Source organism: Panthera onca, chromosome F1 (assembly GCF_046562875.1).
Source record: "Panthera onca isolate mPanOnc1 chromosome F1, mPanOnc1 haplotype 2, whole genome shotgun sequence".
Taxonomy (NCBI): Eukaryota; Metazoa; Chordata; class Mammalia; order Carnivora; family Felidae; genus Panthera; species Panthera onca.
The window spans coordinates 13,979,621-14,051,311 of NC_138355.1; the positions used below are offsets into that span (position 1 = coordinate 13,979,621).

The 71,691-nt window shown below is 47.7% G+C and overlaps 1 long non-coding RNA gene across 1 annotated transcript; it reads left to right on the plus strand.

Moving 5' to 3' along the window:
- Nucleotides 1–5,795: 5,795 nt before the first annotated feature.
- On the plus strand, nucleotides 5,796–37,740 carry LOC132685991 (uncharacterized). The gene is made up of 3 exons (XR_009613378.2): nucleotides 5,796–5,879; nucleotides 21,506–21,594; nucleotides 36,937–37,740. It is a non-coding gene; the product is annotated as an uncharacterized LOC132685991 (long non-coding RNA).
- The last annotated feature ends 33,951 nt before the right edge of the window (nucleotides 37,741–71,691 follow it).

Genomic DNA, 71,691 nt, shown 5'->3' on the forward strand with positions numbered 1-71,691 from the left:
TTTGGGTCCGGAAATTCTCACTCTATACAGAAGCTGCTCAATATTAAAAAAAAAAAAATTAATCTTCTCTTGGGATTCTTTTATTACATTTATTCCCCAATGTGTTTTAAAAAGGTTCTGATGCAAGTTTCCTTTTCTCCATAAGAAAGAATGGACAATTAACGAGAGCCAGGCCACTCTCCTCCTGGCAAGGCGGTGGTGAGCTCTCCTGAAGAAGAACGTAGGGATGACTTCAGAGCTTTTGCAGATAACCCTGAGAAATCAGGAAGATAAGCAAGGTATTGATAGAGATCACATTAAAAACCATTTCTTAAAGGGATTCTGAGTATTTTGGAATGGATGCAGGGATCACTTCCTACAGGGAAAAAATATAAGAAATGAACATCATTCTATTTTTTAAAACAGGGCAATTAGTTTGCAAGTTTAAGGAAAGCTGGGGATACAGCATGTGCCATTCCTGCCTGGCATTTAGGAAAATGTGCCCTGTGTGATCTCGAGGGAGGAGACTGTATAATATTTGACTGGATGCTATTGTCAGATGTCCCAGACTCGTTGGTATAAACAGTATCCTTTGTCAGCCTGGGGAATGATCTCTGGTTGAGGCAGAGGACTTTGTCCTTGACCTTGGCTTTGTCTCGCTCAACAATTTTATTTATGCTTCAACTGAAGAAAGAAACATTTTATAACCCAGCAGATGAGACAAAGCTCAGAAGAACCTAGTAACAGTGATGGCAGGACAGAGATTTGAAAATAATTTCAGTGGCCTGGAATAGCAGGCTGAAACTAACATGAGGAAGTTAGAACTTTGCAGATTTAAAAAAAGCAACTGTCCAAATATAGAATGAGGGCTGTTTCTGGGAAAAGATCTGGGAGTCATCCCATAGAGCAGCCGACTCGATGGTGACAATTCAGAGGTGCACGTGTCTGGGTGCAGTGAGGGCACGAACCTGCGGCTGCCCCTCTGCCTGGCCCCGCCCAGCCTGGCTGCGGCTGCACAGCCGCCATCGCCATCGGGGAAGTCGTGCGGAGCCAGCGGGCCTGGGCAGAGCAGGCACCCAGGGGGTTAGCAGGCTCCCGAGCAAACAAAACACAAAAATCGTAAGGGTGTGTGAAGGAGGCGCAGGGAAGGGTAAGAGGACATGAGAGTTACTTGTAGACAGAGCTCCAGGTAGCATCACGGGCCAGAACCATTCCTTATACCCGTGCTCCCACCGCCCCCTCTCCCACCAAACCCTCCTCCACCCTCTGGGTCCTCAGCAGCTCTGCTCCCGCCGGGGCCCTCCCCCCGGAGCGCGCGATTGGGACCGTCAATCATTGCCCTCTGCTCTGCAGGTCAGCATCTGAACAACAGATCCATTTGTTTTGGGGCAGTTGTGTCGCAGCGTGACTTTGCCAAGGATGCTGGGCTGTGGCCTCCGACTGCAGGGTTCAGACCCTGGTTCTCTTCCTTTCCGGGTGTGTCACTTCAGGCATGTTTGGTAACCTCTCCCGACCCCACCCCCTCCTGCATAAAATGGGGGGGCCAGCCATCGTACTCCTCACAGGGAAGGTATAAGCGGTAAGTGGCTGGCTCCCTGCAAAGAGCTTAGAAGCAGCCCTGCCTGTGTTCTTGGTGGCTGCTCTCTGTTCCTGTTCGTTGTCACCACGCCAGAATGTATAAAAGCAGGAACTCTGTTTGCTTTCAGTCCTACGACGCTTTGAAAACTGGCTGAGGGAATCGGTTTAATGGGTGGAAGTTTCCAGCAGCCAGATGTCATCTTGTTGTACGTGGGAACTTGCCCCGAATCCGAGCTCTTCAGGAGCCGAAAGGCTGTCACGGGAGGTGGTGACCCCGGGCACCGGAGATCCCGCAGGAAGGACTCCTGGCCCTTGGTTTGGGGGCGGGGCACAGAGCGTCTCTGCTTGGGGGGCGGGGTTGGCAGATCTTCAAGGTCCTCTGCTGCCACTGAGTCGGGAAGCGGCCTGATGAAGGCACAAGGGTCATCGCAGGGCAAGGCGAGCAGCTGAGGACCGACGGACTCCCCCAAGTTGGGCACCGGGTGGGACTCCTTCGGGTGTAAATAACAGAAGCCGAAGCTCTGGTGCTTGAGCTCCCTGGGCAGCTGGAGAAGCCGACATTGCAAACGAGCGGGCGCCAACGAGGTTGGCTCCGGTGGGTCAGGAGGCAGGGAGCACCAGGTGCCTTGGGCGTAACTCTGGGTGACACAGCTCGCTGGCTTCTGCGGTGGGAACAGGGTCGACTGTCTCTTGTGAAGCCTCACAAAAGAGGAAATCCTCCCTGATCGGGGGGTTGCTGGATGGGTTGGTTGCTGGATAACTGGACAACGTGGCAAAGTCCCCCTACCCGCCCCCCCCACGCCCCCACCCCTCCTTTTCTGGTCTCCTCTGTTTTCCCTTTTACTTCGTTTTGTTCATTTTGGGACCAAAAAAAAAAAAGAAAGGATGCTTGTTATCATTAATAAGTGCGTGATGATTGCTACCAATGTATCTGTGTGGAGGAAAGGAAACTTCTAGACCTGAGGTGATAATAGACAACTAGGGCAGTCAGGGTCCACATCCCGGGAAGCCATCCCAGGAAATCCACACGTCTTCAGATGCCTCCTTATTCACCTCTAACGAAACCGGCTTTATTCTCAAGCACCCGGAGTTCAGTGAGCAAAACCGTGCAGTGACGGGCTGTGAGCTGTGACTTGCAAGGCAGACGAACAGTTCACTAAGGAAGGCTCATGCCCTCAAGGAACTCTCAACCCAATTTTACTGGTTATTTAGAATCATTTCTTTGCTTTCATTTCTTATCTCCCGCTCACCCGCCACCTCCTCCACTAAATGGTTTTCCTTTTTGCAAGCGCTCACTATTTCAGCTACGTTTCGGGTGGAAGTAAGCTTTTGCAGGTGGTTTGGGAACCCAGCCACCCTTTACAAAAATAATTCTGAAATGCCTTTTCGGTGAAACCCACTTGGGCAAGAATAGAGCACCGTTCCTCTGCACGGGCCTGCAGGGGGCGCTTTGCGGGAGCCCAGCTCCCTGTCAGTAACCGACTTCGGCGGAAAGAACTCTGTATCTGGCACCATCTGGTGTTTGGGGGAAAAGGAAGTGCCACTGTCTGTGTTTTTTCCTTCCCGACCTTATCTTGCAACCGAGAAAACCCCGGGCTGGAAGTGAGAACTGGAGAGGTAGAGACAGGTTTCTGGATGGGTCCCGTTACCTGCATTGACCGTTCACTGCCGTCTGTGGGTTTTGGCTTTCTGCCACTCCTCCTGCCACGGCCCCTTCCTGCCACCTTTCCTGGCTCCTGCCGCTCTGTCTGTCTGGACACTGTCCCTCAGCACAGCGAGCCACTCTGTCCCCAGAGGCCAAGTCTGGGAACGGCTGTGGCTGTGGCGGGATCAGGGAGCGGGGCCACCGGCCTTCTGTTCCTGGTTCTCCACGGAAGCCAGGCGAAGGCCTGAAGGGCTCGGTGGCCCCTGGCCCCTGGTCATTCGTGCACACAAGGTGCGAAGCTTGCACAGAGGAAGGGAGGGAAGCGAGGAGGTGAGTTCGAGATGCTTCTGTTTTTGGAAGACTCGGGAGAAGAGCAGCCTTCAGACCTGGATCCTTCAGGCCGATGCCGCTGGGTGAGGATTCCCGGCATTCTTGTTCAAAAGAAGAAAACACGCAGTCAGGGGGGTCCATTTTAGGCAAAAATTAGTCACGAAAAGTAGGCTGGGTCCGCAAGGCCAGAGCCCGACTGACATTGGGCAGGGGGCCGCGGGGCAGTGGGGCAGCTGGAGAGACTCTTCCTCTCTTGTGTTGCTTCTCAGCTTTGATTTTTCGGGTGACGCCGGTGATGGGGCCAAGGATATAGGGGGGCCAGTGAGACGGTAGCAAGATGACCGTAAACGTGTGGGTCTCTTAGTGGAAGGAGCCTCTGGTACACAAGGGAGGTGGCTGGTGGCGGGCTGGTCACTTCGAGGCAGCCAACATGGAGGCATCTGGTTTTCGAAAACTGCCTCTGTGGTTGATAAGCCTGCGGTCCCTTATGTGATCACTGGCATCTAGCTCCAGCCTCTGAACACTCGAGAGATGCGTGATTCAGCCAGAAAGTTGCTTATTCAGCCAGTGGTTTCCTAAATACTGTTCTCTTGGCTAACAGATTACTGAGGCCGCGTAAGAGGAAAGTGTAGCAAGGGAGAAGACAGGGTCTCTTCCTTGAGAAGCCCGCGCTCCTAACGAGGAGAAAATACCAATATGTAGGAATCGGTGAAGGCAAGGTCGGGGGCCATAAATAACGCGGTACGACACCAGGTACACGGGCCCGAACGGTAGGCCAACAAGGAAGGTCAAGGCGCCATGGGTTGGGGAGGCCCGGGGACAGCTGCGTGAAGGAGCAGAGGTTTGACTCGGTTTCAGAAGAGAGGGGGGACGTCAGGTTTGCAGAGAGGAGGGAAGGTTCTTCAGGTGGAAACAGGAGGCACAGGGAAGGGACCTGTTCAATAGGCGACGGGAAGAGTTTCACCTGAATGGGGAGCGGGCCGTTAGGAACAGGAAGGCCGGAGTGAGAACACCCAGTCCAGCCACCAGTATAAGCGGAGTCTGGATTCTCAGGGCAGTGGGGAGCCACTGAAGATGGTTGGCGTGGAGGAGTGACATGGCGGGAATCAAGTCACGTTCGATATTGGGACAGACTCAAGGATTTTTTAAGTGGGAGGAATCCTTAGCATAAAGTCAAGCCCCTCGGTTTGAAGGTGAAGACACTGAGGCCCAGAGAGGCAAGAAGGTTGTTCAGCGGGTCCTCGGGCCAGTCAGGCCTCTGATCCCACCCAGTGTCCAGGGGCCCTGCCTTCAGTGCTTCGGGCTCCTGTGCTCTCTGGAGCACTGCACTTGTCACCTTTTGGGGAACCAGGCTCGGCCTGTGCCCCTTCCTGGCCACCGTCCCCCTTGGCTGTCTGGGATTCGGATATCCTCGGAAAAGAACCTTCTTCCTGGCGCTGAGGAGCCCAAACAACGATTATATCTGGAATGACTGGGGAGTTGGAGATATGGCTACTGATGACTGATCTATTGTACAGCTTGGACATTTGTTCTTGCATCGAATATTTATTGAGCACCTACTAGTCAATAAACACTGCGCGATGTGCTGAGAAGGACTGGTTTGTTAGGCCCGTGGAAAGCAAGCAAGCTTAGGAGGGAGATGAAACACAGGGGTGGGGTGTGGAGGAGCACAGGGGTGGGCAGGGAGGCCAGGAGCTAGTGGGGAAGAACCTTCTAGGCAGAAGAAAGTCCAGATATTTTTGAGACAGAGAGAGACAGAGCATGAACGGGGGAGGGTCAGAGAGAGGGAGACACAGAATCCGAAACAGGCTCCAGGCTCTGAGCCATCAGCACAGAACCTGACGCGGGGCTCGAACTCAGGGACCGCGAGATCATGACCTGAGCCGAAGTCGGCCGCTTAACCGACTGAGCCACCCAGGCTCCCCAAGCCCGGGGTTTAAATGCTGCGCAACAGGGAGCCGTTCTTTATTCGGTAAGAACGTTCAGGACACGCACTCTGTGCCAGATGTGGATCTGAGCCCCGTGTCAGTGTTTCCAGCACCTCTTAGAAGACAGACACTACGATCATCCCCTTTTTGCAGATGAGGGAACCAAGGCCCAGGGAAGTTAAGTCACCCGCTCAGGGTCGCCCGGGTAGCGATGGGATGGCTAGGACTGAGACCACACAGTCCAGTGTCCGCGGTCACAATCGTAGCCACGGTGCTCTGTGGCCTCCTCTGAGGGTTTTAGGGAGAGAAGCAGAGAAGCGACACGGGGCAGTGAGGGACGAGCTGGGCGGGGCGAGGAGACGGGCTGTGCGGAGCTGTGTTTGGGAACCTTGGGAGTTCAGGAACCAGCCAGCCCACAGGTGCCACCCCTGAGCCCGGGGTGGTGAGGGGGGTGGTGGCAGCCACTGCCAGCGTGGGGCTGACGGCAGAGTCTCGGGCAGTTCCCTCTTCAGGTGCTGGAAGGGATGCCCGTTTGTGGGCGTCGTGGGGAGGGACACCCGCCCCCCTCCCTCGTGGGTTCGTGGGCGGGTCTCATGATTAAACGGACGCAAGAGCTGCTTTTAATTGATTCCAATTAATTCCATACATACGGGAGCCCCAAAGACTGGGGAAGCTCCAAGACACCAGGCAATGGAGGCTGGGAGCTAAGGAGAAGGGGAAGGGGTCTGGGGCTGGGGGGAGGAAGCAGTTCACGGGACGACGGGAGAGCAAATGTCTGGGAAACAGATGTTGGTCACGTCGCTCAGTCTGATATAAAAAGTCATCTCTGGTAGGAACTCTCCTCCTGGCACAAGCCCTTGATCTATGTTTTTTAGGCAGTTAAGGGAAGGGTGAAACACAACACAACACAACACAACACAACCTTTCCTGAGTCAGCTGGGTCCCGATTGCCTTCTGCTCACAACAATCCACGTGTCAGAGTGGCAGACTGTGGGGTGGCATCCCCTGCCACCCCCCCACCGTTTGGCGACAGAGGAGAAAACGGAGAAAGGACGGTGAAGGTCGGAATCCGGTGTCGCTGAGCTGAGGGCCTCCCCGAAGGCTCCTGTGGAAAGCGCTGTTGGGAGCCAGGTGGATAGAAAGCAGGGGTGGGGGGCGGGGAGGAGGGAAGGCAGGTCTGCACACCCTCCAGGGGGCAAACTGTGGACTTCGGGGAGGGGGGGGAGGGGCTCAGAGGCCCAGTTGCCTCTCCAGGCAGGCCGGCGAAGAGGGGCCCTTAGGAGACGTCCCCGCAGTGGGGGAGCCGGGGGGCCCTCGAGTGTCTGCAGAGGTGTGACGGGAGGAAGCAGGCCCTGCTCTGCCAGGCTCAGCTCTCGGGAGGGTAGCCGGCCTGCAGGGAGCCAGGAGGGAGCCAGCAGGAGCCCCTCCAACCTGGGCGGACAGGCTGGTGTCCAGCCTTTTTACCTGCAAGGCTTCTCTTGTTGCCGTGGGAAGCAGGGGTAAGAGGAAGGGCTGGGTGGATGGGATCCAGGAGGGTGGTGCTGGGCTATAACTTCAGCCCAACGCCCCTAACACCTGACGCAGCATGTAATGGTGCTCAGCCAGCCCTGCGGAAGGCCTGCCTGCATGCACGCATGCACGAATGCCTGCCTGCCTGCATGCATGAACGAATGCCTGCCTGCATGCATGAACCAATGCCTGCCTGCCTGCATGCATGAACGAATGCCTGCCTGCCTGCATGCATGGACGAATGCCTGCCTGCATGCATGCATGCGTGCATGAATGCCTGCCTGCATGGATGAATGCCTGCCTGCATGCATGCATGCGTGCATGAATGCCTGCCTGCATGCATGCATTAACGAATGCCTGCCTGCCTGCATGAATGCCTTCCTGAATGAATAAACGCCTGCAACACCCATCAGGAAGTGGCACAAAGCCCAGTTTATAGCTGGGGGTATAGAAGACGCGAGGAACAGACAGAAAGGAGGGGTCAAAGGTATCTATAGAGCTTTGCATTTTGGAAACCCGGACAGAGGAGGAGCTGGGTGGGCTTCACCCCTGCTCTGAAGGAGGGTCGTTGCTTCGGTGACAGGCCACTTCCCTCAAAGTTTGGGAGCCTCTGGGATACCACCCTTCCTTTTAAAGCAGAGAGAAGTGACCTGTTAGGCAGGTTAAGAGCTCATCCCACAAGAAAACCCAGCTGAGCGGCCCTGCTGCTGTGGGGGGCGGAGTTGGGGTAGGAGGTTGTCCTTGCCCTCCCCCCCTCCCCCCAGGCTGACTCATCCCCTTTGCAACAGACAGATTGTGTCTGGCGTGGGAGCTGCTATGCAGAGCTCAAAGCTGTTCCCGATTGTTGCAGAAATTCCAACCTGCTGAAGGGAACAGTTGATCTAAATATGTTCTTTTGATGATACTTCGTTTTTATTAGCATGTTATTAATGGGTTCCTAAGAGGAAACAGCAGGTCCCACTATCTTCAGAAAATCATTTGCTTTTCTCCCTGGGGACTCGTGGCGTATGGGCTCTGAATTCTAAACCCTGCAGTGTCAGGTTGGGTCTGTGTGCCTGGCATAAATCCCGGGCTAAAATCCCGTTGTCAGGCTGCCGCCTGGGGATCAGGATCTCTGGACGTGCTCCCCCCCGGCGGCAGATGGCATCACCAGGGGATCTGATGACTTAGCAAGACCCTGAAGAGGCATTACGGGGCTCGTTATTGTCAGGCTATGTCCGAACAGCTGACAGCTGTCAAGGCTCCAGGGCAACAAGGAGCAGAGAGCGTGTGGGTTCTATTTCCAGGTGCCCACACGGAAAGCTCACCTCCCCGGGAGGAGACCTGGCCGGCAGGGGTCCTCGATGCCTGTGTGTGCACCCCCTCACCCTGGAGGAGTGTTTTTGGTTCCGTTCCCTGGGAGATGTGGTGAGAGTGAGGTTTCTAACCAATCCTCGCATGCAAAGCTCTGGTAGTGGCCGCTGATAAAACGTGATGTTCAGGTCAATTTTTATTGTGTGAACACGAACGGGAGAGGACACCGACGGCAAGATCCCTGCGGGATATTATCAGGTGTCAGGGTGCTCAGAGCACCCCGCTGGCTTGTTGATGTAGTGCAATGTCGCCGCTGTTTTCTGAGTGCCTGCTGGAGGGCTGAGCGGGGGGTGGGGGTGGGGGGCAGAAAAATGAAAGGTATTCTCAGTGTCAAGGCGCTCGCAGCCTGGCCAACGGTTCCCCAAGAACTCGATACAAGGGCCAAGAGCTCAGCTTCCACATGTATAGGATGGAGGTAATAAAAACCTAGTGGAGACCTTGGGGGATATGAAGGACTCCCGCACGCCAATAAAGCATTTTATGTGCATTATCTGGCATACGGTAGAGTGGATTTAGAGGCGGGAGGCTCCGTCTGCTAAGATATCATCTGTGTTGGACGTGTGTTTGTGCGGGGCTGACCTTGTCTTTGAAAGGGAGGTGGAGAAAGGAAGCTTCCCCCTCTTGGAGGCACTTACCTTCATCTCTGACTCCTTGGTCTGAGCACCCAGTAAGTGTTAAATTAATACATATTGCATTGAATGTCGTTTCCCTTTCTATTGCCCCCACCAGCTCTTGGCCCGGTAGTCCAGACCTTGACTCCAGAGCCAGGCTGCTTGTGCTACATCTGCTTTGCCACTTACTGGCGGGTAGGCTCCCTAGGCCATCTCTCTGCCTCAGTTTGCCATTTGTTAAATACGAACGGTACCTCACAGGGATGGTATGGGGATTGGATGAGTCAGTGTAGGCAAAATGCTTGGAATGGTGCCTTACACATCCTAAATTCTGTATAACTTATAGGCATTATTATTACCATTTTCACCTTTGAAATAAAGATCCATGGGATTCTGGTGGATCACGAAAACAGAGAGTCCTGATTTGGAAGGAGGACCCTTGGATCTAATCCTACATTGCCGTATCCTAATGCTTAGGGCCTGGCACATAATAGGTGCTCAGTGAATGCTTGTTATTTTGAATCATGTAGAGTGGGTTTGCCAGGGCAGGGTGGGGCAGGCAGGACAGGCCTGGGGCCCTGCAGGCAATTGCCTGACTTCAGGAAGGTGAGGGTCTCTGGGGTTGGGATGCAGGCATAGCTGGGATCCTTGAACAACAGACTAGGGGACCGGCTAGATGTGGGAGGCAAGGAGGGGGAAGACTTGAGACAGGCTGACCGGCCAGCTCCATCCGTGGATGGTGGGATCTGAGTTCGGGTCTGTGTTCAGCTTTTTGCTTTGGATAGGATCGGGCATCGAACCCTACAGCCTACCGGGAAATACCCTTCAGTTTCTTTTTGAGGGCGCGTAAATCTATTTTTCCATATCGGCGAATCCAAGGTAGCAGATGCCTGTGTCGAAGGAAGCAACCCTCTTCTCTTGTGAGAGGGAGCATCCTCCTCTTTCCTTCCGCAAGGTGGTTGTGATAGGTAGCGTGGATTCTTAGGGCCACGGTTTAATGAGAAACGAGGGGAGTGGACTCAGGAAGGTTAAAATTAGGGGAGTAACGTAGCTGTCCAGGGAAACCGTCGCCTACTTGCAATTGGGACAAGCGTGATTGAGAGTGAACTTGAATGTAGGTGAGATACCTGGAGTACCACTGTGCGGCCAACTGTGGACACGTTCACCGCCTTCCTCCTCCTTTTTATTGACTGCCGCAGCACTTGACCATGGATGCCGACTAATGTGTTCATTTGCGTAAAAATACCAACTGAACAACATTTTGATTTTACAGCATGATTAAGACATCTTACAAGGTTATTAAAATGGTTTCTTTGTTTATTTTAACTATAATTTACTCTCCCATTGGCTAACATAAAGTGTATACAGTGTGCTCTTGGTTTTGGGGGTAGATTCCTTCGATACAACACCCAGTGCTCATCCCAACAAGTGCCCTCCTCCATGCCCATCACCCATTTTCCCCTCTCCCCCGGCCCCCCCCCCCATTAACCCTCCGTTGTTCTCTGTACTTAAGAGGCTTTTATGGTTTTCCTCCCTCCCTCTCTGTTTGTAACTACTTTTTCCCCCTTCCCTTCCCCCATGGTCTCCTGTTAAGTTTCTCAAGCCCCACATCATGAGTGAAAACGTACGATATCTGCCTTTTCTCTGACTTATTTCACTTAGCATAATACCCTCCAGTGCCAGAGCCTTCCCCTACGAAGCTGTAATCATCAAGACAGTACGGTTTTGATACAAAAACAGACACATAGACCGTTGGAATAGAGAACCCAGAATTGGACCCACAGATGTATGGCCAACTAATCTTTGACAAAGCAGGAAAGAGTATCCAATGGAAAAAAGACAGCCTTCTTTAGCAAATGGTGGGGGGAGAACTGGACAGCAACGTGCAGAAGAATGAAACTAGACCAGGTTCTTATACCAGACACAAAAATAAACTCAAAATGGATGAAAGACCTACATGTGAGACAGGAAACTATCAAAACCCTAGAGGACAAAACAGGCAACAACCTCTTTGACCTCAGCTGCAAAAAAAAAAAAAAAAAAAAAAAGTTTTTAATGTTTATATATTTTTGAGAGCGAGAGAGACAGAGTGCGAACAGGAAAGGGGCAGAGAGAGAGTGAGACACAGAATCCGAAGCAGGCTCCAGCCTCCGAGCTGTCAGCACAGAGCCTGATGCGGGGACTGAACTCGTGAACCATGAGATCATGACCTGAGCTGAAGTTGGATGCTTAACTGACTGAACCACCCAGGCGCCCCTGCAGCATGATTTTTTTACAGACACTTTTTTAGAGCAGTTTTAGGTTCACAGCAAAATTAAGAAGGTACCGGTATTTCCTATGTGCCTCCTGCTCCCACACACGCACAGCCTCCCCCATTATCAACCTCCTCCACCAGAGTGGTGAGTTTATTATATAATTGATGAATTTACACTGACATAGTTTACATTAGTATTTGGTATTGGTTGACATAGTTTACGTTAGTGTTTGGTATTGGTACATTGGTACTGGTACATTCTGTGGGTTTGGACAAATGTGTAATGACATGTATCCATCATTATAGTATCGTATGGAGTATTTTTGCCGCCTTCAAAATCTTCTGTGTTCTATTGATTTGTCCTTCTTTCTCCCAGCCCTTGGAAACCATTGTACTTTACGGTCTCTTCTCTATAGTTTTGCTTTTTCCAGAACATCATGTAATTGGAATTATACAGTATATAGCCTTTTCAGGTTGGCTTCGTTTGCTTAATAATAGCCTATAGTTCCTCTATGTCTTTTCGTGGCTTGATAGCTCATTTCTTTTTATCATTGAATAACATTCCATCGTCTGGATGGACCACAGTTTGTTAATCCATTCACCTACCGAAGGGCACCTTGGTTCTGTCCAAGTTTTATTTTATTTTTTAAAGTTTATTGTTTGAGAGAGAGAGAGAGAGAGAGAGAGAGAGAGAGAGAGAGAAAACGTGTGCAGGGGAGTGGCAGAGACAGAGACAGAGAGAGAGAGAGAGAGAGGGAGAGAGAGAATCCCAAGCAGGCTCCACACTGTCAGTGCAGAGCCCAACATCGTGAACTGTGAGATCATATCATGACCTGGACTGAAATCAGAGGTTGGAGTCTTAACCTACTGAGCCACCCAGGCTCCCCTCATTCTTATTTTAATTTGCATTTTCCTGATGACATATGAATGGATGTTGGATTTTGTCAAATGTTTTTTCTGCATCTATTGATATAATCATGTCATTCTTCTTTTTTAGCCTGTTGATGTGATGGGTTACGTTAACTGATTTTCAAATGTTGAACCAGACTTGCATACCTGGAATAAGTCCCACTGGGTCATGGTATACAATTCTTTTTATTTTATTTTATTTTATTTTATTTTATTTTATTTTAATGTTTATTTATTTTTGAGTGACAGAGTGTGGGCAGGGAAGGGGCAGAGAGAGAGGGAGACACCGAATCTGAAGCAGACTTCAAGTTCTGAGCTGTCAGCACGGAACCCAACACAGGGCTCGAAGTCACGGACTCTGAGATCATGACCTGAGCCGGAGTTGGATGCTTCACTGACTGAGCCACCCAGGCGCCCCAGTATAATTCTTTTTATACATTGTTGGGTTTGCTTTGCTAGTATTTTGTTGAGGATTTTTCATCTTTGTTTATGAGAGGTATTGGCTTGTAGTTTTCTTTTCTTGTAATTTCTTTTCTTGCCTTTGTCTGGCTTCCGTATTAGGGTAATATCAGCCTCATCAAATTAATTAGAAAGAAACACTTCTGCTTTATTTGCTAAAAGAGATTGTAGAGAATTTAAATATTTGGTAGAATTCACCAATGAACTCAATAGGCCTGGTACTTTCTATTTTAGAAGGTTATTAGTTATTGATTCAACTTATTTAATAGATATAAGCCTGTTCAGATTGTCTATTAATTCTTGTGTGAGTTGTGTGTGTGTGTGTGTGTGTGTGTGTGTGTGTGTGCATGTGTGTATGTGAGTTTTCACAGACGGTGCTTGTCAGGGAATTGTGTTATTAATCTAAAGTCTCAAATCTGTACACACGGAGTTGTTCATAGGATGTGGTTTCTACTAGAAAATTGCCCTCAAATACAAAGGTATCTTGGTGTTCTTCCTCTTTGGGCTCAGTTTTTGGGAATTCCATCCAGATAATTGTTAGGGAATAAATTACTGTTCTAGAAGACCCACGAAGTCCCATGGATGGTGACGGCGCAGCAGGAAGGATGGCTGGAGGAGGTATAGTGAGGGGATGAGGTCGGGTTATCAAAGGAAAGAATGAAGAGGCCAAGCAAGATTGGGAGAGGGCATCTGGAACCCGAGTTGGGCTTGTCCTAGGGTGCGCGCGTGACAGAACGAGGGAAGGCCTGCTGGGGCTCCTTCAGCATGAGGAAGTGCTTCCCAACTTTCTCCAGTTCATGCTGGACGGCAATGAGTAGGACTGTCCTGCACGTAGAGAATGGTGGTGATCAGGTGGCACACGGGGGTGAACTGTGGGAGCTATTGATCACAGGAGGGGTCCGGCCTGTGACTCTTGGCCCCCAGGCCCGGCCCAGCAACCCCGGAGACCTTGAGGGAATGATATCTCCTGGCACGCCAAGGGGTGTGACCCATCTTGCAGCGTGCTGGAAGGAAGCAGCTCACCTTGCTCGGGAGAGAGAGAACTGAGGCCCACAAGCTTCACTGATCAATACCGCCTTGGAGCTAGAGATAGGGTGGGTTTTGAGTACAGCGTTCATCCTGTAGGACTCGCTGTAGTTCATGCCACCACCAGTGAAATGACGTTTATCGAGCGTCGTTCCATGCCATGCTCTGTGCGATGAACAGAAGACCCTGCGAAACATGCTTGCATCCTGGGAAGGAGGAGGAAAGCTTTTTGTCTGGAATCCGTGACACGGTCGGCCCAAAGGCGGGGGCGGGAGGGGCGCCTCTGCTGCTTTCTGGGGTCGGGACAACTGCGGCCCGTGGCGGCTGCCACGGGTGGCAGGCCTTCATTGACCACATCTGTGGCCCTGGCTCCGGCAGCTTCTTCGGGCTCAGCGGACTCAGAGGAAGCAGTAACAGGGAACAGCGGCTCTGGCTATGGCTGAGGGCCTTTTCCAGGGACTCTGTGGGGACTGAATGCCTTGGCAGAACTTTCGGGAATTACAGAGACCTCAGGGCTGCAGCAGGAGAGAAGCAAACTGGCCAATGCCGTGTGGTGGCTGACAGGACTGTTGGAAGTCTTCCCTGCATAGCCGTGGAGACTTAGAAGGCAGACTGGTGATATTGTAATAATGAATAAGGGCAGTGGTGAATAATGTTGTTAGGGACTGAATGTTGTGCACCCCTCCCCCCCCCCCAGATTAATATGTTGAAGCTCTAACCCCCAAAGTGATGGCATGTGAAGGGGCTTTGGGGAGGTAATTAGGGTTAGACGAGGTTGTAAAGATGGGGCCCTGGTCTGACTGCGCTGAATGCCCTTGTAAAAGAGACACCAGAGGGCTTGCTCGCTTTCCGTGAGCATGCGCTGAGGAAAGCTCACGTGAGCGCCCGGTGAGGAGGCGGCTGCCTGCAAGCCAAGAGAGGAGGCCTCAGAATTAGCCTGTCTGCCAGCACCCTGACCTTGGACTTCCCAGTTTCCAGAACTGTGAGAAATAAATGTCTGTTTAAGTCCCCAGTCCATCATATTTTGTTACAGCAGCTCTAGCCAACGAATACAGTTGTCATGCTTTATTATCACTCTTTTTTTAATAAATGTTTTTTTAAGGGTTTATTTATTTTTGAGAGAGAGAGAGACAGAGTGTGAGTGAGGGAGGGGCAGAGAGAGAGAGAGAGAGAGAGAGAGGGAGACACAGAATCCGAAGCAGGCTCCAGGCTCTGAGCCATTAGCACAGAGCCCGATGCAGGGCTCGAACTCACGAACCGCGGGATCATGACCTGAGCGGAAGTCAGACGCTTAACCAACTGAGCCACCCAGGCGCCCCACCTTCTTATCACTCTCGATTTGATTCTCACAGTGATGCATTCTGGAAAACATATACATGTTTGAAAGTAGAGCCCACCCTCCAGTAAGAGGTATTCTTAGCCACATTGGTTAGAGTGGGTAAGGAGTATAGAAGGAAGGTCTCCTTTCTGGGCTTGGAGTCGGGCCCTACGCGGGCCCTTTACGGACGGTGCCGTTTAATTCTTACAGCAGCCTGCGCAGTGGATATCATTATCTCCATTTTACAGATGAGGAAACAGACTCGGTGACGCCTGGTAAGCATGTTATTCAGATGTGGACTTCTGTTACTTAATTCACATCCAGGACCCCATCGGAGCAGAGCTCAAACCAGGAAGAGCTGGACTTTTATCTAATATCTAAGTTCACATTTCATACTCTTTATTTATTAAAATTTTTTTAAGTTTGTTTATTTTTTCAGAGAGAGAGAGAGAGAGAGAGCACAAATGAGGGACAGGCAGAGAGAGAGAGAGAGAGGGAGGCACAGAATCCGAAGCAGGCCCCAGGCTCTGAGCTGTCAGCGCAGAGCTCGACGCGGGGCTCGAACCCACAAACCACGAGATCGTGACCTGAGCCACAGTTGGATGCTCAACCGTCTGAGCCCCTCAGGTGCCCCTCTGCTACTTTAGTAAAACTTTGATTTGGATGATTTTGACAAGCGGGCAAGTGTCAGGTCAGGGTGTTGAGATAAGTGGGCTGGACTCTTCATTACTTCACTTTGATCAATGAGTCCTGGGTGATTCCATTCCCTGAGGGCTAGAGAAGGCAATTTGGGAGAAGTTAAAAGGGAACTGAAACACAGACGTGAGCTAAAATGCATTCATTGGGCGTGGCAGCTAAGGGACCTGGGTTGGAAGCGAACACGAGAAGGAAGAATCGTGAGCCAGAGTGGAGCCACAGCCATTTGAGGGATTGTTTTGGGGGGGGGGGGATCGTGTTCACCTTCATCATCACCATCATCACCACTCACATTTACTGAGGGTTAAGCACTTGTATATGTATTGTGCTTAGTATATATTGGGCTTAGTATTCACAACAGCTCTATACAGTAGGTCCTGTTAACATCCCCATTTAACGGATGTGGAAACAGGCTTGGAGAAATGGTTTCCCCCTACCTCACTGGTGGGTTAGCTGTAAACAATGAGGATTTTGATCCTACTGAGTGTTGCCTACATGGGGGGGGGGGGGTACTGCCCTGCCTGGGAGCAGTGTGGCCTTGACTCAGTAAGCAGGATGATGTCAGTGAAGGTTTGGGGGCAAGAAGTGATGTGTTGAGGACAGCGTTGTAGACAATTAACCAACACCACCCAGGATGCATTGGAGCAGAAAGATGGGTGGTTTGAAGACCAAGTTAGGAGGGTATCTGTGGTTCAGGGCAGAGGAGGTGAGTGAACTGGGTGGTGGCAGGAGGCCTGGCACTGAGGGGACGGGTGCAGAGACCACTTGGCTGCCGGAGGTCAAGGCCGTGTTCCCCGAACGAATACAGCAGTGGGGGGAGGCGTGAAGGACTCTAAGCTGACCTCAAGCTTTCGGACTCCGGCAAGGGGACACTGATGGGGGCTTTGACAGAAGTGTGAAATGAGCAGGTGGGCCCATGCTTGGGGGTAGGTGTCGCCGAGAATCTCTGGCTGGGCTTGTAGAGCAGCTCTGCGGAAGTCAGGTGTAGCGGGTAGGGTTTGGGCATCAGCCGCAACTCGGTGAAAGTCACAGCCTGGGAAGTGTCTCTTCCCAGGCTGGGCTTCTCAAGCCACGGGGTCCGGCCTTGACCCTGGTCCTTGGGGCTTGGCTTGCTCCCCTCACCTCTCTGTCTCAGACCTGTCAGGTAGTGCATGTGGAAACTTGATGTGAATTAGAAAGAAGCATCCTTTCCCAAGACACCGTTCTGATATCTACCAGAAAATGTCAAAATACCTGTACAAATCGGTAATGACTATGAGCCTGGTCAATACCACTGCGTAATCAATCTGCTGTTACGTGCATCCAGGTCTGTAGCTGCCGTGGTACCTACGGAGGCCCCTTAGCCTCTTACAATGTCCAAGATTACCGAGGAAGGAAAGTTTGGTATAGTAGAAAGCCAATATCAGCACTTTAAAGATCACTACCATTATAGGTGGAAGACAGAGGAGACAAGAACTCAGAGCTTGTATGACCCAGAGCCCCAGCCTTTTTTTTTTTTAACTTAATTTTATTTTTATTTATTTACTTATTTATTTATTTAAAACACTGGCTTTTATTTCCAATATATATTTAAGGTTAATGGTTTCATTTTTTAAGTTTAAATCCAAGTTAGTTAACGTATGGTGTAATAATGATTTCAGGAATAGAAGTTAGTGATTCATCACTTACTTGTAACACCCAGTGCTCATCCCAACAAGTGCCCTCCTTAATGCCCATCACCCAGCCCATCCTCCCCCCCACCCAACACCCCTCCAGCAACCTTCAGTTTGTCCTCTGTGTTTAAGAGGTTGTTTACATATATATGTATATATGTATATGTATATGTATATATATGTATATATGTATGTATATATGTATATATACATATATGTATATGTATACATACACACATGTATGTATATCTATGTATATCTATGTACACATATATGTATGTATATCTATGTATATATATCTATACATATATATACATATATACATATATATATACATATATATACATATATATACATATATACATATATATATACATATATATACATATATATACATATATATATATACACACATATATATATATGTATATATATACATATATATACATATATATATATACACACATATATATATATGTATATATATACCACATCTTTATCCATTCATCTGTTGTTGGACAGTTGGGCTCTTTCCATACTTTGGCTCTTGTCAATAGCGCTGCTATAAACATTGCGATGCATGTGCCCCTTTGAAACAGCACACCTGTATCCCTTGGATAAATACCTAGTAGTGCAATTGCCAGGTTATAAGGTGGTTCCATCTTTAATTTTTTGAGGAACCTCCATACTGTTTTCCAGAATGGCAGCACCAGTTTGCATTCCCACCAGCAGTGCAAAAGGATTCCTCTTTCTCCGCATCCTCGCCAACATCTGTCGTTGCCTGAGTTGTTAATGTTAGCCATTCTGACTGGTGTGAGGGGGTATCTCATTGTGGTTTCGATTTGTATTTGCCTGGTGATGAGCGATGTTGAGCATTTTCTCATGTGTTGGTTGGCCATCTGGATGTCTTCTTTGGAAAAGAGTCTATTTGTGTCTTTTGCCCATTTCTTCACTGGATTATTTGTTTTTTGAGTGTTGAGCTTGATAAATTCTTTACAGATTTTGGATACTAACCCTTTATCTGATGTGTAGTTTGCAAATAATTTCTCCCATTCCGTTGGTTGCCCTTTAGTTTTGCTGATTGTTTCCTTCGCCGTGCAGAAGATTTTTATCTTGATGAGGTCCGGGTAGTTCACTTTTGCTTTTGTTTCTCTTGCCTCTAGGGACATTTCAAGTAAGAAGTTGCTGTGGCCGAGGTCAAAGAGATTGTTGTCTGTTTTCCCCTGTAGGATTTTGATGGCTTCCTGTCTTATGTTTAGGTCTTTCATCCATTTTGAGTTTATTTTTGTGTCTGGTGTAAGAAAGTGGTCCAGGTTCATTCTTCTGCATGTCGCTGTCCAGTTTTCCCAACATCATTTGCTGAAGAGGCTGTCTTTTTTCCATTGAATACTCTTTCCTGCTTTGTCAAAGATTAAGTTGGCCATACATTTTTGAGTCCATTTCTGGGTTCTCTATTCTGTTCCATTGATCTATATGTCTGTTTTAGTTCCAGTACCATACTGTCTTGATGATTACAGCTTTGTAATACATCTTGAAGTCTGGGATTGTGATGTGTCTCAATCTGGGTTCTTTTTCAGGATTGCTCTGGCTGTTCGGGGTCTTTTCTGTTTCCATACAAATTTTAGGATTGTTTGTTCTAGCTCTGTGAAGAATGTTGGTGTTGTTTTGATAGGGGTTACGTTGAATATGTAGATTGCTTTGGGTAGTATTGACATTAAAAATATATCATTTATTTATTTTTAAGAGACAGAGCATGAGTGGGAGAAGGGCAGAGAGAGAGAGGGAGAGACAGAATCTGAAGCAGGCTCCAGGCTCTGAGCTGTCAGCACAGAGCCCAACATGGAGCTCGAACCCATGAACTGTGAGATGATGACCGGAGCCAAAGTTGGATGCTTAACTGACTGAGCCACCCAGGTGTCCCACGGGTAGTATTGAGATTTTAACAATATTTGTTATTCCAATCTATGAGCATGGAACATTTTTCCATTTTTTTGGCGTGCCTTCTTCAATTTCTTATCAGCTTTCTACAGTTTTCAATGCATAGATTTTTCGCCTCTTGGGTTAGGTTTATTCCCAGGTATCTTATGGTTTTTGGTGCAGTTGTAAGGGGGATTAATTCCTTGACTTCTCTTTCTGTTGCCTCATTATTGCTGTATAGGAATGCAACCGATTTCTGGGCATTGATTTTATGTTCTGCGACTTTGTTGAATTCATGCATCAGTTCCAGCAGGTTTTTGGTGGAGTCTTTGGGTTTTCCACCCAGAGTGTCATGTTTGTGAAGAGCGACGTGGTCGTTTTGGATGCCTTTTATTTCTTTGTGTTGTCTGCTGAGACTAGGACTTCCAACACTATGTTGAATAACAGTGGTGAGAGTGGGCATCCTTGTTGTGTTCCTGACCTTATGGGGAGCTAGAACCCCAGTCTTTTGACCCACAGTTCATGATCATATCTAGTGACCTAGGCTTTGGCCAGTTCCCAAGTCCTACACAGCGGTGCTTGATCTTAAAAGCAGTCTTTTTTTCTTTTTTTTTTTTAATTTTTTTTTTTTTTAACGTTTATTTATTTTTGAGACAGAGAGACACAGCATGAACGGGGGAGGGGCAGAGAGAGAGGGAGACACAGAGTCGGAAGCAAGCTCCAGGCTCCGAGCCATCAGCCCAGAGCCCGACGTGGGGCTCGAACTCGTGGACCGTGAGATCATGACCTGAGCTGAAGTCGGACGCTTAACCGACTGAGCCACCCAGGCGCCCCAAAAGCAGTCTTAATGTGTTACAAAGTGCAAATATCGTGTGTGTGTGTGTGTGTGTGTGTGTGTGTGTTTACTTATTCTTCAATGACTGTTTTTTTAATGTTTATTTTTGAGAGAGAGAGAGAGAGAGAGAGAGAGACCGAGTGGAAGAGGGGCAGAGAGAGAGGGAGACAGAGGGTCCGAAGCAGGCTCTGCCCTGACAGCAGAGAGCTCGATGCTGGGCTTGAACTCACGAACCGCAACATCGTAACCTGAGCCGGAGTCAGCCGCTGAACAGGCTGAGCCACCCAGGCGCCCTTCTTCAATGACTGTTTTGTGTCACTCACCGAACGAACGTGAAACTAAATGTTATTTCTCAACTAGGCCCCTGGGCCCCCCAGGTTCTCTCTCTTTCTGCTGTCCCATGCTAGGATGCTTCTTGCTGTCAGGACAGGTTTTCCTCTGCTTGATCGGTAGGTATCTTGAGACCAAATACTGCGTTTTATTATTTGCTTTTCATAGCACGCAGGGCAGTGTGATGAGGCAGGCAGGTAAGTGCCAGTAAATGGTGTTGGTGAGATCATCTCTCTGTGCACCGTGCCAGGCGGCCTCAGGCACAGCTATTTGTTAACCTGCGAGTTAAAGGAAAGGACTGGAGCGAATGAGATGGTAGAAGGGTAAGGGGTGGAGGGAGGCCAGACGCTCTGCAGTTTACATAAAGCATCGTAGTGGAAAACGATCGGGAACCCGGTAGTTAATTTACCACGCGTGCACAGTGTGGCAAATGTCTGAACGTCTCTTGCTACAAAATCTAACTCTGGTCGATCACAAAGCATCAGGAAGACCCAAGATACCTTGAAAGGTAATGGCACCGGGGAACAGCAGAGCTCTTTGAAAGCAAATAACTTGAGGCTAAGTTGATTTCTGTTTGGGCCACACAATAGTGGTCGTGGTAGATGGGGAGCCGCCAGTGTCCTGAGGGGTTGGGAAACCTAGATCTGATCCGCAAGCCTCACTCACTCCCCAGAGGGTGGCGAGCTCAGCATTAATGAAACGCGCGGTCACAGAAAATCAACTGCTTTCGACTGCCTGCCCCAAAATCTTTGACTAGTAATCGCGCTCTCAAGGCCAACGGTGGTAGGGACACCCTGTCGTATTTTGTCTCGTAGGTGATGTTTGGAACGTTGAGCGTGTTCCTCTCTGAGATTCTTTTGTTCCTTCTTAGTTTTTTAAGGAGTCAGAACATACGTCTTCACGCTTCGTTAGGACAGACAGCAACGCGGAGGTAGGTTTAGGAGCTTGGGGGCCTGGGGAATGTAGTGCTTTGAAACACCGTCTTCAGGGCTTGCAAGAGGAAAATCGGCACACCAGTGGGACGGTTGATGTTGGAGCTTCTTGTAGCTCTCGTTATGATGTTGGCTGGCCTTCTCCCCTGCTTTCTCAGAAGCTGTCTCAACATACCCTTTTCGGAGTCGAAACTCCCTGACGCAGGGATTAGTAACCACTTTTTTTTTTTTTTTTTTTTTTTAGTGTCACGGACATGAGTTCTTTGAGAAGGTCACAAAAGCCCCGCTCCGTCTCCCCAGAAAACGGCTGCCTATAATTGCAGGGGGTTCAAGGTAGGGACAACACGCTAAAAACTCTGACTTATTTCACCTTAAAACGTAAATGCCCAGCCGTGCTCTCTCCTCCTTCTTCCTTCTCCCGAACCTCTCCGTTTCCCTGCCTAAAGCAGCGCCTGCATGAAGTGGGGAATAAGGACACAGCCGAGAGTGAGGCGGGCCTCCAGCGGCTCTGCGTCTAGAATATTGTGCTGAAGGGGGCAAGCGGGCAGGTCTGAAAAGGAGCAGGGGCTAGGGTGCGGCCCCTGCCCTCAAGGGACTCCCGGGTGGTGATCAGTTTCAAAACAAATGGTAAAATACCAGGTCGTGGCTCCTTTACGTGGTCAGACGACATCCTGAATCCTCAACGATGCATAATGTTTCTCATACAAGGGAACGAGTGACAAAAGTTCCCAGGCAAAACGGAGCGAAAATGTGTATCTTGGCAGCTTTGTAGAGATTTCTCTGGCAGTTTCCGAGAGGGGGTGCATTTCTGCGGATTCAGTTCCTAGAAGTGGACTCGCCAGGTCAAAGGGCTTGAATATGGAAGTATTTAATAGAGGGACCACAATTACCCTCCGGAAAAGGTCGCATCGGTTTCGTACCTCCTGGGGGGGGGGGGCGGGGGTGGGAGGGGGGGTGGAGCGGATTTGGCACCTGGATCAGATTCTGGGCTGGGTGGGGGGGAGAAGGCTAGGAAGGGAGGAGGGGGACAGCGAATTTTTCTTTCAGCCGTGTGTGCAGCTGTCCAATTTCATTTTTTGAAATTGTTCTCGGAGTTTTGCTTTCTTCAACGTGACTCAGTGTTGACGCTGGTTTGGAGGCGGGAACGTTGTGGCCTGGCCGGGCGAGGATCGCAGGGGTCGGGGCCACCACTGGCCCACAGCCTTCGTGTGCGGTACCCCCACGGGAGCCAGGGGGGTCCCGGGTGTCACCTACGCGCACATTTACAAACCAGGTACCTTCCTCTCAGGTGAACCCAGCTCTGAGCCAGGATGTAAGACAAGGGCCGGCTTCACTTTGGCCCCACTCACACCCTCGGCGGTGGGACTGTGCATTGGCCGTCCACGGCAGTCCTGACCGCGGCTCCCACTCCTGGCTGTTGCCCTGATGGCATCCACGTCAGGGGCCCGTGGTGCTGCTGCTGGAAGGACACAGCCATGCTCAAGGGCTGAGCAGAGGCCTTGGTGTCATCGGCCTCCTCTCCCCTGCCTCCGCCTACTGCCCGCTCCTGCTTCTTGCCCAGTCACCCCTCCTGCGTCCTGGAGACAAAAATAGCCCCATTGAGGGATTTTTGCTGGAACGTGTCCTCCCTCCAGTTAGAGCAGGTTTTGTGTTTAGCTTTGGTTTGGCGGCTTTTCATTCTGGACGCAGTTGTGCTGGCCCCTCAGAGCCTGAGAGCCCCGGGGCCAGGGCCTTGTCGCATTGGCCTAAACCCCGCTGGTGATAAAGCTGTAGGAGTTCATGCTGGCTGCTCTGGCAGAGACACTCTGAAATCCCAGCTGCCTAACCCAGGAGATTTTTATTTCTGACTCACCAAGCAGTCTGATGATTGTGTGCGGGGTGGTAATTTAGGGACCCAGGCTCCTTCTCTCCCTCTCCTTTGCCATTTATTTATTTTTGAGAGAGACAGAGAGAGAGAGAGAGAGAGCACACGAGCAAGAGAGGGGTCAAAGAGAGAGGGAATCGGACCAGAAGATCATGACCTGAGCCGAAATCAAGAGTGGGATGCTTAACCCACTGAGCCACCCAGGCGCCCCCTAGACGGCCTCATTTTGACTTGTAAATGAGCCGCCTCACTTTCGCTCACCTTCTGTTGGCAGGAACATGGGGCCTAGAGGCAGGATTCCCTTGGAAATACATCCTTGGCTGGGTAGCTGTTCCTCAAACACAGCTTTTACACCATGGAAAAGGAGCCCTGGACCGTGGTGGGCAGTGGGCTATGTCTGCCATGGGACTGAGCTGGGAACAAGCTTGCACTCCTGCCCCCTAGGTACCCTTCTGTTCCTGTGGGCAGAAGTCCTTATACTTTATTAAGCAAGAGGCTCAACCCAAAGGTGACCATTATTAATGTTTCAGGTAGGAACGGGTGTGGAGTGAAGAGCTTCACCCTTTCTTTGATCAGATTTACCTCTGTTCCTGCTCCATGTGCTGGGCGCGGACCCCTCCCTAGTCTCTCTCCGCAGCCCATCTCCTTTTTCCCCAAATCTCCAGGCAGAGTCACAGGCAAATTTGCCTGGGAACCATTCAGGACCTCACTCCCCCTTCTCCCTCCAGTTTTTTGGGGTTATTTTTTTGATGATTTTGGCTAGAGGGTGACCAGGGAGAGAAGGACTTCCAATAAAGGCAGTTTCTTCTCTTCCTGCGTTTGCTGAGCTGCGTGGGGTTGGGCGGGTGGCGCTGGGAACTCTGGAGAAGCTCAGGGAATTAACGAAGTCTGACAAAGGAGATCCGGAAGGGGAGGGCCCACCTTCCAGCGGAGCCTGCCTTCCCTCAGTGACGTCAGAAGCGGCTGCTGTTGCCTTGGCAACCTGATCACCCAACGCCAAGGGCACGCAGGCTGATCTCAGGGCTCTTTTCTTGATGAGGCGCTAAAAAGGAACCTCACTGCCCCCCAAATGCAACTTGATCATAGGGAGATACCATCCAATACTCGGGTGCGGTCTGTGGGTGAAGACGGCTCCAGGGAGTGGGTGATACTGGCAGGAATAATCTGAAGGACACGTGGGGGACCGAGAACCCTCTTTTTGCACAAACCCTGCACGTTTTAGAGAAAAGAAGCTGCCGGTCTGCCCTCTGACAGTACTCTTCACCTCCGCCTGTTTCTCATGAAAAGTCTCACGGCATCATGTGGCCCATTACCCCGGAGTCCTGTTGTAGGACTGGAGTGTTCTGGAAATATTGCCGCGGGGGGGCGCCATTAGGTACCAGCATGGCAGAGAAGGGGGAAGAGCCGCTTGGCCACCCGCTTTCAACAAGACACCTTCTTTTTCTTTCCATGCTCGCTTTCTGAGTGGCTGAGAAGTTCAACTATCCCAGTTGCTCACACTCGCGAATGAAGGGAAGGCAGACTTTTGTGGTGGCCACACAGGCGTTTTGTGTCACCGTGGCCAGTGGCTCTGCTTGCTTCCTGCCCGGGTAGGCTTGACTCAAGTAATTAACCTCCCTGCGCTGCAGTATCTTGGCAGAGCGGCATTTTAGAGAATAAACAACCCACGTCAAGCGCTTAGCACGGTGTCTGGCACACAATAGATACTCAAATAAATGACGGCTGCTTCTCCCATTTAGGGTATTTCTTGAAATGTTGCCAGTTTGGGGCTGACACTGGCGCAGGTTAAACCTTTGCACAACAGAAGAAAGAAAGTGCCTCCACTGCAGACAAACGGAAACGAGGTGGTTCCTCCCCCGCCCCCCTCCCTCCCCCCACCAGCCTTTCTGCAGCACAGAGGCTGGTGGCTCCGGCCGGGAGCACAAGCTTCACACTGCGTGCCCCAGCTCTGCCTTAATGCTCCCACGTCTCTTGTTTCTCAGCCATTTTCCTGGAAGGTATCTTGGAAGGGTTAAATCTCCTAGGAACATTAAGAAACATTTCAAAATAGGGGCACCTGGGGGGGCTCAGTTGGTTAAGCGTCCGACTTCGGCTCAGGTCATGATCTCACAGTCTGTGAGTTCGAGCCCTGAGTCGGGCTCTGGGCTGATGGCTCGGAGCCTGGAGCCTGCTTCCGATTCTGTGTCTCCCTCTCTCTCTGCCCCTCCCCCGTTCATGCTCTGTCTCTCTCTGTCTCAAAAATAAATAAACGTTAAAAAAAAAAAAAAAAAAAAAGGAAGACTCTCAAAATAAGTAAGAGGTAGGAGGGGATTGGAGATGTGACCAGCTGTCACCGGAGGACATCAGGTGGGAGTCGAGCGCGGCTGGTCTGCTCTCTGCTCAGTCCCAGTGATGGGTGGTGGTGAGCTGCCCGTGGCATCGGCTGCTCGGTTTTCTTCGTTCCTTCTTGTTACTGTTGTTGTTATTATCATTCAAGTTGGCCTGTGGGAAGCTGGCCCTGGGAGCTGTAGCCTTTTTGCAGGTGCGGCAGGATTTCCGAGAGTTTCATGTTGGCTTCCGAAGTCCCTGCCCAGGGCCACTGTGTTTTCCACTGCGGTGCAGTTGTGGTGGGCATCTGGCCAGTCACTGACTACGTATTTGCAGGGCTGCTGTTATACATCACAGCCTGGGGTGAGGCCTGGGTATTACACACTGGACGTAGCCCTGGTTCTCAGGGGGCTCAGATTCTAGTGGGGAACAGAAAGACACCAAGGGGTCATCTGGTCCTGTATATTGACATATTTGGTGATCTCAAGTGTTGGACATTAAAAAAAATTTTTTTTAATGTTTATTTTTGAGGGAGAGAAGCAGAGCGAGAGCGGGGGAGGGACAGAGAGAGAGAGGGGGGCGCGCAGAACCCGGAGCGGGCTCCAGGCTCTGAGCTGTCGGCACACAGCCCTATGTGGGGCTCGAACCCACGACCGCGAGCGATCATGACCTGAGCCGAAGTGGGACCCTCAACCGACTGAGCCACCCAGGTGCCCCACAAGTGCTGGACATTTTATTGGAGAGGTTATGGAAGCTCTGGAGGATGCTGACTTTTCTCCGGAGAGGATTTATTTTTGCTCTGGCTGGCTGTTATCCTGGCGGCATGTTGCCTTAATCATGTTTGGATTGAGGTGATTCAGAACTGTGTTTCAGTTTCACTACTTCTAGGGTGTGTTGGCAGAATAAAGCCCCCCTCCCAAGACGTCTGCATCCTAATGCTGGGAATCCACGAATCTGTTAGTTTCCATGGCAAAGGGGAAAGAAAGGGACAGATGGAGTTGGCGTTGCTAATCAGCTGACCTTAAAATAGATTATCCTGGATTTTCTGGGTGGTCCCAGCAGAATCACAAGGGCCCTTAACAGTGGAAAAGGGAGGCAGGAGAACAGAGTGATGCTCAACGAGAGGGACTCGACCTGCGGTTGCTGGTGTCGAAAGTGGGGAAAGGGCCCCATGTCAAGGAATGTGAGCAGCTTCTGGAAACTGGCAAAAGCGAGGGCACAGCTCCTCCCCGAAGGCCTCCAGCGGGAATCCAGCCCTACCAGGCACCTTGATGGGAGCCCAGTGGGACCCCTGCCAGTCTTCTGACCTCCAGGACCCTGAGACCGTAACTTGGGTTGTTTAAAGCCATTACACTGGTGATAATTAGTTGCCACAGGAAGCGAATGCAAGGAGTCCCAGCTACAACGTTGAGCGCTTCCCACAGCATCCTCTCGGTGGGTCCCCAACTCCACATTGTGTCTCCAGAGTGCTGTGAGGCTGCTGAAACGTGTTTGCCTTGTATCTCAGCCTCTTGCCCAGCGGCTTCTGCTTGCGGCTCACAAGTCAGCAACTGCCTGGAGACCTAGAGGGGTCCAGAATTCAGAGTCCCTTCCCTGCACTTTTCTCGCAAGGGTGGGCTCCCTCAGGCTTGCGCTGCTTCGGTCGCCCTGACCTCAGATTTACGTCCCTCAGGCCACTAATACTGATCAGCTCCTCAGCCTTTGGCCCCGTGGTTCCGGGTCAGCAGATACGCCAGGCAATAAACAATGGGTAGCTGTGGGGTTGACACTATCGTCAAACGAGTTTAAGCCACCTGGGTGCTGGTCCCAGCTCAGCCTTAAAGAGCCTTGGGCGTATCATTGCCCTTCTCCGGGACTCGTTTCTTTCCTGTGCAGAATGAGGTTTTCAGATGACGTCGTCTTCTGCTTCTTTGCACCTGCAATTCTGGAGCCCCCCCCACTCCCCCACCGCCCACCGTGTGCCGGTTGGTTTGGCAGGGGTCACAGAGGTGGGATCCTTGCCCGAAGGTGCTTCCAATGTTTATCATCATGGTGGAATAAGGTCTACTTATGTAGACAGCCACCTTAAGCCACGATGCTTTCTCGTCAGCACAATTTGGTTAATTAATCCGTGAGTAATCAGAAAAGTTAATTGGATGTGTAGAACTTGGGGAACTAACACCATGAGGGATTGAGGATCTCAGTGGAGCTGGAAGCCATCTAACCTTGGTTATTTGCATGAGCTGTGATTTAGACCCGACAATTGAGGGTTTTTGGTTTTTTTTTTTTTTTTGGTAAGCAGTTAAATGGATGGCACTTGTGTTCAGATTAAATAGGATGGAATTGGGTGGTATTTTGCAGGCTCTGCAACTCAATTTGTTTTCTGGGAAGGGAATCAAGAAAAAAGTAATAAAAACCCACGGTTATATAAGCATTAGACCAAAGCTGGGACTCCTCCCAGGGGGTCTGACTTTTCTTCCTCTCTGCCTCCCTAGTCCCTAGTGTGGCGCCTTGTGCATAGTCGAAGATTAGCTCCCTGACAGCAGACTAGCCCACAACGGACTAAAAACCAACTGGCCGAACGAATAAATAAATGATTTCTCCATACAGCATGCAGGAAATGTTCAATCGACCACCCGGTCCAGGCCCCGTGGAAGGTTCCGGGACTAGAATGAAAAACTCCCCCTGCCCCGGGAGAGCTCCCAGCCCATTTGGGGTGCTGACCCCCCGACCGGCAATGGCATACAATCTGATGCAGTAGCAGGTTAGTGGAAAGAGTGGGAAGGGCTGGGAGACCCCAGAGGGAGAGACAGAGTGAAGGAGCAGAGGGAGTTTGGGAAGATTTCACAGGGCAAGTGGCATTTTGGGCTGCGTCTTCGAGGACGAAGGGATGTTTGTCAGGCGGAAGATTGGGGAAGCCGCATTCCGCAAGGGGTGGTGGGTGTGAGGGATGGAGAGCTGCTTTCGGGTGACATGCGGCTTCATGTGGGACGGAGCGGATCGTGGGACGGGGTGGTTGGCTTGGAGTGAGGGTGGGAAAAGTCTAGGATGCCGATTGAGGGGACCTTGACCTTATTTGGACCCAACGGCGAGTCTCCGAAGGATTTCCAGTGTGTGAATGGCATGGTGAAGGGATTCTTGTAAGCGGATGGTGGGTGGGCTGGCGGAGAGTGGGAGTAGGTGAGGGGAGGGCAGGGGGGAAGGAAGCCAGAGAGTGGGGGTGAAAGGGCGGAAGTTCTGGTCAAGTTAGTGACCTTCGCTGAGCATCCTCAACTTTCCCATCAAATAATTTCCCAACAAATAATTTCCCAACCAATATTTCCAACAACAAATATTCCCAAAGATTTCCAAAAATATTTCCAAATATTTTCCAAAAAATTTCCAAATATTTCCCAACAAAGAATTTCCACCTCGTGGCTTGTGTTGAGGCTTGGCGAGAAATTGCATGCAAAAACTTTTGTCTAGATGGCCCGGCACAGAGTAGTAAGCACTTAGTAAATTATTGGTTGGTTATGGTTTACCTGGGGGAGAGAGAGATGACAGGAGCCCTGGCTCAGGCAGCAGCCGGCGGATGAGGAGGAGGAGGGAGAAGTCAGAGACCCGGGGGAGGTAGACCAGAATGCTGAGTCGTGGTGCCTTGCCCTCGAGCTGAAAGGCAGTTTTATGCTGAGGCTTGCTTCAGCAGAGTCCCGGCCTCATTATAAACTTTAGATGAGGCCCCAGGGAGCTTGACCTTGGGCTATCCTGGACTCCGGCAAGCCTGCAAAACGAAGTTAGTTGCCCGCGAGGGAAGCACTTCTCTGGATGAAGGCGGATGCACGGGAACATCTATTTTGTGGCTCCCGTCCCCGCGGGCTGCGTGGCGATCGCCCTGTGTGCCTGAGCAGGACAGCCACGTGGGCCCTCAGTGGGGCAGCAGACGCAGTCATCCCAGGAGGCTGGGCTGTGGAGCCCCCCCCACCGTGGGTATACTCCCGGGGAGATATTGAGGGTGCCCTGAAGGACCCCTGCCCGCTCTCTTCCTCTTGGTTTGAAGCCCCACCATTAGGAACCGATTTGTTGGGATTTAGAGGCTTTTTGTCTCCTATTGAATGCAAATACCCCAGGGAAAAGTAGTATCATTAAGGGAAGGGATAACAACTGTAACAGAAATGAATAATAATAAGGGTAACAACTCAGGGAACTGTTTTGTGCCATAGATACCTTTTACTCATTGCCTTATTTCATTGTTCTGGCGGTCCTAGCAGGTGAATATTTGTATCTCTGGGCACATGGGAGCTCGGGGAAGTTCAGAAGGTCGAGGAAAAAACACAGCATACATCTTTGCGAGCCCTGCGACAGAGCGGGAACAGTGCGAGGGACAGAGGGGCAGGTGTTGGGTGTGGGATGTGGTGGGCATCCTTGCAGGAGAGAGAGAAGGAGGAGGTGAAAAGGGGAGAGGAGAGGTGCGGTCGTGGCCAGGACTGGCCCTGTTTACCTCATAATCACTGACCTGGTAGATTTGCTTTTTGTCCCTGACTCTCCTCGTTCGGAGGCTCAGAGATAATCATGGAACTCCCAAGACAGGTTGGGGTAGAGTTAAGGACTCCACATAGGACCGCCTACGAGATTTAGTTTTATCCAGGTTTATCCAGCCATGGTTAGACAGAGCCACCCAGACCCCTCCTGACCAGGCCTGGGGACTAACAGTCTTTGCGTCCCCCGTGCAAGGCACAGAGTATGACAAACAGTAGGCGCTCAGTAGATGCTCCCTGCAGGAATGCTACCCAGGGTGTCCCCAGGCTTGCTCTCCTTAGAGCCCTGCCGACCCCTCTGGATGCTCTCCCTGTTTCCAATGGCAAAGGAATTACAGGGCTCTCTGCTTGTGAATTCAGGAGGGACCAGAGGAAGATCAAATACAATGGAGTTTCATTGTTCATTAATGGCTCCTTATGCAGCTCATCTGGACCATTTAAAATTTGAATCCTATATTCTAAATTTCCCATCAGGCCGCGGGCTGGAAGGATGGAGGTGGAAAAGGAATCTGGCTTGCTCTTGAAGGTCCTGGTGACACAAGTCCTAGACACGGGGTCCGAGTGGCTTGATGGTCTCCCGGACCAGTGTGATCCAATGAGTACTAAGCGTAAAATCAAAGGTCACAGTGGCAGCTCCAAAATGGAACGGGAGAAAGCACCAGAAGTGAGCAGATCCTGGTTTTGCCACTAGCTGTATGACCTTGGACGTCATCATGTTCTTTCTTTGGGCCTCCTATTTGCTCATCTGTAAAACTGGGACATTGGGTTGGATGAGTGGTTTTCAAGGTGCCATCGAGAAGTAGGAAGAGTTCTGAGGTCCTCTGGGGTGGGTCTGCTTGGATCTGTTTACCATACTAAGGACTCCACATGGGACCGCCTACGAGATTTAGTTTTATCCAGGTTTATCCAGCCATGGTTAGACAGGGCCACCCAGACCCTATCAACCGACAGAAGAGGGCTAGTGCCCAACGCTTCAAGGGGCCCATTCGACACGAGTCTCTGTACTTGTAAAAGCTCTTTGCAAAAGGAATAATCCCTAACTGGATACCAAAAAATTTGAGCTACAGATCACTAGATACAGAGTACCATTGGAAGGACACCACAAAGTTGAAGTATCCCCAGACTCTTCCTGCTTTTCAAGCTGTGCTGCCTTGGGGTTAAGACTTGTGGCTCTGGGGAACTCCCAGTAAAATGCAAATATTTATGTGGCTTTCCTCCCAGAATTACTAGCACCAGGGACGGCCTCTGTGGCACAAATTCGTAGACATCTTTAGTCTTAAACTTTCACTCCTCCATCCCACCACTTCCAACATTACCTCTTCCCTTGTAAAATTTCCATATGAAAGCCTGGCTGCTGACACTTGAAAAACGTTTATCCATTTGTCCCTGTCTCCGTGAAGTCAGGGCAAATTTCGGAAGAGGTTTTGCTTTCAGGAATATCAAAGAAGGAGACGGGGTGTTACGTCGGAGACAGCCCAGCCTTCTTGCAACATTCGCCAGGGCGGCCTGGAGGTGAGGTCAGGCTTAGGTAAACTTGAACCTTTTTCGTTCTTACTCCAGCAAGCCCAGTTACTTAAGTATGCATTGGGCGACGTGAGAAGCTGGAGAATGTTTGGTATGATGTATGGAATAAGAAAGAAGTTGCTTCTAGTAAATGATCTGATGTGGGATGATTGCCCACTTCCATTCCAGTTTCCAGGGACCTGATCCATACGCCTTGTATGTTTCAGGTGAAGCCTGGGGTAGCCCCTGGGGGCAGGGAGACACTTGGCTGAGGTTCCGAGTTTGACACTCGATTGCTGGCTTTGCTGGAGTGAGACTTCTAAAGGCTATGAAAAGAAGTTGAAGTTTGGGTATGTTATGAACAACACATGGCCCCAGCTTTAAGTTCAAGGCCTATTATTTGGGGCCATGCTCTTGCAAAGATGCTTTGAAGTAAGACAAATATTTAAGGCAAGCTACAGATACGTTTGGGGGACGTGTTGGAATTTTTGTAGGTTTTCACCTTCAGGTTTCTTAACAGACAGTAGTTTGAAGTGAAGTATATTCACATGGTTAAAGACTGGGAGAAAATTGACCAAGTGCAGTGGTTTGTTTCGAGATATAGAAATCACGGGTGAGCTTGTGTTCTTTATCTGCTAAGCTTTATATCATATGGGTATATTCTTCTGTAATGAAAAACAAGTATTGTAAACCTTTTTGCAGGTATATAACGTGCCTAGAATGCCAGTGACTGTATTTGCAATCTTTACTCCAACTCTTGGACCTGTTACATTCTGGCTTCTCTTCTTACTGCATTGAAACGGACTCACCCATGCTCTGCAAAACAAAGAGTACTTTTTAGTCTCCGCAGTCTTTGACTGTGTGGACTGCTTTCTTCCTGAACTTCTCTTTCTCTTTGGCATCCAAGGTCATCACTATTTGCTGGGCCTTCCCCGCCTTATCTTTTTTCGTGGGAGCCTCTTCACTCACCCCCTTAAACGTGTTTCTCTCCTCGCTCCGTACCCACGTAGTGAGCGAACTCACCAAGAGCCAGCTTCGGCTTCCACGGGTGAGCACCGATTTCCCCTCTGATGTTCCAGTCCCACTGAGCGCTCTGTGGGACAGCTCCACAAGCTGTACACATACGTTGGAAGTTCATTATTTTAAATCCCTGGCCAAACATGCACCTGCTCTGGTGTTTCTTATCTCCTTACCTGGCATATAGCAGCCTCTTTATGATCCTTTCCAGGCTGGCTCCTTCACTAACTTGTACTTCCTTCCTTTCCCAGTCACAGTCCTTTCCCACTCCCAGGCCCAGTCACAACCTCCTGGGGCTTCCGTCTGTCTAAACTCTCCCGGACCCACCACCACATCTCCATCCTCATGGACGGCCTTGGATTAGTTCTCCATTGCTTCTCGCTGGGTTACTATAAACATTCTTCCTGCCGTCGGTGGCGTCTGTCCTCCAGGGCATCTTCATACTGCTGATTGAGTCACCTTTCTCAGAGTTCGTTTCCAAGCTGACCATGTCACTGTGCCTAAAAACCCGCTAGTGGATTTCGCAGTATGTGCGCCTTGATAAGGCCTTTCAAGGTCTGACTTTTGCTTGTCTCTGCAGCCTCTCATCTCGTCACTTGGTCCCATACATCCTTTGCTCCAATGATACTACCCAGCCAAGACCCCAGCTTCCAGTGTTTTTTTTTTTTTTTTTTGCCTCTTTTTGTCCTAACTTGCTGTCCTGTGTTTGAGCTTTCCCAGATCTTCTTGAGGTCACCATGTTTAAGATCCTCAATTTTAACAACAGGAAACTTGTGCCATTTATATTTAATGAAACTTTCATTTCCTTCAGGAAAATGCCCACGTTAATCACATAAATGAATGAGAACACACACACAAGAATGAATGGGAAAATATGTTTTATGTTATAAAAACACGATTTATACTCAACTTTCTGACCACAATCGTAGAGTAAGGCAAAGCGCATAGCTCTAAAGAAAGGAAAGAATTTTACTCATCCATGTTAATATTGAAAAATTCAGTAGCTTGAGAATATTTTGCTCTTTATAAAGTCAGCAGTAACCATTCTTATGCTTTCTATGGATGGGGTGATGATGCATCTAATCGGTCAGCACATGAGTGTAACAGAAGTACTGTCCAAGTTGTGGGTCAGATATGACTAATTAAGGAAGACATCAGCAGGATGATTTTCTTGTGGCCTGGCCCACTTTTCTTCAGATGTATGTTCATAGGCAAGGCTTGATTAAGAATTAGACTTATGTTTTTTCATTAATCAGAATTTTTTTTCCTTAAGCTCAATCACTGAAGACAGACAAATCGTTTAAATATTCTAACACGGCCTCATGCATCATCATTAGAATTAATGTAATGACGTATTACTGGAAACATAACAAATAGCTATCATCCTGCCCTCATAGTTGAGGGGATAGGTGGATTTGGAAAATCTAAAATGTCTCTGACTTGGTTTGTAAATAATTTTGACACATAACATCATGCTTTTGAGGGGTTACACTGTGAGAACTAATTTTGGCCCAAACAAAATTAAGGTGAACACTCCATTGTCTCCGTGGATCTCATAAATGGGGGAAAAGAACGTTATTAAAGATTCAATATAGTTTTCTCCTCCTGGTCTCTCAGCGGCGATGGTCGTTCAGATTCACTGGAAAGAGTAGTCCCGTGCTGAAATAAAAGTATTGTGTGAATGCGTGGATGAAACCCAGTTACCGTTCTGGGTCTACTGCTAGGATTAATTTTACATTATTTTGTGCTGGTCAGCGAATTCCTTAACTTCTTCGAGCCCCAGTTTCCTCACCTGTAAAAGGAAAAAAAACCCACTAGCAGTCATATTGCTGTTATAGCCCCCTGGAGGTGGGGCTGAGGTCACATCCCGGAAGCACCTGGCCCAGTGCCCAGCACATGGCAGGCCCCCTCTCGGTCCAACTCCCACCAACGAAGACATGCAAATGTGTGCACAAAACACACGGGCTCAGACACAGAGGGAAAATGTGGCTTTCATACAGACAGGAAAATTGTCCATATAGACAAATCATAGAGAAAGGAAGCCATGCTGAGGAAAAAGAATGGCTCTGGCGGGCAGGTGGAGTCGTTCATAGAAACCACTCAAAGCAAGCGAGACTCCTCATTTTTGGTGATCATTAGCATGTTTCTTTTGTATGCCTGTTGGTTGCCGGCCAGTAGGGACATCTTATAAGTGTTTGGATTCAAATGTATAATTCTGGCTCTTCTAATTACTCATTCCCACCTGGCCTAGCAGTGTTTGCAGAGAGAGAGAGCGGGTAAGAATATTTTGTGAACTCGTCTCTCAGAAGGATGACCCCAGAGCTATAATTTGAAGCATTTTTACTGCATGGCGGATGATGCAAGGTTATTTCTTTTTGAAGGGGAAAGGGGGTGGGTGGAGAGCAGACTGAGGCTGAGGGGATCAGGGCCAGGAAAGAGTGAAGATAAAATTAGTACAAATATCTGGCACCATTTTCCAAATTAAGCCATAACATTTAGACTCTCACATACTCAGATTTCCTCTGAAATCTCAGGTTGCTTTCCTGTTATTGCAGAAGGAAGGTCCCTAAGGTTCCCCAGGGCTGGCTCTGCCTAGAATTAGCTGACAAGGGGGATCAATGAGAGCCAGCTTGAGGCTTCTCACGGACAGCTCTGAGCAATGGTGGGGGCCCAGAGCCAAATTAGGGTGCGGGCAGGGCCTGGGGCTGATCACACCGAGAGTGCCCTCGGATGCTCTTTTCCGGAGCGCACTTGGACTGGGGAGACAGTGGCGTCTGAGCATCGATGTGCAAACCCCAGCTCTGATTGGGTGAACGGTGTCATGCAAATCACATCACCTTTCTGTTTCTCACGTTCCCCATCTGCAGTGAGGCGGGCCCGTGCTTAGCAGCCGGCATTGTTTTGAGGCCCAAAGGACATCATTTACGTGAAGATACTTGGAAAATTAGCGCAGTACGAGAGGCAAAACACTTCAGGCTAAAATTGACATTCTGGGCTGCTTGAAGGATAAGGGGGGTTGGAAATCTCACCAAAGGAACAACAGGGACAAGTGCAGGGGTGAGGCAAGCAGAGGTGACACCGGCTGTGGCTAAGAACTCAGAACTGGGGTCGCATGCTGATGCTGCTTATCTATCTGTCTATCAATCATCTATCTATCTGTCCATCTATTATCTATCAATCATCTATTATCTATCTATCTATCTATCTATCTATCTATCTATCTATCTATTATCTATCATCTACCTATCATCTATCTATCTATCTATCTATCTTGTATCTCTCTATTATCTATCTATCTATCTGTCTGTCCATCATCTATTTATCTATCAGTCATCTATTTATCTATCATCTATGTATGTATGTATGTATCTATCCATCTATTTATCACCTCCTTTTGTCTCAGTTTCCTCCTCTGTAAAATGGGAATTATAAAATATGTATCACCTGGGTTGTTTTGAAGGTGAAACAAACAAAAAATGCACGCAGCGTGCCTGCCACACTGTCATTCCCTAGAGGACACTGGCAGCAGATGAACGGGCCTGGAAACTCTATCAGCTTTGTGCTGCGGGATGGCTACATGTATATGAGACGCGCGTCCTTTTTCCCCGTAAGATCTTTCCTCAGTTCTTCACGCCCTAAATGGTGGCGGGAGGTTGGGGGAAACCATGGAAACTGACGGTTTCCTGACTTGTCATATTGTAGGTGTTGTCTCGCCGATAGTACAGAAGTCCCGTGGATGTTAACCCCTTCAGAAGGCGGTTGACGGTATTGATTGTGTAATTTTTTTCAGGGTGGCCTTCTCTGTGAGGTGGTCCGAAAACATTGCTATTCATTTACTCATCCCTTTGTTCAGCCAACCAACTATCACTGAGCACCTAGTATGTGCAGGATGATGAGCTGGGCTGGGAGGTGAGGATATACTGGAGAGCGGGACAAATAAATTTCCTGCCCTAAAGGAGCCTGTGCTCTAGTGGGTAAGACAAAGCAATTATGTACTTAGTCTATCACGTGTAGTGACAAGTGTTGGGAGGAAAAAGAAAGTATTAGAAGGTGACAGCGATGTCTTTGGAGGACTCAGGGTGAAGACAGTGGCCACTATTCCCTGTTCTGACCCCCGGAGTTGCCCCTGACTGCCCTCCGTGGCTGTATTCCATCATCCAGGGAACTGCTTGGAGACATAAGAGGACAGAATGACCACATATCTACTCTGTCTTTAAGGGGGGGGACGGTGAGGTTGGGCAGTTATGATCCTGGCATAGCCAGAATAAGGCAGAGGTGACAATCTCCTCCTGCCTGTATCCCTGACCCCTGCTCTGGCCCATTGCTGTGTGTGTGTGTGTGTGTGTGTGTGTGTGTGTGTGAACATTGGAATGGGGCTGGGGTGGGTTACAGAGACGATGGGTAAACATACATAAGGTCTGGCTCAGAACACTTGAAATGCAGACCTCGTTTGGCAGGACTTTCTGTGACTCGGGCATATTATCTTTACAGCTCACGGTTTCCCGGGACATTTGTGCAGATGAAATTGATCAGCGGCAGGAGGAAGATAGCTGTTGCCTAGGCAACCAGCCGATGACTCATCCTGGCTTTGAAGCAGCAAAAGCCATGAGCCTGCAGTAATTTTCCAGATGCTTAACCTGTCCTCCTCCTTCTCTGTCTTTCTTTGTTTTCCTCTCTCCATCCTTCATTTCTTTCTGCACCCTCACTTCCCCGGGTCCTCCTTAAACTTGACACTGAGTGCTGCAAGATCTCTGCAGGGGGTGGGTATAGGGGGTGGTCCTGAGCTCCCCAGAGCAGTTATGTGGACCTCATCCCACCAGTAATAGGTGGCTTTCCCTGCTGCTGCTCCTTATGTCTCCTAACCGGGAAATGGCCAGGCTGTCACCGTCGGTGCTGCAGAGCCCCCAAGATGCTGCTTGTTGCCCTTGATCAGAGAACCTCAAGTGAACCCGGCACTTTTTCTTTGAATCTAAACTAAACGGAGCACACCCCTCTATCTCAGAGATCTGCAGTGTTCCTTTGAGGACAGACAGTTATCCTGTGGGCCTCCCAAGCCAAGTTGCGCCAGTGACGTTTACAGGCGACAGAGGCCACCGTTGGCAGCTCTCTGGATGCTGGGTTTTCCCATCCTCCTTCGCTGACGTTTCCCACTCCTCATCTTGTGTCTGATGTTCCAGGCCCTTCTTAATTAGCCATCGCAATCGTCTCTACAACGCGGAGTATAGAAGCTTGAACCGTTCCCCTTCCAAAAGCATTTTCATTTTAACAAGGTTTTCAGAAGCAAAATATTTTAAAACTCAGGGGAACCAAATTGTTAGCCTTTTGGATAAAGATGTAGGTGGTGGTGGGGTGTTGGGTAGTGAGCTACGCCTGGAAGAGGGTCTTCCTCTCCACGTCGTACGTGCATCACCCATGGTGCTGCTGAGGCTGGCACAAAACATTTTATGTTGGTTACAAGTTGGTCCCCCAGTTCCGTATCCCACCCCTACCCGTACATATGTACTGTGTCCATGCACGTCACGTACACACACACACACACACACACACACACACACTGCCTTGAGCAGCAGCAGCAGCTAATGGGGAGACAACAACAAATCCCCAGCGATGAACGCAGAGCCACCAGGGGCACAGACATACGCTCATTCTCCTCCTCCTGCGGTGGAGAACGCCGTCCTCTGGTCTCAAGCACACGCTGGGCAAGGATGCCTTGGCCACCCTCATGACCTGAGGAAATGGCACTGGCTCTGGGAACATTTCAATTCCGCGAAGCATGGGACTCGAGATGGATGAGACTTGAGCCGTGTGCACCCTGGCCATCCATCCAGTGCGGGCATTGCCGCTAAAGTGTCCCCCCGTGGCAACCGTGCTGCTGAACTTGAACCCGCAGGGATGGGGGCCGCTTGGCTCACAGGGCAGCCCAGTACATTTTTGAACAGATGGGATTGTTCACCTCTTTATAGATTTATGGAGCAATTCTTTCATTTGGTAAAGACCGATGGAATGCCCTTGGTGTGAGGTGCAGGGGTGAGCAAAACGGTCCTGCCAGCGTGGGGCTCAGGGTCTCCGGGCTGGCAGAATCAAGGGCACAACCCGACAGCACCGTGGTTGCCAGCGGGGGAGACGGCGACCAGGAGAAGTTCAGGGAACTCTGGGGCCATAAGTGGGGGGGGGGAGGGGGCCTCTGGGCCCCTGCAGGCGGGGGAGGGGTGCGGGGCCAGGGGGGATGGTCTGGGGCGGCTTCCTCGGGAAAGCGAGGCAGGGCCAAACAGTCCAGACCACCGGGCAGGGTGCGGCAGCCAGGGGGAGGGGGGATAGATTGTGTGGGAAAGTGCCTGTAGGTGAGCAGGTTTGAAAAAGGACCGGGGAGGTTGGGGGGTGGGGGGGGAGGACACTGTGTCTTGAGAATGGAGGGAGAGTGGGGTGTGAGAGACAGCAGGTGGAGGGGGGCGGGGGGGGCGGTTCCAGGACACCATAGCCAGAGGCACAGGTGGGGAGCAGTGATGGTTCTCCTCCTCCCCTTCCCCCTTCCTCTGCCCCTCCTCTTTCCCTCTCCACTTCCCTGCCCTCCTTCTCTTTTTCTTTTCTTTTCTTTTTTTTTTTGGGGGGGGTGGGGGGATCGGTCTCTAATTTCATCTTTCTCAGAAACTCCATCTGCTGAGGAGCAAGAATTTCAGCTTCAAAACTTAGCGTGAAATAAAAATAGAAATAGTCCTTTTTGAGTAAACATGCTTAGATTTGGCTACGCTTACCGGGCAACTTTTCAGGCTGGCTCCTGAGCATGGGGCTGGGCTTTGGCTTGCTTGGTACTTGTAGCAACAGTGACAAAAGCGACCTTGGAGCCCTGAAGTGACCTGGACTGTTCTCCGCCTCTTTTGGTCTTCGCAGTAGCGCTCCTTGTCTCTCTGGCCACCTAGCGCCCTGCTGACGTTGGTGGCTGTGGCTGGCAGTCTGTGCACCTTGTGGCTGGGCCTCCCTCCCTCCCCCTCCCCTCCTCCCCCCTCCCCACTCCCCCCCTTCCCCCCTTCCTCTATCCTTCCCTCCAATTGGTCGGGGCCCAGCAATTATCCCCTGGATGATTCGGCCTGACCCCAGGTCTTGCTGTGTTTCTGTTTTGTTTTCCAAATGGCCTTTGCAGGGGGAACCGGCTCTGTCCTGTGGAGAACCTGGTGGTGTGGACAGTCAGTCTTGATTCCCAGTTAAGCCAAAAAAGAGGATAAAGGAATTCAGAAAATTCTCCCTTGCATGGCTATTGGTTTGCTGCAGAACTCCATTTTGAAATTAAAACTCTGGATATGAACTCCCTTCCTTCCCTCGGCGTTCTTCCTTTTCAGGCCAAATTTCTCCCCAGTGGATAGATGCTTTGCGATCTAGGGAGACGTTGACTTCTTGGGGAAGGCAGAAGGTAAAAAGTGTGTGGGGGTGTGCGTATGTTTCAAAATAGGATTCCTGTTAGTACACTATTTTAAGGATTCTTGGGTTCTTTTTCCTAAGATCATTAAGGAATCACTGACGCATTTTTAGCAAGGGAGCGATGGAGTCAGATTTGCATTTTCACAGAGGTCCTGGTGGCTGCTATAGAAATGGATGGGACAGCAAAGTCTATGCAGGCAGATGGGTCAGCAGGTATCGGGTGGTGGCTAAGAAGATCAACGGGGACAGGCTCGAGAAATGTTTAGGGGCTTGGGGGGTCAGGATAGGCAGGTGGACCAGATATGGGCTTGAGGAATGGTAGTTACGAAGGTATGACATTTCCGCTCTATGTGACCAGAGAGGTTTGGAGACTGTTCGCTGAAAAGGAGAATACGTAATAGGGGACCCAGATTTCGATAGTGGGAAGATGTTAAGTGCCTTTGAGAAATACATATGAAGATGACAACTAAGTGGGTATTGAATGTGGATCTCAAGGGAGACTCCCTCCAGTGTGAGGGAGCACTGATGCCCAGGGAGCAGGCGGGAGGGGACGACGGGACCCAGGGTCCGAGGAGCTCAGGCAGCGAAGGAAAGGAGAGAAGTGTGGTAGCAGATGAAGGGATTTCCTTGTCACGGAAGAGACAGGGTCCTCCTGAGAGTGGATAAGGAGGATCGCGGGGGAGCTGGGGCAAATGGGGTGAACGGGGCATTTTGTTGTACCATCCCCGGCCTTGGAACTTTTTGTGTCTTTTTTCCTCTGGTCTGTTTTGCCTCTGACTCCTCCCATCTGCAGGCACCCAGCAGCTACCGGCCTGGCCATTGGCTTCTTCCATTTTCCCTGCTCCCCCTTCACACCGCGCCCCCCCCCCCCCCCCCCCCCCCGCCAAATTTCTGTCCTGAGTTTGAGAAGGTGACCCATCCCAGTGAGGTAACGAATCGATAGATCAGTCCTTAGAGGAAAGCCCCTTGCTATGGGAACAGAACTTTAAAGACAAAATAAAAACTGCCAAAAACATTTGTCTTAATTCCCTGTAGCAAATTGGAGCCTTCCTTTTGTATCCCCTTCTCCCCAAACCAGGCCAGCTAAGGTTTCTTGTCTGTTGCCCTTCTGCAAGAGAGTCTGGGAGGCAGAATGAGGTCATGAGCCTGGCAAGGCTTTAGGGATCTGGGTAAGTTGGGGTAAGGCCAGCTAAGAGCATTGTCAGCATTGCTAGCATTACGGAGAGGAAGAGGTAATTGTATGAAAAGAATAAATATTTGAAAAGCACAGTAATTTTATTTTATTTTTTTAATTTTATTTACTTTTTAAATTTTTTTTTTAACGTTTATTTTTTTTTGAGACAGAGAGAGACACAGCATGAACGGGGGAGGGGCAGAGAGAGAGGGAGACACAGTATCGGAAGCAAGCTCCAGGCTCTGAGCCATCAGCCCAGAGCCCGATGCGGGGCTCGAACTCGCGGACCGCGAGATTGTGACCTGAGCCGAAGTCGGACGCTTAACCCACTGAGCCACCCAGGCACCCCAGAAAAGCACACTAATTTTAAAGCATCTAGAGCAATGACTTCCTTTTGGTCTGAGAGGAAGCACTCAAATGAAAAACTGGAAATAGAAGAGGAAATAGCTAATGCTAATGGTGGCAGTCTTTATAACAAGAAAACACAAAAGGCAATATATGTGAGTGCCTTCCATAACCATGGAGAATACAGTGAGAAGGTAGGACAATCATTTAATTTGAATCTTGGAAGAGGGGAGGGAAATATTGCATCTGTCACATGTTTTCTAAAGGAACAGAAATGATATTTGAAGAGATAATAACTGAGCACTTTTTTTCAAAACCGTTGAGCGACATTAATCCAGATTTTCAGAAACCCAATGCATTTTGAACAGGAAGTCGATGCGTGGCATCTTATAGCGAGAAAGATCAAGAACATAACTTGGATTACCTTGAAAAGAGCAACAGGCCAACAGCTGCCTTCCTACTTGCGACAGTGGGGGACCAAATACGGAGGACTGATATTTCCAAAACGCTGAGAGAAGAAAAGTACTAACGTATGCAGGGAAAATAAAGACATTTCCAGACAAAATGAAACAGAATTTGCCATCAGTAGTAAAGGAAATACTAAAGGGTTAACTTCAGGGAAAAGGAATATGATGCCAGATGAAAAAGCAGGAAGAAGTTAAGTTGAGTAAAAATCTTTTTTTTTAAATTTGTAATGTTTATTTATTTTTGAGAGATACAGAGTGTGAGTGGGGGAGGGGCAGAGAGAGAGGGAGACACAGAATCTGAAGCAGGCTCCAGGCTCTGAGCTGTGAGCGCAGAACCCGACGTGGGGCTCGAACCCGGGAACTACGAGATCATGACTAGGGAGAAGTTGGAAATTTAACTGAGCCACCCAGGTGCCCCAAGATGAATAAAAATCTTAATATGTGGGTAAATGGAAAAAAATATTGCTATCATCATCATCATCATCATCATCATCATCATGTCTTTTGGAATTAAAAAATATATACAAAATTAAATGTAGGACAGCAAGAGCATGCTAGTGGGTATTAGATAAGGGTTAGAGAATGCAGTGAAAAATGTTTCAGGTCTTTGCATTGTTAGGATGAGGATGAGAATATTAATTAACAGTAATTAATTAGACTTTGATAAGCCCCAAATGCATCTGATCATTTCAAGGGTAACACTGAGAGAATTCCAAAACAGTATATAGCTTATGAACAAATGGATGGGAGCCAACTAACTGAATGATTAAAATATAATCAATTCAAATGTAGCAATAAATAAGGGGAAGAATGTAGAATACGCAGAACAATACCACATCATGACAGATAAGTGCTAATGTATCAGTCATTGTGTTAAGTATAAATGGAGCAAATGTGCTAATTAACATCATCAGCAGTTTGTTTTAAAAAGAAACCATATACTCTTTATAAGAGACAGAGGTAAAACATAAAGATTCACAAAGACTAAGATCATAGAAAAAGATATACTGTAGAAATTAAAACCAAACCCAAAAGCCAAAGTAGCTATGTTAATATCAGATGAAACAGACTTTAAGGAAAAAAAAAAGCATTGCTAGAAATAAACATATCTCTAGATAATGACAAAAGGACAGTTCACTAGGTTTATAAAACATTTCTAAATTTACATCAAATAGCATAATCTCAATATATGTAAAGTAAAAATTATAAAAACTTCAGGGATAAGTAAACAAATTCACAACCATAGTGGACAATTTTACTATACATCTATGAGTAATTGACAGAGTAATTAGACAAAAATCTGTAAGAATTTAAAAGACTTGAGTAACACAGTGAACAAACAAATTATAGAACAATTTCTTAGAAAGACAGAATAGAGTTATTTTTAAGTACAAACAGGGTATTTAAAAAAATCTATTCTATAGGCGGTGGAAAAGGAATTGTATTTGTTCAGAATTTGACCATGACACAATTTTTGTATAAATAAATACAAGAGAACTAGAATATCCATACATTTTTGGAAACTAAAAAATATACTTCTAAATTACTTATGGGACAAACAAGAATTGGTATTTAGAAAATAGATGAATGATAATGAAAATATGACATATGATTACTTATGAGATGTAGCGAAAGCAAGAAAGATTTATATTCCTACATTCAAGAATGTAGAAAAATAGTTAAATAACACTCCCCCAATAGAAAGAAATAAATTATAATGGTAATAGAAAATATATAAATAGAAGGGATCATCAATAAATCTAAAAGTCAAATCTTTGAAGACTAATAAAATTAATATACCTTTGGCAAGACTGATCAAGAAAAGAAAGAAGACATAATCAGTATCAAGAGTAAAAAAGAAGACATCACTACAGATCCTACAGATATTCTAAAGACAGTAAGAGAATATTATGAATATGCAAATAAATTTTACAATTTAGATGAAATGGATATATTTCTAGAAAAATACATAGGGATTTAGTACAGATGGCTCATAATCATGAAGGACTTAGGCTTCTTAGAAGTGCTTTTAGTGCTTTTACACGTTTTGCATTAGGTTTCTACCTCATGGTCTGGCATGGTTATTCTACTTCTAGCTATCATATTCATTTCCTGGCCATCAAAAAGGAGGAAGATATAAAGAACAGTGTACTACTCCTCTTATATAAGAATATTTCCTGGAATTTTCATACAACACTCTGCTTATATTCCATTGTCCAGAACCTAGCTTTATGGCCTTTCTTAGCTGCAAGGGAGGCTGGTAAGTATCATCTTCCTCTCTGTTGGCTATGTACCCAGATAAACTTACAAGTTCTATTATTTTTTTTTAAGATATTGTTTCTATTTATTTATTTATTTATTTATTTTTAAGTTTTATTTTATTTTTTAATTTTACATCCAAGTTAGTTAGCATATAGTGCAACAATGATTTCAGGAGTAGATTCCTTAATGACCCTTACCCATTTAGCCCATCTCCCCTCCCACAACCCCTCCAGTAGCCCTCTGTTTGTTCTCCATATTTAAGAGTCTCTTATGTTTTGCTCCCCTACCTGTTTTTATGTTATTTTTGCTTCCCTTCCCTTGTGTTCATCTGTTCTGTGTCTTAAAGTCCTCATATGAGTGAAGTCATATGATATTTGTCTTTCTCTGACTAATTTTGCTTAGCATAATACCCTTTAGTTCCATTCACGTAGTTGCAAATGGCAAGATTTCATTCTTTTTGATTGCTGAGTAGTACTCCATTATATATGTATACACCACATCTTCTTTATCCATTCATCCATCAATGGACATTTGGGCTCTTTCCATACTTTGGCTATTGTCGATAGTGCTGCTATAAACATCGGGGTGCATGTGCTCCCTTCGAAACAGCATACCTGTATCCCTTGGGTAAATACCTACCAGTGCAATTGCTGGATCATAGGGTAGTTCTATTTTTAATTTTTTGAGGAACCTCAAAACTGTTTTCCAGAGTGGCCGCACCCGTTTGCATTCCCACCAGCAGTGCTAAACGGTTCCTCTTTCTCCGCATCGTTGCCAACATCTGTTGTTGCCTGAGTTGTTGATGTTAGCCATTCTGACTGGTGTGAGGTGATATCTCATTGTGGTTTTGATTTGTATTTCCCTGATGATGAGTGATGTTGAGCAGTTTTCCATGTGTCGGTTGGCCATCTGGATATCTTCTTTGGAAAAGTGTCAATTCATGTCTTTTCCCCATTTCTTCACTGGATTATTTGTTTTTTGGGTGTTGAGTTTGATAAGTTCTTTATAGATTTTGGATACTAACCATTTGCAAATGTCTTCTCCCATTCCATCGGTTGCCTTTTAGTTTTGCTGATTGTTTCCTTCGCTGTGCAGAAGCTTTTTATTTTGATGGGGTCCCAATAGTTCATTTTTGCTTTTGTTTCCCTTGCCTCTGGAGACGTGTTGAGTAAGAAGTTGCAGGCAAGATCAAAGAGGTTTTTGCCTGCTTTCCCCTCGAGGATTTTGATGGCATCCTGTCTTACATTTAGGTCTTTCATCCATTTTGGTTTTATTTTTGTGTATGGTGTAAGAAAGTGGTCCAGGTTCATTTTTCTGCACATCGCTGTCCAGTTTCCCAGCACCACTTGCTGAAGAGACTGTCTTTATTCCAATGGATATTCTTTCCTGCTTTGTCAAAGATTAGTTGGCCAAACGTTTGTGGGTTCATTTCTGGGTTCTCTATTCTGTTCCATTGATCTGAGTGTCTGTTTTTGTGCAAGTACCACACTGTCTTGATGATTACAGCTTTGTAATACAGCTTGAAGACTGGGATTGTGATGCCTCCTGCTTTGGTTTTCTTCTTCAAGATTGCTTTGGCTATTCGGGGTCTTTTCTGTTTCCATACAAATTTTAGGATTGTTTGTTCTAGCTCTGTGAAGAATGCTCGTGTTATTTTGATAGGAATTGCATTGAATATGTAGATTGCTTTGGGTAGTATTGACATTTTAACAATATTTGTTCTTCCTATCCAGGAACATGGAATCTTTTCCGTTTTTTTGTGTGTCTTCTTCAATTTCTTTCACAAGCTTTCTATAGTTTTCAGTGTATAGATTTTTCATCTCTTTGGTTAGATTTATTCCTAGGCATTTTATGGTTTTTGGTGTGATTCCTTGATTTCTCTTTCTGTGCTTCATTGTTGGTGTATAGGAATGCAACTGATTTCTGTGTAGTGATTTTATATCCTGCAACTTTGCTGAATTCATGACTCAGTTCTAGCAGTTTTTTTGTGGAATCTTTTGGTTTTCCATATACAGTGTCATGTCATCTGTGAAGAGTGAAAGTTTGACCTCCTCCTGGCCAATCTGGATGCCTTTTATTTCTTTGTGTTGTCTGATTGCTGAGGCTAAGACTTCCAACACTACGTTGAATAACAGTGGCGAGAGTGGACATCCCTGTCTTGTTCCCGACCTTAGAGGGAAAGCTCTCAGTTTTTCCCCATTGAGGATGATATTAGCGTTGTGTTGTTCATCTATGGCTTTTATGATCTCGAGGTATGATCCTTCTATCCCTATTTTCTTGAGGGTTTTTATCAAGAAAAGATGATGTATTTTGTCAAATGCTTTCTCTGCATCTATTGAGAGCATCATGTGGTTCTTGTCCTTTCTTTTAGTGATGTGATGAATCACATTGATTGTTTTGTGGATATTGAACCAGCCCTGCATCCCAGGTATAAATCCCACGTGGTCGTGGTGAATAATTTTTTTAATGTATTGTTGGAGCCGGTTGGCTAATATCTTGTTGAGGATTTTTGCATTCATGTTCATCAGGGAAATTAGTCTGTAGTTCTCCTTTTTAGTGGGGTCTTTGTCTGGTTTTGGAATCAAGGTAACGCAGGCCTCGTAGGAAGAGTTTGGAAGTTTTCCTTCCATTTCTATTTTTTGGAATAGCTTCAAGAGAATAGGTGTTAACTTTTCCTTAAATGTTTGGCAGAATTCCCTGGAAAGCCATCTAAACCTGGACTCTTGCTTTTTGGGAGATTTTTGATTACTAATTTGATTTCTTTACTGGTTATGGGTCTTTTCAAATTTTCAATTTCTTCCTGTTTCAGTTTTAGTAGTGTGTATGTTTCTAGGAATTTGTCTATTTCTTCCAGATTGCCCATTTTATTGTCGTATAATTGCTCATAATATTCTCTTATTATTGTTTGTATTTCTGCAGTGTTGGTTGTGATCTCTCCTCTTTCATTCTTGATTTTATTTATTTGGGTCCTTTCCTTTTTCTTTTTGATCAAACTGGCTAGTAGTTATCAATTTTGTTAATTCTTTCAAAGAAGCAGCCTCTGGTTTCATTGATCTGTTCTACTGTTGTTGTTGTTTTTTTTTGTTTGTTTTTGTTTTTTGGCATTAATTTCTGCTCTGATCTTTATTATTTCCTGTCTTCTGCTGGTTTTGGGTTTATTTGCTGTTCTTTTTCCAGCTCTTTAAGGTGTATCTTAAGGTTGTGTATCTGAGACCTTTCTTCCTTCTTTAGGAAGGCCTGGATTGCTATCTACTTTCCTCTTATGACCACCTTTGCTGCATCCCAGAGGTTTTGGGCTGTGGTGTTATCATTTTAATTGGTTTCCATGTACTTTAAAAAAAATTTTTTTTTAACGCTTATTATTGAGAGACAGAGAGAGGCAGAGCATGAGCATGGGAGGGACAGAGAGAGGGGGAGACACAGAATCTGAAGCAGGCTCCAGGCTCTGAGTTATCAGCACAGAGCCCAACACGGGGCTCGAACTCATAAACCGTGAGATCATGACCTGAACCGAAGTCAGACGCTTAACTGACTGAGCTACCCAGGCGCCCCTCCATGTACTTTTATTTATTATTATTTTTTAAATGTTTATTTACCTTTGAGACAGAGAGAGACAGAGTGTGAGTGGTGGAGGGGTAGAGAGAGAGGGAGACAGAATCCGAAGCAGGCTGCAGGCTCCTAGCTGTTAGCCCAGAGCCCGATGCGGCGCTTGAACTCTCCAGCCATGAGATCATGACCTGAGCTGATGTTGGCCGCCCAACTGACTGAGCCACCTAGGTGCCCCAGCTTCCTTGTATTTTTTAATTTCCTCTTTAACTTCTTAGTGAGCTCATTCATTCTTTAGTAGGATGTTCTTTAGTCTCCAAGTATTTGTTACCTTTCCAAATTTTTTCTTGTGGTTGATTTAGAGTTTCAAAGCGTTGTGGTCTGAAAATATGCACGGTATGATCTTGATCTTTTTGTACTTGTTCAGGGCTGATATCTGTCACGGTATGTGGTCTATTCTGGAGAACGTTCCATGTGCACTGGGGAAGAGTGTATATTCAGCTGCTTTAGGAAGAAATGTTCAGAATATATCTGTTAAGTCCATCTGGTCCAGTGTGTCATTCAAAGCCATTGTTTCCTTGTTGACTTTTTGATTAGATGATCTGTCCATTGTTGTGAGTGGGGTATTGAAGTCTCCTACTATTATGGTATTCCTATCGATGAGTTTCTTTGATTGATTTACATATTTGGGTGTTCTAAGTTGGGGCATAGATATTTCCAATTGTTAGATCTTTGTGGTGGATAGATCCCTTAATTATAATATAATGCCCTTCTTCATCTTTTGTTACAATCTTTGTTTAAAAGATCTAGTTTGTCTGATATCAATATGGCTACTCTGGCTTTCTTCTGGTGACCATTAGCATGATAGATGGTTCTCCATCCCCTAACTTTCAATCTGAAGGTGTCTTTAGGTCTAAAGTGTGTCTCTTGTAAACAGCATATTGATGGATCTGGTTTTCTTATCCATTCTATTGCCCTATGTCTTTTGATTGGGGCACTGAGTCCACTGACGTTTAGAGTGAGTACTGAAAGATATGAATTTATTGCCATTATGTTGCTTGTGGAGTTGGAGTTTCTGGTGGTGTTCTCTGGTCCTTTCCGGTCTTTGTTGCTTTTGGTATTTATTTATTTATTTATTTATTTAGTCTTTTTTCCCCTCACAGAGTCCCCCTTACAATTTCTTGCAGGGCTGGTTCAGTGGTCACGAACTCCTTTAATTTTTGTTTGGGAAACTTTTAATCTCTCCTTCTGTTTTGAATGACAGCCTTGCTGGATAAAGAATTCTCAGCTGCATATCTTTCTGATTCAGCACATTGAATATATCCTGCCACTCCTTTCTGGCCTGCCAAGTTTCTGTGGATAGGTCTGCTGCAAACCTGGTCTGTCTTCCCTTGTAGGTTAAGGACTTTTTTTTCCCTTGCTGCTTTCATGATTCTCTCCTTGCCTGAGTATTTTGTGAATTTGACTATGACAGGCCTTGTTGATGATCGGTTTTTATTGAATCTTATGGGAGTCCTCTGTGTTTCCTGGATTTTGATGTCTGTGCCTTTCCCCAGGTTAGGAAAGTTTTCTGCTATGATTTGCTTACAGAACCCTTCTACCCCTTTTTCTCTCTCCTCATCTTCTGGGACCCCTATGATTCTGATGTTGTTCCTTTTTAATGAGTCACCGATTTCTCTAATTCTTAAATTTTGCTCCTTTGCCTTAGCCTCCTTCTTTTTTTCTGCTTCATTATTCTCCGTGTTTGTCCTCTATATCGTTGATTCTCTGTGCTGCCTCATCCATCCTTGCCATTGTGGCATCCATTGGAGATTGCAGCTCAGTTATAGCATTTTTTATTTCAGCCTGACTAGCTTTTACTTCTTTTGTCTCTGCAGAAAGGGATTCTAATCTATTTTCGACTCCAGCTGGTATTCTTATTATCATAATTCTAAATTCTGGTTCAGACATCTTGCTTGTATCTGTGTTGGTTAAGTCCCGGGCTGTCGTTTCTTCCTGTTCTTTCTTTGGGGCGAATTGCTTCTTTTCATCATTTTGAAGGGAGAAAAGGAATTAATGAGATTAAAAAAATAAAAAAAATTAAAATTAAAAAATTGAAAACAACACACACACACAAACACAAAATCAAGTGGATGATGCTAGATCCTAGGCGTGTTTTGGTCTGGGTGTTGAAAGGGGCTTGATAGACTCGAGAAAAAAAGGGGAAAGAAAAAAAAAAAAGGAAATTGTTGGAAAATTTGAAAAAATGAATACACTGAAATATAATAAAATGAAATGATGGAAGTAAAATAGAATTCGAAAAAATTTACACCAAAGTGAAAACAATACAGTAGAAAGAAATTAGAGGAAAATATTTTTAATAAAAATTGAAAACAAAAATAATTTTTCTTTCTGTATTCAAGAAAAAGAAATGAAAAAGAGGAAAAAAAAAGAAACAAAATTGAATAGATGGACCAGTGAACAGACTGAAATACGATTGAAATTACTTTGTTTTCCCGTAGAAGTCAAACTATGATTTCTTTCCAGTCCAGAAACTAAGCAAGCGGAGAGATTTGTGTTCCTGAAGAGCGAGGTTAGCCCAGTTGCGCGGGGCTTAGTGTAACGGCTCCGTTCTCCACTAGATGGCGCTGCTTAGCTTACTGGGGTGGGTTGCTGTGGCGCTTGTAGGTGCGTATGCGCATGCGCGGGAATGGTGGCGATCGTGTTGCCCGGCTACCCGCTCTCTAGTATCGAACTCCCTTCTTCCGGATTAGCTTAGCAATCGTGCACCTGTCCTTTGTCTTCAGCTTCCGTCCACTACCCGCTTTTACACCATCTGCAACCGAGCCCCAGGCAGCACCTCCCTCCTGAGTTTTATCTCAGATGCGGCTGTGTCTCCCGACCCCTTACTGCTGAGGGACCGCGGCTCTGACCCTTTCTGCCCCCCTGCGGAGGGTCTCACCGAGCAATGGCCAGGTGCCCGCCGCACCCAGGAGCGTTCGCGGGACCGTGCTGCTGCCGACGCCCTGCGACTGCAGCCGGGGGCCAGCCCGCCCCAGAGAAAGTTCGCGCGATCGTGTAGCAGGGGCGTTTCAGGGATTATGGAAAATCAGGACACGCATCTGGCACCGGGCTCCGCCCCCAGCGACCTCGTTCCCGCACCAGCGAATGTGGCCATTCTCCCGGGTCCGCCGGGGTCTTTGCCTGTGCGGGGGCCACGCCGCCTCTACCAGCTGTCCTCCCAGCGGGGGGAACCGCCTCTCCCGTGTGGCCCGAAGCCCCCCGGAATCCACTCTGCTCCTGGGGATTCGCCCTTCCCACCCGAGCGCCGCCAGGTATGGAGCTGCGGAGTTTCAGCCTCTGCTCCCCCTGTTTATAGAGTCTTCAGGGAATTTAAACCCTCTCCTTTCTCCTTTCTCCCTTTTTAGTCCAGTCCCTGTGGCTGTTTCCACTTTTCCGCTTTCTCTCCAGCTGCTTTTGCTGGGGGGGGGGGTGCTTTTCCTGTATTCACCCCCCCTCCCCCCCCGCCCCCCACCTCCATCCTCTCTCTGCACCCAAAAGCGGCTCCCTGCCCTCCCGGCTTCTCTCTCCCCCAGTTCACCTCTCTGCGCCGCGTACCTGCTGAGTTCGGGGGTTCAGGTGGCGCAGATTGTTGTGTGAATCCTCGGATCCGTTTTCTAGGTGTGCAGGATGGTTTAGTGTTGGTCTGGTTGTATTTCAGGGACGCAAGACACACAAAAAAACTTCCCATGCTGTTCCGCCATCTTGGCTCCTCCCCCGATGAATTTTTATTTTACGCCAGTTTATCCTTTTTTTGATTTTATTTATACGTGAAAGAACTGTATACATTTATCCATTAAAGTCATTTATACATTAAAGAAAATTTCAAAACCACGCACACATCTTTGATTTCATCCCCTTCACAGAATTCTTTGCATTCGCTTTTTTTCTTGCTCGTCTTTGTAAATTTTAATTAATTAGTTAATTAAATTATTCGTTTTTTTTTTTTTTTTAAATAGTGTCCACTCTGTCTAGTCTTTCTGTGCACACTACTTTTTTCAACTCATAAAAGCCTCTATTGAGGCAAATAGGAGTTACATAGTCAGGCAACATCTCCTTCAATCTCTCTGAGCCGGAATCTGAAGGTGACAGGGTGGTGATTTCCACAGAAGACCTGTGATGAGCGGTCTTGGGGGGCATTCTCCTACTTGAGGTGGTTGGTAGCTTGTGAAGGTCTTATGACCTGTAAGGATCAGAGTTTAGTCAGAAGTCAGCGTTCTCAAAATGGGAAAGACTGAGATGAGAGCAACACGAATGAACCCAGTTTCCATCTGGCACATGCCGGCCGAGAGCCGTGGGGAACCTTGGTAGAACGGCATAAAATAGTGGCATAAAAGGAAAAGAGATCCAGCCCCTCCCCCCCAAAACTTTAGCAACAAGAAATTAAATTCTCTATCCATCTACTCCAAGAGGGATCCTCGGTGAGGTTAAAACTCGTCCGGAGAAACTTACTCCAAAAGACATCCTGAAATTTCAAACCAATGTATACTCTCCGTTGCGGATGTGGGTTGGTGCGGGATACTCAGAACCCCTATTATCAGGGTGCTGGGCGTGTTGTCTACGTCCTTTGTGTGCAAGAGATTGAAGGGCTCCCTGTCAGGCAGGTGAAGGACCCCACACAGAACGGGAGTGGAGAAAGAGTCAGGAGCTCAAAGAGAGTAGAAGGCACCTTCCAATTCAGGCCATAAAATGTCAGGGGACTGTATTACTTTGCTACGGAGGCCATCACAGAGTACCAGAGCCCGGGGGATTTAAACAACAGAAATTTATCTTCCCACATCTCTTGAGGCCTACGAGCCCAAGACCAGGCGTCGGTAGTGTTGATTTCTTCGGAGCCCTCTCGCCCTGTGTCTTCACACGCCCTCCCTCAACGCATGTTGTGCCCCTAGTCTCTCCTTGTAAGGACACCGGTCATCTTCTATTTGGACCCACTCTGATGATCTCATTTTAACTTCATTACCTCCTTAAAGATGCTGTCTCCACATAAAGCCACAGTCTGAAGTATGAGACTTTAGAACTTCAGCAGAGGAATTGTTGGAAAGACACAGCTCAGTCCATAGCAGGGGGGGCTGCAATCCAAGGCACAGTATTGGTGGGATTGATGGTGAACCGGTTTGTCCAGCGGACCCCCTCGGTTAACTTGTGTCAGTCTGGGCATCTCCAAGAAGCAGAGGCCAAGATGGAATGACACGTGCCGGAATTTTATTAAGGAAATGCCTGGGAGGAAAAAAAAAAAAAAAAAGAGGAAGAAGTCAGAAAGTCTGAGAGATCAGTCAAATCAAAATGCAGGTCTGATCCCAAGCGAGGGAGAAGAGGAGAGAAAGTTGGGGGAAGCTTCTTAGACTGCCGTGAGCACAAGGAATGTTCAAGAAGGCCTTTGAGAGTCCCCCCGGCCAAGGCCAGCTTCCAGAGGGGTCCTGTGTCTCTCAGGAGCGCCAGTGCGTTAGCATCCCCGCCGCACTTGGTCATGGCTGGGAGCCGCGTGCACGTGCGTGGATTTCAGAGCTCAGGCGCTGGGACCCTGGTCCCTTGAGGGCCATCCCCAAGGATCGTCTTGCTGGACCGTACACAGGCGTGAAGAGTTACCCCGGCAGGTGCTAACCGTGAGTTTAACAAAAAAAACAGATGGGGGGGAAAATGTCAAACTACTTAGACCTCAAACGAAGGAGGTAAAAGGAGCAACAGGGAAAAAGGGCTCCAGGCAACGTGGTTGAAGCTTTTGTTTTGACTGAGAACGGTACCCTTAGCACCATTCTGATCCACATTCTCCCTCCTCGATTCTCTCCGCCCACCTCCTAAGATACTTCCAGAAGGCAGTTCCAGATATCTTAGCTTCGGTCACAGGTTATCATTCTTTCTGTTGCTCCCAAAGGCTACTACCTTGTATATTTTTTTCCTTGGGGACAAGGTAAAGAGGGAATCCCATGGTGCCACTTGTTGGTTGCAGGGACTCGGGCAGATTCCTCCTGGAGCCTCCCTTGCCTCCTCGAAAAATGGTAAATACTTCCTGCCTGGCGCGGATGTTGTGAAAATGAAGGGACGTAATACATGCGTGTGCTTCTCAGGACGCGTGATACGTGGTGGATGCTCCTTTCAAGGCTTGGTGACTTGGGTCTGTGGCCTCCAAGCTCAAGGCCGAGAGAAGGAAGGCTGGGGAGGTTAGCAAATCAATTGTTAATCCATGACGTACGATTTCAGGATCTTTTGGGATGCGTTTTGTAGGAAATATCTTTAGTCCACTCCATTTTCCCGTCGACCTCGGACCCAGGTAGTCTGTTAAGCGTCCGCCCGTCCGCGGTCTCCCGCTATGACAGAGAGGAAATTTTCTCTAGAGCTTTCGTGTCTGTTGGAAGGGGGCAGGGCAGGGTTTGGCTGCAGCATTTCCGAAGGCGACATCACAGACACTCTGGAGCTGGCTGTGCAAGTCGCTGTTTAGCATGTTAATACACCTGGCACTGAAAGGACATCGGGGACCTCTGATTGTCTTTTTTTTTTTTTACTTTCAATCTGATTCTGTGGACCCGCTCCTGTAGAACAAGGGAAGCGCTTTTTCTCCTTAGGGCTCCTCACGACCATTTAGAAAAGCACGGGGCCAGGGGACTAGTGGTACCTGCCTCTGTCCGGGGCCTGGTTGGTCTACGTGGCCGGGGGCAAGGTGCCGATTATCCCCAGGGAACTGCTGCTGTCACCCGTCTGCTTGCTTCTGTTTGCAGTCCTCTCTGAAAGGAAGTGCATTCAGATCTACTAGCCTGGGACTGACACTATTTGATGCTGGGGTTTAAATGGGCCATCCAGAAAAAGCTGTCTCGAATCTTTAGAAACGTCATTCTGCTTGCGTTTTTATTTATTTATTTATTTTTTATTTTTTGTGACTAAAGGTAGCCTCTGGAAGGAATGAAATTGTAGAGAAATTTAAAAAAATATTACCCATTTCCCTGTCTTCTTCTTCTTCTTTTTTTAATTTTTTTTAACGTTTTATTTATTTTCGAGACAGGGAGAGACAGAGCATGAACAGGGGAGGATCAGAGAGAGGGAGACACAGAATCTGAAACAGGCTCCAGGCTCTGAGCTGTCAGCACAGAGTCCGACGCGGGGCTCGAACTCACGGACCGTGAGATCATGCCCTGAGCCCAAGTCGGCCGCTTAACCGACTGAGCCACCCAGGCGCCCCTCTTCTTCTTTTTTTAATGTTTTATTCATTTTTGAGAGAACATGAGTGTGGGGGAGGGCAGAGAGAGGGGAACAGAGGATCCAAAGCAGGCTCCGTGCGGACAGCAGCGACCCAGATGTGGGGCTTGAACCCATGAACCGTGAGATCGCTCACGTGACCGTTCAACCAACTGAGCCAGCCAGGCGCCCTTCCTTGTCTTCTTAATACCATAATTATAGATTGCCCTCAGAAATTATTATAGTAGCCATCCTTTATTGAACACTTCACGTTAAATACTGTGCTAAGCACTTTACATATATAACCTCTTTTTATTTCTAAAACAATCCTGTGGGGAAAAAATGACATAGCCCCACATTGAGACTGAGATTCAACTAAGAAATGACATGCCTTCAATTTCACTATGTTAAAAAACAAAACTCATCTGAGTAACTTTGACGATCAATTTGGCTTTATTCCACAAATCATGAATCGGGCAACATCCCATTTAGCAAATAGAAAGGAACTCCTCTGAGCGTAGAAGAGGAAGGTTTATTAAAGGCAGAGAGGGAAGAGAGAAGAGGAAATCATTACTAAAGAATGCATTATTTAAAAATTTGTTAATGTTTATTTTTGAGAGAGAGAGACAGACAGAGCGTGAGTGGAGGAGGGGCAGAGAGAGAGGGAGACACAGAATCCGAAGCAGGCTCCAGGCTCCGAGCCGTCAGCACAGAGCCCGACGCGGGGCTCAGACTCACAGACCGCGAGATCATGACCTGAGCTGAAATCAAGAGTCGGACCCCAGACTGACTGAGCCAGCCGGGTGCCCCTGTGTCATTTATTTATGTTTTGAATTGGTGGTAAATACATGACACTTGATAGTTCTTGAGGTGGTTCCAACTCAAGATATAAATGGGCTTTGGAAAGCACACAAATGAATCTATCCCCGAGGTCCTACTATGGATCTTCAGGACCAAGGTTCCCTTGGCCGGCCCCTCTTCTTTTGTCCCCAGGGTCCGTCTGCTTCTCCTAGGCACATCTTATGTTCCCAGCTGAGACCATCGCCATTTCACTAGATGATGTGTGTCCGTCATCCTGGCACCCTTTCTCCCAAGGGCGGATGGGGGGGGGGGGGAGGGAGAGAGAAGGAGAAGCAGCCTGATGTCTGTGGGCCCGGTTTCTCTCCTTGACTCTGCACCTGCCAGCTGGGAGGCTTCGGGGAAGCCCATTAATCTCTCTGGGTCTCGGTGTCTTGTGAAGGGACGACGCTGGACCCATGGGTCTCCTGAGAGACCATTTTAGCAGAAAGTTAGGGTGTTGATAACGGAGAAGACCATCAGCCTCCAGCAGGAAACATCCCCGCCCCCCCGGTGCCGGTGGCGGACCGTTGGATTAATCGGGCGTAATTGTGAAGTGCTTTGGTAATTCCTACACCTCTGTCATGTGAGTGTAACTGCCTCACCCTCAGAGGTGGAGAGCATGTCTTCAGTTTTCGGATGACGGAACTGAGGCAGGTAGGGCCATCGGTGGGCCATGGGCCGATGGCTTACTTTCTGCCGATTGCATAATTTGCACAGCAGGTGTATTGCCGGTGGAGTGACGGCTGATGTCACGGTGGCTGCGCATAGCCACCGGTAACATGAGAGTTCTGCCCCACTTTGCTTTATGCACATAGACAGTCAGCCCCTGCAGAGGCTCATGTGGTTCCTAATGAGTTTTGTTAAGTTGGGAGAAAAGCCGGACTGTAGATTAATTTCAGCATGCTGCCCGCCGACATTCCTCATTTAAAAGGTGCCAAAATTCCAAAATGAACACAGAGTAAAAAAATGTCCCCTTTACTCAAGGGGAAAATTGCCTCCTTGCAGAAATGCTCTCTAAGGAATACTGCCTTCCTGATTTGACTGAAACATCTGCCTAGCACGAGTTCCCTCACCGACACCCCTTCCCATTCTTTCTCCAAGTATTTCTGCTCCTACCCATGTTCTTTCTGTCTTCTTTCTTGTCCGAGGTGAAAAGACAGCTTTCCTTCTGCCTAAGTACCAACCCGTCTACCTTTCTGATCTTGAACGTGATACATGTCCATGGTAGAAAATTGGGAAAATGTGGGGATGCGAAAAAGGAAAAGAAAATCACGCACCATCCTAACACCCAGAGACAGGTGCCATTCGTGTTGAACCCTTTCTGAGTTTTCTTGTAGCCACACTTAAAAAAAAAAAAAAATCACACAACTGGCATTCTACCGTACATTAGTTTGAAGACCACTTTAAAAAAAATTAATACTTTCCACGCCATTAAATATTTTTGAGAACCTTATGTTCACGATGGTGGTCTTACTATGTGACTGTTGTGCTATAATCAATGAAATCATTCCTCTGTCATCTTGCATTTACTTTGGTCCCCTGGCCTCTTGACCCTGTCTGTGTGCCTTCACACGGCTGCAGTCTACAGGCACACCTTTGTCCTCGTCTCTAAGCGGCTGTGTCCAGCGCTCTTTTCACGCTGGGTTTCACCCATTTCAGTATCTTTTATTTTTATCGTGTGACAGATCGGTTAAAGCAGAGGTCTGCGTCTGCCACTTCCCCGTGATGATCAGGCCCCCACCTAGCATCCCAACTCATTTGTCCTCCGTGTGCCCCCACGATCTAACCCTGTTGTGTTGCACACATACACCCAGGCATCCTGTTCAAGGTCTCCCGTCTGCTCGTACCATCCACAAGCATGAGAATTATTCCTCTAAGCCACTGATAAAAACCTTAAACCTCAGCCCTGTGGCCCAACACTAGAGGTGACTCACAAGACGACCCCAATCCATTCATTGATATCCTTTTTTTTTTTTTACTTAAAAAATTTTTTGTTAACGTTTATTTATTTTTGAGACAGAGAGAGACAGAGCATGAACGGGGGAGGGTCAGAGAGAGAGGGAGACACAGAATCCGAAGCAGGCTCCAGGCTCTGAGCCATCAGCCCAGAGCCAGACGCGGGGCTCGAACTCACGGACTGCGAGATCGTGACCTGAGTTGAAGTCACACGCTTAACCGACTGAGCCACCCACGCACCCCTCAATATCCTTTCAACAAAGAGTAGTCAGTTGTTCACGTAGAGAAGTGCTTTACATTGTAGCCCATAGTTCTCCAAGTTGAGACTTTGGAGTAGGTGAGATATGCCAAATCTCCACATTTCTTAGCTGGAGTGTCCCCTCTCAAAGGAGAAAGGAAGGTGTAACTGTCAGGTCTTGAACTTTGTTCATGAAATGCTGCTGGTTCCTGGAGATCACTGCTGTCTTTTCTAAGAGCTCATAAGTTTCCTTCAAGGACCGTTACAAATCTGGATTTTTCTTTCTCTTTGTTTGAAAAATTGAAAGTACCTCTGTTGATTGTTTGCTTATATTCATAAGGAGACAGGTGGAGAGGCCAATCATGTGCTTGGGGTAGCCTTGAACTGGGTCTGTGATCTTGAGGACCTAGTTATCCTGTTTTCTCTCTCTTCCATGGTCCTTTCTTAAGGTCCACTGTCTCCCCTAATGCTGTAACCACTTGCTTGACATAGTAGATGTGTAGGCAGTATAATGGCCCCCTCAAGATGTGCATGTTCTGTCCCTGGAACTTTTGGATGTGTTAGCTTACAGGGCAAAAGGACTTGGCATATATGATTGTGTGGAGATCTGAGATGGGGAGATTATCCTGGGTAATAGAATCAGAGAAAGATCTGAAGGTGCTGACTTTGGGGACAGAGGAACGGTCCATGAGTCATGGATGCAGGCAGCATCCAGAAGCTGGAAAAGACAGGGAACATCTTCTCCTATAGAGCTTCTAGAAGGAGCACAGTCCTGGTGAGATGTTGATTTGATCCCCGGGAAACCCATTTCAGACTTGTGATCCTCAGAACGGTCTGATAATAAATTTGTGTGGTTGGAAGCCACCAAGTTTGTGGTAATTCGTCAGAGCAACAATAGGATAATTAAATGATCCATAGATATTTTATATTCTTGAGGTCTGAAAAGGGCCTTGATCGCTGTGTACTCTAGGTCCTAATCCTGAATCCCCTTTTTTGTTACCCCTGTCAAGGAGGAAGTCTGTGGTGTATGTACTGGGTTTGGGAAAAGGAGAACAGCCAGAAGGAAATGGGGAATAGAAAAATGTTTACTTAGAACAGCTTTTTGGAGGCATAGTCCATACAGCATACACTTAGCCCATTTAAAGATTTTTTTTTAATGTTTTTATTTATTTTTGAGACAGAGAGAGACAGAGCACGAGCAGGGGAGGGGCAGAGGGAGAGGGAGACACAGAATCCGAAGCAGGCTCCAGGCTCTGAGCTGTCAGCACAGAGTCCGACACGGGGCTCGAACTCACGGACAGTGAGGTCATGACCTGAGCCGAAGTCGGACGCTCAACCGACTGAGCCACCCAGGCGCCCGCACTTTGCCCATTTAAAGAATACACTCCAATGGATTTTAGTAATATTCACAGAGTTGATGCATCGATCGTCACAATTGATTTTAGAGCATCATTACCCCCAAAAGAAAATCTGTACCCATTATCCTTCACTCTGAATTCTCCTCTGTCTCCAAGCCCTGGCAACTACTAATCTCCTAGATTTGCCAATTCTGGATATCTCATATGAACAAAATCATACAATATGTGACCTTTTATAAAAATCTGGCTTCTTACAATAAATTTCATATATTGAAAAAAAAAAAATAAAAAATAAATAAAAAAAATAAAAAAAATTAAAAAAAATCTGGTTTCTTTTGCTTAGCTTCATGTTTTCAAAGTTCATCCATGTTGTAGCATGATCGGTCCTTTTTCCGTTTTATCGCAAAATAATACTCCATTGTATGTGTATGCCACATTTTGTTTATCCACTCATCAGTTGATGGACATTTGGGTTTGCACTTTTTTTTTTAAAGTGTATTTATTTTGAGAGGGACAGAGAGAGTGTGAGCAGGGGAGGGGCAGAGAAAGAGGGAGAATCTCAGACAGGCTCCGCGCCGTCAGCACAGAGCCCGTGTGGGGCTCAAAATCACACACCACGAGATCACGACCTGAGCTGAAATCGAGAGTCAGGCGCTTAACCGACTGAGCCCCCCAGGTGCTTCTGTACTTTTGGATATTATAAATAATGCTGCCGTGAACATTTGTGTATAAGTTTCGTATGGGCATCTGTTTTCATTTTCCTTGGGTATATACCTAGAAGTGGCATTGTTAGATCAGTTGGTAACTCTGTGTTTCACGGAGGAAAAGTCAGACTATTTTCCAAAGTGCCTATATCCTATTTCACGTTCTGCCAGCCATGCACGAGAAAGCATCATTACTAGAAATGCTTGCTGACCTCTGAAAATATAGAGGACACAGAAGGCAAAGCATGGGCGACAAAGAGTGGCCTGGATATTTCCAGAAGTGAAAACAGCATCAAAAGAAACGTCGGTGCCCAGAGGGTTTGCCTGGGAACGCTTGAGTAATATTTGGATTTGTTTTTTTTCTGCCCAGTGGTTCCCATTGGCCAAATTCTGTTGGCAACTGGCTGCAGTAAATTCTCGTGATGTTTGTAGGCTGTCTGGCCCCCGTGCATCTTGTTTGGTTAACTTTTGAGACATTCTAGTGACTGATGCCACAGAAGAACTTTCGGGAACACAACATCATGGCGGGGGCCCCTGTGCCCTGTATAAAACTTAGGCCATTATTCTTAGGTAACGATAAAATCAACTTAAGTTGATAAGCAGTTTGAAGTTTTTATTAGTTTCCCAGGGCTGGACCAGAGCCTGGGGGGCTCAAACAGTAGACGTACATTTTCCCCTGGTTCTGGTGGTGAAAATTCTGAGATCCATGTGTCGGCAGATTTGGTAATATGAATTACTTTTTAAAAGACCGTATTCTCAAACAGAGTGACATTCTGAGTTACTGGGGATTAGGACTTTAACAAGTGAATTTGGAGGGGGACACCGTTCAGTTCATAGCAAGTTCAATATCATAAAATTACACTTACCGCACCACTGGGCTAGTGGAGAAAAAAAGATTTTAAAAATGTGTATTATTCGTTCTGCGTGTCTTTGGGTGAAAGCCCCCGACCCTTATCTTGTTAAACATGTTTATTCTTGGTGCAAGAATGTTTTTGAAACGTATGATAACTAGAGTAGGCTCTAGAAGAAGTTGTTAAGTGGATGTGTACTTAGTTGTCTTTCCTACTTTCCCTCTGCTTTTCTCTCCCTATCCACCAGTCAAATTATTGGTAAAGTGTCTTCTTTTTTAAATGAACTGGAAAATGCTTCTTATTCTGTTGCCTAATTGTTCTTATTTCTGAGATAGAAAGAATGGGATTGCAAAATGTTCTAAGCCAGGTTTACCGGTATTTCCTCCCAAAATATTTTGGGAAATACGTGTGTCTGTCTGTCTCTATCTAATCTATGTTATTGCTGTATTCCCTCTCAAAACTTCTTTTTAGTATCTGAAACTTATTCACACTATAGTGTAGGTGTCCCGTTACCACTTTGCGAGTTTTTTCTCTGTCTTATTTTTCATTTTGCCAGAGACCAAAGCTTTAAGCCAAATGAATTATGCTTTAAAGAAATTTCGGGGATCATTCAAGGGATGAAAAGGTATTTTCCAAAGTTCTTTTTTAGCACTTGGCCATCACTCTTTCCACACAGTCACTCACTCACCCTTTCGTAGTTCACCTCTGATGAGAAACTCTAGTGGAAAGATAGGCTGACTTAGAAATAAAGCCCACGTCCAGAGACAGATACGTTGCAAATAATATTCTCTAGCTCTATTTCCACTTACCTGTGTTGCTAATAATGATGATAGAACCGTCGATGTGGGTCAGCGTGGGCTGGCTTCCATTTTCCGTTTTCCTGGATGTTTATCTGCCTGCCATATTTTCAGAAGAACTGATGTAACATCTCATGAGTTTTCGTGTTGTTGGGACTGACCTGTGTTTGGGCTGGTTAGTGAGCCGAGTGCAGCTGGGCAGCTGTGTTTCATGCTCGTTTCCTGCCTGCAGAACTGTCGTTATCAATCACGTAGTCTGCAAACTCCAGTTTGAAGGAACTCACAAGGTCATTCCCTATCTGAAGAGCCAGCAGACGCAAGTTAATACAAGTGTCGACAGCAAAGGATGGGAGCCTGAATATATTTGATAGTCATGATTTCAAAGTCTGGGATGATGACCAGATCTCTTTGTGGCTCTTGTCTCTCTAGTTGTAGGTTTTGGGTAGAAATGATTTTCTTCTCTGGCTCTAGAGATGACTTTATAGCCAAGGTTGAGGTTAGTGGAAAGGCTAAACATCCATATGAGAAAAGTCACAGATCAAGACTCTTCGAATGGGCTAGAGAAGGTGACAGTCGCATGGTGTTTTGGAGGACCTTTGGGCAAAATAGTTTTGGGGGATCCCATTTACATTTAGCTAAGGAGAAGAGTATAGTTTGAGATAAGAGGGTAAGATCTATAGTTTATAGATGGAATTACAATTTAAAGTAGATGAGTGTTTCTCAAAGGGGGGCTATTTTGTCCCCCAGGGGACATTTGGCAATGTCCGAAGCATTTCCGTATGACCCAGCAGGAGGCGGCTACTGGCATCTGGTGGGTGGTGGCCAGGGATGCTGCTGAGCACCCTACAACGCACAGGACAGCCTCCCACAACAGAGAATTACCCAGCCTCAAATGTCGGTAGTGTTGAGGTTGAGAAACCCTGAGTTAGATGCTCCATGGCTCCAGTTATGTCACCTGGTAGGTAGAATCGAGTTACTTAGCCTCTGTGTGTTGCCTTTCCCGATGGCTTCCCTTTCAGGAGGAATGCTCACTTCCTCCTTGTGTCCTATAGGGTCCTACATATATGTCTGTAGGACCATCCATGATACTTTATTGTATATTTTGTGGGATACTTTGGGCAATGTCTTCAACCTCTCTGGGCCTCAGTCTTCTCATCTATAAATGGGGAGTGATAGAGCTACTAACCTCAAGGGGTCATTGTGAAGACTGAGTTAAGACATTTGAAATGCCCGGGCGCCTGGGTGGCTCAGTCGGTTAAGCATCCAACTCTTGATTTTGACTCAGGTCATGATCTCATGGTCTGTGAGTTCGAGACCTGCGTTGGGCTGTGCACTAACAGCTTGGAGCCTGCCTGGGATTCTCTCTCTCTCTCTCTCTCTCTCTCTCTCTCAAAATAAATAAATAAACTGAAAAAAAAAAAAAGACATTTGAAGTGCTTGTCACACTAGGTCCTCTATAAAAAGCAGTAACAATAGTTGTCATTATGGCTTATGTAGCTGATTCCCCTGCTGGCTGGTAAATGAGTTTTTTGAGGGCAGAAACTGTGTCTGGCATATCATAGATGCTTAATGTTTTTTGAATGTACGATTAATGTTTCTCTTTAAACCTCAATCTTCATCTGTAAAATGGGGCTAATATTTCACTTGTCATCGTTACGTTTAATAAGATAATGTAAGAGGAAGTATTTATAATGGGCCTAACACACAATAAATATTAGATTACTTTTCCTTGCTTTGGTACCAATAAAAAACTTTTGTTATAAAAAAATGTTTGAATCCACAGACAAGCAGAAAGAGGATAGTAAAATGAACACACACATATGAATCATCTAGATTTAACAGTTGTTAAAATTGAGCCATGTTTACTTAATCTTTATTATTTATTTGTTTATGCAGAAGAATTTGAAGTCAATTACAGACACTTTTATTTTATTGCACACCTAAAGACTTAGTATGTATCTTAAAAGAACATTTCCCCCTATAGCTATAATACTATTTTAGTCTAACAAAATTGCTAATAATTTCGCAATATCAGCAAACACTTAGTCTGTATTCGTATTTCCCAGTGATTTCCAGATATCTTTCACAGCTGGTTTATTCAAACAAGATCCAAGTAGGAGCTTCTCACCAGGGAACTGTATTATTTTTTTTTATTCTTGCCCACAACAGAGGCCAGCCTCATGCTGCTGGTTGCCAGTCAGCAGATTTGAAATCCCTTCGCTAAGTTAGGATAGGACTCTACTTTAAGTGAACTCGAAACACACACTTAAACAGGTAGATTATTCCTAACAGTTAATGACTCACATTTGTTCCTGGATTGGCTGAAACTGTTCCACCACAGTCCGCCTCTTGGTGCGGCCACAGATGGTTTGATGAGCAGCGGTCATGGGTCCAGGGTGAGAGAAGTTGGAAACCAGAGTGTTAGAAGCTCTGCCAATGAAAGACAGAAGAGAAAAAATGGCTCTGGGAGGCACAAAACTGAATTTAATGCACAGAGTGCAGTTTGTATGCCACCTGTCCAGGAGAGGGAGTCATTCCAGCGACATTCACTATAGTCTGGAAACCATCCATGGCACCCGTGAAGATAAGCAAGTCCACCTGCTTGTGGACTTGTTCTTTCTACGTCTGTGCCCCATTCGATTGTACACTCTTTGAGGGCAGAGGCCATGTCCGACATCTTTTTTTTTCCCCCGACACCTTTGAATAGTACTTTGCACAGGGTAATTGCCAGGTACGTAAGATGTTTACTTGTATTTAAGACATATCTTGTACTCCATTAAAAACCTGGAGGCTGGTACGTGTGAGTCTTGGTTCCCAAGGTTAGTGTTCCCTTTGGGATGTGAACTGAGAAAAGCTATACAGAGCATGAAAAGATACAGATCCATGCAAGGAAAAACAAGAAAAGCCAGACACACGAAGGGAAGATTAGGAATACGACCCTGAAGAAATAATTTGAAAAGCCTGTGAATCATAGAACAGTGGTTGCCAGGGGCTGCTGGGAGGGGGGGGGGCGGTGGTTGCTGGTGGTGGAGGAGATGGGACAACCGTGGTCAAAAAGTACAAACTTCCCAGTGTAATATGGGGATTCGACATACACTGTGACGACCGTAGTGAACATTACTGTGTTATATACTTGAAAGTCGCTGAGAGAGGAGATCTCACCACCCCCACACAAAAAGGAATTATATGAGGGGATGGAGGGGTTAACTGACCTTATTGTGGTAATCATCACATTGTTCACCTTAAGCTTCCGCAATGTCGTAGGTCACTTATATCTCAATAATGCTGCGGGAAACAAACGAAGTAGAATTCTGGCTTGATCTGGGCAGAGCTAAAGGTTAAGAGAGATCTAAAATGGAAGTAGGGAGGGAGGCTGGAATTGCAGGAGCCCGCCGGAGGGGACTTCGAATGCGGATGGAATGGCGTGAGTCACGACGTTGCATACATTTAATTTACCACGCATCACGGTGCCAGTGAAAGTGACGGGTCTGGGTTCAGATATCAGCTCCACTCCTCTAGCTGTGTGACCCTGGGCAAATTACGAAACCTTTCGGACTCTTTTCTCCTCTGGAGGGTGCTGTGAATTCCATCTACTTTTCTTCACGGGCATGAATTATAGTCTGTGCAGGTGGAGTTCTAGGGACCTGTTATTGCTGTTATTACCTGTTATTCCCACATCAGTCCACCTGCTATGGTGGACAAGGGCTTCCCCCTCTATTGATGGATGCCTCCTGGAGACAACTGTGTTCACAAATGACGTTACTTAAAGTGAAATAAATGTAGGAGACAGAGAGTTATTGCAGGATGGGGTTTTCTGTCCTGTTTCAAGCACAGCCATTTTCCCTGACCCCGGCCCATCTCGTGCCCCACGTGCAAGTGTTCTGTCGCTCAAGGTCATGAGGCGATTGGGGGCTGAGCCTCTCCCTAACACCTGGATGCCAAAACTTTGCAAAGCTCTGTCTCCCATAGACCCTGCTTCCCAAAGTCAGTTCGGGATCTAGCCCGCTGGCCAGAGGCTCTCACAAGCGATAGTACCCTTGGCTCAACTCCACAGCAGGAACGATTCGAGCCAACTTCCTTGGTGTCCATTTTTTTTTTTTTTTAAGCAAACTCTTCCTACAGAACTTAGAAAGCAAGATATCTTTGTTTTCCCAGGAGAGAGGTTTTCACTACAGTGTTTGGAAGGTTCTTGTCATTGCTTGGGGCTTGCCAGGAGGCAAGGAGAGGCTGATTCAGTGTATTTGCAAATCGTGGCCATCTACTCTCCAGAACCACAGTCCTGCTCTCAAATTTAACTTGCATGAGAATCATCTGGGGTATTGAAAATTCAGATTCCTGGATCCCACCCATAATAAGTCTGGGATGGCCTGTGCTTTTAGGAAGCATTCCAGGGGATGGTAATGCAGGAAATGCAGGGATCACGTTTGGAGAAATACGGAAGTCAGCCCGTTTGCCCAAAACTTAGTCTGTGGAACTGGTCCCCTGGGAATTGGTTTTTAGCAAATTGAGTCAGAGCAGGTAAACACTGTCCTTAGAAAATAGGGTCTTTTCAGCCTGCCTTCAGAAATACAGATCTCTAGAGCCATTTCTTGGCGCTAGGGCAACGAAGAAATGCTCAGGCCATGTCCTGCATTTACTATCAAGCCTTCCTTGGTCACCTCATATTTGGTTTGGTGTTTCCCAAGAAGCTTTTAGGAATTTTTTCTTCTTTCTTTCTTTCTTTCTTTCTTTCTTTCTTTCTTTCTTTCCTTTCTTTGCTATGAGAAATAAAAAGGAAGCATTTTCTCATTTCTCACTTTATTTTCTTTAGCTTTTTATTTTTATTTATTTATTTATTTTTTATGAGAGAGGGATCATGAGAGGGGCAAGGGTTGAGGAAGAGAGAGAGAGAATCTCAAGTAGGCTCCACGCTCAGAGGGGAGCTCGACACATGCCTCGATCCCGTGTCCCCGGGATCATGACCTGAGCGGAAATCAAGAATCTGACTCTTAACCAACTGAGGCACCCAGGTGCCTCTCTCTAGCTTCTTAATTACAGAATGCTTTTTGTTTGTTTGTTTTTTGTTTGTTTGTCATTCTCTGTCTGGCTTTTTTTTTTTTTTATCACGAAATTTATTGTCAAATTGGTTTCCATACAACACCCAGTGCTCATCCCAACAGGTGCCCTCCTCAATGCCCATCACCCACCCACCCCTCCCTCCCACCCCCCATAAACCCTCAGTTTGTTCTCAGTTTTTAGGAGTCTCTCATGTTTTGGCTCCCTCCCTCTCTAACCATTTTTTTTTCTTCCCCTCCCCCATGGTCTTCTGTTAAGTTTCTCAGGATCCACATAAGAGTGAAAACCTGTGGTATCTGTCTTTCTCTGTATGGCTTATTTCACTTAGCATCACACTCTCCAGTTCCATCCATGTTGCTACAAAAGGCCATGTTTCACAGAATGCTTTTTGACGAAACCTGCTCCAGATGATGATGGCCTGAGGGCGGCAGGTGTGCCGACGAATCACTCTCGTCAGATCCCTAACAACTTGGAAAACCTCTTTTGTTTATTCTTTAAATGAATCCTTGCACGGCACACAGTTGGGTGATGGGAGACCAGGCAGCAGGTGCACAAATACAGACTGCTTGCCAGGAGCTTCCAATATTACTAGAGGCGTAGTCATCAAATCCCTAGGCCAACAGATGTAAAGCTGCAACAGTGACAAGGTCTCTGGAGGTCCAGCTGTAATGGGCACATTTGACCTCAACAGAGAAGTCAGCACAGCTTCCCCAAGTAAGTAAGTGATCACTGACCTGAGATCCAGGTGATCAGAAGAAGGAGGGAAGCGCTTCCTGGGCAGTGGAACAGCATATGAAAGGCCTGAAGTGTGGAGGCAGGTGGACAGTTGGCGGGTCTGAGGGATAGTTGGCAGGTAAGTGGATAAGATGTGGTGACGGCTTGGCCGTGGGAAGTAGCAGGAAGATGTCAAGGGTGACCTCTGGGTTGACAGCTAAAAGATGGTGCCATTCCAGAAATCCGAAACTATTGGAACGAGAGACTCTTGTCCTTTTGGTTTGTTTCTTTGGGGGACTGAAAAATGGGAGGTGCTTCCGTAGGTGAATAGGAGGTGCCATTGAGATATCTAATGGACTGATGGGCATGGGACTGAGGTCAACATGGAAACCTGTGAGTCATGTGGGTCAGTACCGTTGGTGGCAACGGACACAATGGGCTATGGGTGAGGTTTTCCAGAGACAGAGGACAACAGAGAATCATGGAAGTCTTTGCACCGAGCCCTGAGGAAAACTAACGTTTGAAGGGCAGGGAGACAAAGAGGAGCCAGCAAAGAAAAAGTTGAGTGAAACTCATCTTTCTGGTGAAAAGTGTAGATATTAAAGGTCAGCTGGACGAAACCAGTTGTCAGAAAGAGGTCGAACGTGTAAGAGAGAAGGCTCAGCAATGAAAAGTGCCTAGGGAGACGGGAAGGGATGAGATCCAAAGTCCTGTGTGTCACAGAGGTTATGGCGACATCGTCACCAAGTATTTTGCTAAGTGTGTGACAGGAAACAGATCCCATCAGTGGTTTCACAGAACTTCTGGTCTCTGAAGGGCTGGTGGGCCCTAATTTTGGTTTCCTACTGGGTATTTCTAGCCTGGGGAGGGTCTCGGTGAACCCCCAGGAGCTGTGTACTTTTGTAGACACCTTCGGGACCCACACGGGGGTGTCTTCTCCAACATTCCTTTTCTCCACACTAGCCATCCAGTGTTTACAACCGTCCGTGCCCTGACTCGTCCTCAAAGGAACAACTTGAAGAAGTCAGTCTTTGTTTCTCTTTTTCTGTCTTCCTCAGCAGAATTATTTGGCTATGCAGACATCCTATTTTAAATTCCATGAATCAGCTCTCCCTAGTGAAAGATGTTAGCAGCTGGGGGCAGTTTTTGTGGAAACACTTTGTAAGACGTGAAGTGACAGCTGCCTTTTATCCGACACCCCGGTTCCAGCTGTGTCAGTGATTTGGGTCCCAGGAAGTTATCAGGCTGGAAAGACTCGTGCCACAGACAGAAAACAACCATTAGGTTTAATTCCGTGGCAAGTGTATTGAAGTCCTGTGGTATTGTTAGAGAAAGTGCGCAATTCCGGAACGGTTGTTGGAAGAGACTGTCAGTGCCGACCCTGAAAGGAGGTCAGATTTGCGAATCACCAGAGAGGGAAGGTCAGAGCTTGGGCCGGAAATGGGAAGCTCTAGAAAGGGCCCCTGGGGTGACGGCCACGCCATATAAGAATTTTCTGGGGGGCCGCCTAGGTGGCTTGGTTGATTACACGACCGACTTTGGCTCAGGTCATGATCTCATGGTTGGTGAGTTCGAGCCCCACATAGGGTTCTGTGCTGACAGCTCAGAGCCTGGAGCCTGCTTTGGATTCTGTGTCCCCCTCTCTCTCTGCCCCTCCCCGGCTCGCGCTCTCTCAAAAATAAATAAATATAAAACAAATGAAAAAAATGTGTTTAAAGAAGGTGCAATTGTTAAAACACCATCTCTGTCCTATTTTTTAAAAAGTTTATGTGTTTTGAGAGAGAGAGTGAGGGAGGGGCAGGGGGGTGGGGGGTGGGGAGGTGGGGAAAGAGAATCCCAAGGAGGCTCCACGCTGTCAGCGCAGAGCCCAATGCGGGGCTCGATTCCACGACCCTGAGATCGTGACCTGAGCCGTGATCAAGAGCTCAACGGACGGGGCCACCCAGGCGGCCCCAGTTTCTGTCGTATTTCTGCCACTCGCGTGCCGTGTCCTGTATATCCGATTTACCCTTCGATTTACCCCGGGCACGCGTAGCGCTGCCTGTCAGAGTGGCACTCGAGTGGCACTCGCTCTCGCTCCCTGTTTGTAATCATCCACCCCTACTTCTTTTTAGAAAGAATTCCACCCCCGCAGATGTTTACTCTGGCGCCCCCTGTTGGCGCCCAGACCTGCCCCTGGCCTCTCTCTGCAGGATCTCCCCCGCTCAGGACCCGCTCCCCGGGAGGAACTCGCTTGCAGCCACGCCCCACCGGCGAAAAGAGGGCCGAGTTCTGCCGACAGACCCCTGTGAGCCCCGGGCGGCCCCGCAGTGGCAGAGAAAACCGCTCCAGGCCAGAATTCTTGTGGAGAGCCGGAGTGGCAGATACACTGCCCCAGGGACATCAGAAGAAGGCGAAGTGGGAAGGGAGGATGCAAAGGCGACGGGCATAAAAATGGACCGCGCGCAACCAAATCGGCACGCAAATGGGGAGAGCGCGCCTCGCTGGCATCCTTCTTCCTGACAGCCTGTGCCCTCCAGAGGACTCATTTCGGCCTCCTGGGGGACCAGCCGGCAGGCGCAATCTGCCCAAGATGACTGCCTGTGTGCAGACGGGAGAGGGGACGCTGAGGAGAGTGTCCCTGGCGAGAGGAGGTGCTCACCAGGGGCTTTGCAGAGGGCAGGGGAGGCGAGCAGGCAGCACAGAGGATTCCTGCCTGGAGCAGGTGCTTCTGCACATGCCCCCCCTGCCCCCAGCCGTGGGGCTCTCCCTCCTGTTCCCTCCCCCCTCCCCCAGGTCTCCAGCACCCCCCCACCAGGTCTCCAGCACCCCCCGCCCAGGGGGGCTCAGCAGACAGGAGTGGAGTGAATTCTTGGTTTTTTCGTGGAAGAGTTGAGGGCTCCTGTCCTTTCGGAACCCACGGGGAGGCCGTGTGAAGATAGCGAAGCATTACTTGGGAGCGAGACCAACCCGGTTCGAATCCAGGCCCTGCCACTTTGAATGAGCTATTAACCCACGAAAGCCCTCATTTCCTTGTCTGGCAAATTGGGGTATCTCCTGAAAATTCTATGAAGGCTAAATACAAAGGGCACCCGTCCTGACCTTGATCCACCGAACCCCCCCCCCCCCCCCCCCGGGAGTGTTAGTCCTCTTCCCCTGGGGCCACGTTTCTGGCCGGGCACCTTTGGAATTTGACCTTGTGATTTTGTCATGCCTGTCCCACCTGAGGTGGCTCCAGCAAGACACCTAAGGGTCTACGCCATGGGAACGTCCCTGGGGCCGGATGAGGCCAGCCCGGAGGGACCCTCACAGCTCTTGTCAGAGAGGGACAGAGCGCGGTGGGTCACCCTCACGTCGGGCTCCCTGTTTGGACACTGCCATTTATGCGGCGCCTCCCCTGGGCCCGGTGCGGTGGGCGGGAACTGCAAATGAAGTCTCTAGAGCTGTTCAGAACAGGGGCTCCGCCCTGAAGGATATATAACATGCACGGGAAGGTAACACTGACACCTGACCGATTATAAACCTGAAGCTCAGGGCCAGACACACAACTCCAGACCCGGTCTGCGTCGCCGAGCACGAGAAGGGCTGTGTCGTCCTGACACTGAAACGCTATCCCGTCAGCGCAGCACAAGGGGACAGCGTCTCTAGGGCAGCAGCAGCTCAGGCTGGATTAAACGTATTTAGAAAAACGGATTGGGGCGCCTGGGTGGCTTGGTCCGTTAAGCGTCCGACTTCGGCTCAGGTCATGATCTCACGGTCCGTGAGTTCAAGCCCCGAGTCGGGATCTGTGCTGACAGCTCGGAGCCTGGAGCCTGTTTCAGATTCTGTGTCTCCCTCTCTCTCTGCCCCTCCCCTGTTCATGCTCTGTCTCTCCCTGTCTCGAAAATAATTAAACATTAAAAAAAAAAATTAAAAAAAAAAAAGAAAAACGGATAAAAACAAGCAAAGTCCTCAGGATGTCTTAGCATTCTCTGTGCCACCCGCCGACCCTTCGGCACAACCCGACAAAGGCGTGATCAGTCCCGGTTTATGGGTCAAGAGACTGATGGTCTGAGAGGCAACCTGAGGTCGCACAGGCAGGGGCACATTTCAAACCCAGGTCTCTCTGACGACAAAAACCCGGGTTCCTTTCGGCTGTGCCCTGCTGCCTCTCACAGGATGCTCAGGTGTGGAGAATTTTCCGTAACAACTTTGTGACCCACCTTGGCCTATGGAGGACACCGTGCGCGGCAGCGCGGGGGGAGCGTTGAGAACTCGCGCAGCTCTTTCCGGGTCGAAACACTGCGCCACTCTCCCAGCTTGGGGCCACGTCCTTGTGTCCGAGCGGGGGAGGCTTCCCCG